General features: G+C 41.5%; 4 protein-coding genes across 6 annotated transcripts in view; 2 read left to right on the top strand and 2 right to left on the bottom strand.

Moving 5' to 3' along the window:
- The window catches only part of LOC124147262, a 9,472-nt gene extending 2,590 nt beyond the window's left edge, over positions 1–6,882 (bottom strand). Inside the window, exons 1-2 of the mRNA XM_046517926.2 lie at positions 6,627–6,882; positions 1–2,857 (exon numbers count right to left, since the gene is read on the bottom strand). The exon at positions 1–2,857 is cut by the window's left edge and continues 2,590 nt beyond it. Coding sequence (XP_046373882.2) covers positions 1–2,848 — 2,848 coding nt within the window. The 5' untranslated portion in view covers positions 2,849–2,857; positions 6,627–6,882. The remainder of the gene's footprint in view (positions 2,858–6,626) is intronic.
- An 11,288-nt stretch (positions 6,883–18,170) lies between these two features.
- LOC124147263 lies at positions 18,171–38,482 on the top strand. Its single transcript, XM_046517927.2, has 13 exons — positions 18,171–18,305; positions 23,606–24,070; positions 24,686–24,736; positions 25,359–25,487; positions 26,433–26,897; positions 27,513–27,563; positions 28,184–28,312; positions 29,243–29,707; positions 30,323–30,373; positions 31,002–31,130; positions 32,076–32,540; positions 33,335–33,385; positions 37,341–38,482. Exons 1-13 carry the CDS (start codon positions 18,239–18,241, stop codon positions 37,784–37,786), a joined length of 2,964 nt encoding a protein of 987 aa, XP_046373883.2. The 5' UTR covers positions 18,171–18,238; the 3' UTR covers positions 37,787–38,482.
- Positions 38,483–43,790: 5,308 nt separating this feature from the next.
- LOC124147265 lies at positions 43,791–54,129 on the bottom strand. 2 transcript variants are annotated; one of them, XM_046517928.2, is made up of 2 exons: positions 54,043–54,129; positions 43,791–47,825 (listed from the first exon to the last, which is right to left on the bottom strand). In XM_046517928.2, the coding sequence occupies exon 2, from the start codon at positions 47,815–47,817 to the stop codon at positions 44,659–44,661; it is 3,159 nt and encodes a 1,052-aa protein (XP_046373884.2). In that variant the 5' UTR covers positions 47,818–47,825; positions 54,043–54,129; the 3' UTR covers positions 43,791–44,658. The 2 variants fall into 2 exon arrangements, with proteins under 2 accessions (XP_046373884.2, XP_046373885.2); XM_046517929.2 differs by lacking the exon at positions 54,043–54,129 and adding an exon at positions 53,851–54,030.
- A 3,648-nt stretch (positions 54,130–57,777) lies between these two features.
- Positions 57,778–66,002, top strand: LOC124147266 (salivary glue protein Sgs-3-like). 2 transcript variants are annotated; one of them, XM_048380464.1, is made up of 4 exons: positions 57,778–57,926; positions 62,301–62,529; positions 62,575–63,170; positions 64,357–66,002. In XM_048380464.1, the coding sequence occupies exons 1-4, from the start codon at positions 57,869–57,871 to the stop codon at positions 64,800–64,802; spliced, it is 1,329 nt and encodes a 442-aa protein (XP_048236421.1). In that variant the 5' UTR covers positions 57,778–57,868; the 3' UTR covers positions 64,803–66,002. The 2 variants fall into 2 exon arrangements, with proteins under 2 accessions (XP_048236421.1, XP_048236420.1); XM_048380463.1 differs by having other exon boundaries at positions 62,301–63,170.
- Positions 66,003–72,089: the final 6,087 nt, after the last annotated feature.

Genomic DNA, 72,089 nt, shown 5'->3' with positions numbered 1-72,089 from the left:
TGTCAAGACCTTCAATGATAACCTTCCCTCTGTTGAATCCTCCACTTGTTTCCCTCTGCACGTCCCTGATTTTGCCAGTGATGATGTGGACAGATTTTTCTGTTTTCAAAATGGCCTCAATGGGGGACGTCTTTTCTATTCTGGCCTTTAGAACAGCATCTCCGACCTTCCACACGTGGCTGACGGAATATAGAACTGTCTTATCCATTAACACAGGTTTGGTGAGAGGATTGAATGAGAGTCCAGCAGAACATCCCATCCCAATAACTGTATCTCTGAAGTGATTTTCAAGATGTTTTGGTGAAGGTGTTTGCAGCATTACAGCTCGTGTGCCTCTGTCGTCTACTAAAGCTGCAGGATGAGCAGACACTCCATACATATATGGACAAAACATCTGCAACTCAGGAAATGCCCGTCCCATTCCATCAGAATCAACAACAGGCAGGCCCAGGTCAGCTGACACAAGAAGAGGTTCAATCGCATTCATTCCTCCGATCTCACCAGACATCAAAGCAATTATCCGTTTAGGTTTATCCATTGATACCCTGGTCTGGTAATTCTCTATATATACCATCCCATCTTTCGTCTTGATTTCAACTCCCTCTGTGTTCTGCAACATGCCATCCTTGTAGCCACCAATGGTGTACAGATCATCCAAACATCTCAACGCTCCAGTTGTTTCTTTTGAGGACACCAACTGCTCATACATAATCAATGGGGCCCCCATGAATGCTACTATAGCCACGAGATCATTGTCTGGATCTGCCTTTTCATACAGTTTCTCTGGGGAAATTATACGTATTTTCTTGCCTTTTCGTATATCCGCAAGAGCCCTGAGTCTGCCAATATGAGGATTTCCACCACCGCCACACCCAAATATGCCTGCACCAATCACAATTGCCTCTAAATCCCATTCCGAGAGAATCCACTCTCCAGTATGAGGGTCGATCTGAGGATCCACTGGGTGTTTTGTTGCATCTCCTGCCTCATTGCCAACTGCAAGTGTTTTCCCAGTTGAGGTCCCTGTTTGTTTTTCAAGTTTGCCACCAGACATTGATTCATCTTTTTTCAAAGGGCTTGGGATCCACTCTTTTGCATTTGCTGATTGTAAATTTTCCAAATTGCCAACAGCCTTTATCTTTATTCTCACTGCTTGACCTGGGATATAGGACAGAGTCATGTCCTCCTTCTGTGTAATTTCAACAGATGTTGGGTCAGCACCACAATCTACTGCTATTTGCTTAGCTTTACGTTCTGCACTTTCTAAAGCTGTGTCTCTGGCATTGACAAAAAATGGCTTTCGAGCTTGTTCTGCAGCGAGCTCGACTTTCTTTTCATCTTTATCATCCACTGCTGCCACAGCGGCTCCAACAGCTTGATCCATCCGTTCTTGATCCACCATATCCTGAAGACATACAATACTATCAGAACTGCCAGACACCTGACTCAGTGCAGCACCAATGGCATTGGCAACTCCTGAATACTCAGGGATAATGACTTCTGAGGCACCTTTAATTTCCTGATTCCTGTCAACCAGAACACTTCCACCACCAACAAGAAGGACGGGTAGTGTTTCCGCACTCAGCTTGACCACATCGATTGCATCTTCAATCATGATAACTATCTTTGCAAGCACTTTCTCAACCAATTCCTTTGATAAATGTTGAACATATTTTGCATCTCCAAGTTTCATCAATCCAGCTGCAACAGCAACATCAGACGTAGTTAAGCTTCGTCCAGAATCGGTGTCGCCGTTACTAAATATGAAAGCTTCATTCTTTAGGTTGAACCCTGCGCTGAGCGGTCCAATAGTAACTGAGGCGTCTGTGTTTTCTGTGACATAGGACCCACCACCAAGGCCAAAACTGAGAACATCTGGCATTCGAAAGTTTGTCCTGATCCCTCCAATCTTTACTTGGGTGGAAGCTTCTCTTGGAAACTTGTTCTTCAGAACGCCTACATCTGTGGTTGTGCCGCCAATATCAAGAACGATGGCATCCTTGACATCCGATAAGAAAGCTGCCCCTCGCATGCTGTTTGTGGGTCCTGATGCAAAGGTGTACACTGGATACAACACAGCTTCATCAGAGCTGATGATGGTGCCATCGTTCTGTGTGAAATACATTGGACAGGACAGACCAACACTTGATAGTGCAGTTTGAAAACCTTCAACTGTTTTCTTGCAAAGTGGTTTCAGACATTCGTTTAGTATTGCAGCATTCTCTCTTTCCAGTAATCCAAAATGTCCAATCATGTGCGACAGTGTAACTGTTGCTTCAGGATACTTGCTTGCGATTAACTGTAAAACAGCATCTTCTTGGTCGGTTTTGACAGGAGAGAATATTCCTGACACAACAATGTTTCTTATCTTCTTTTCCTTTATTTGACAAAGGGTATCAGTTATTTGTTTCTCATCAACAGGGTCAATTTCCCTGCCATCAAACCTGTACCCACCATCAACAAGGTGAACGCTGCCATATATGGTTTCTTTGAGATCCAAGGGAAAATCGCTGAAAGGTGGCAGATCGTGTGACGCAGTTCCACAAAGACGTATCACAGAGACCCGTGCAAGTCCTCTACCCTGTACAACAGCATTTACGAAGTGCGTGGTTCCAATGTTGACCTGCACCACAGCTACCCTATGTCCATTGTCTGTGGCCTGTTGGAGAACGGCATGAATGGCAGTTCGGACACCGGTAGTGACATCCGCTGACGTCAGCTCCTTCACTGCGGCAATCACTGTGGATTTTATCTTGCCTTTGGTGAGAACAACTGCATCGGTGTTGGTTCCACCCACGTCGACACCGACCACGACGGGAATCACTGAACAGTCTTTGCCAGCGGACATCTTACTGACCTGAAAAAATAATTTAGGTTTAGAATGTTTGATACTCTCATGTTTTTAACAAACGTACTTATTGCTCTCTCGTATCATATATCTACATTACTTTTTCAAGAAGTGTGAAATATGCAAACTAGCACTTTGCGGTTCCCTTTTGAGAAGACTAATTCACTTAACACACATAATTGTGTTTCTTAATCCATTATTAAATTCGTTCCTGTATCATCAAGTCATCTAAGGCGTCGGTTGCATCTCTCGGACATACCAGGATCCGCAGATCGTTGGTTCGAATCCCGTACTCTGATTACTGTGATATTTTTTTGTCAACAACATCCCCGCAACAAAGTGGTACCAGTATGACTTAATTTATCAAGCAACAGACATTACTTAGTCGAAAACTCACTTTCGTGACCAACTGAAGATAATTATCAATGAGTGACTCTGCCCAGAGAATACCCAAACATGTTGGACTGTTTTCTGAGTCTACGAAGGTCATTGGTGTTGTTAACATTCGCCGCTCATGTCGCATTCTTAATGTCATAGGGACACAGTTGGCCCAGACACAACAATTCTTCGTGCAGACATACCAGAGACTAGGATTGTGGGTTCGAATCCTGGTTTGCCCTTATTATATTTCTAATTCTGTCAGTACCATACCCAGTGGGTTGTACTCTTTATTACTATGGTTGTTATAAATATTATTATTTTCATTATCATTATTATTATTCCCGTAAAGATTCCGGGTTAGAATTGGTCTTCAGAAACCTATGCTTGTGGTAAGAAGCAACTATCTTTGTCGTAAGAGGCTAATGGGATCGGGTGGTCAGGTTCGCTGACTTGATTAATGCATGTCATCGTATCCCAATTACGTAGATCGACGAGCATGATGTCAATCATTGGATTGTCTGGTCCAGACTAGATGATTTACAGACCACCATCACATAGCTGAATGTTGCTGAGTGCGGCGTTAAAAAATGTCAAACACCCAATATTGTTGTTGTTGCTGTTGCTGATATTCTTCTTGTTATTATGTAAGATTACAATTAAAAATGCAGCGAAAAGGGTTTGCGTGATCCTGGCACAGGCAAACTGGTGAGGCTCATCATCAGCTGAGGGCCCTTGCCCCCTCTTCACGCAGCCCAGACAGCAAATGGGTCTTCTCCCGGAATGAGCTGCCTAGCCGAATCCAAGCAGAACGTTTCAGAGAATCTATAGACTCCCCAACACTGCAGCCTTCTGCATTACCCAGAATGCCAGTAGGGTGGTATTCCTGGTAGCAAACCCGGTTACTCTCCCAGTGTCAGTCAACAGATTGGGTGGTACCAAATCTAAGGCGAGAACAGTGTGGAGTCGGACAACTTGGTTCTTGGATGAAAGCGTGACATTTCGAAAACGAGGTCTGCATAGTTGCTATGTTTTTCCTGAATCTTGTCAATCACATTAGTGTCAAAAGGGACAGAAAATTGAATGATACAAATGATTTCATTGGATTTATAAAAAAGTACAAGATCTGGTTTGTTGTTCTGGATATGTCTGAGACTGTATACGGGCCTTTTCCAAAGAATTTGTGTTTATCTTTTTCCATGACGCCCTCTACATATTCTGAGTCGTACCATGGATAGACCCAACAGAAGTTCCTGTCACATTGAATAAGATTTAATGCAAAGTTGTTGTTTTTTTACAAAATCTGAAACAATTTCGGTTTGCAACAGATAAAAGAATCCTGTAAGTCTTCAAATGGTTTAATTTGCCATACTGACTTCAGAAAATTTCATAAAAAAACATGAACATGCCAAAATGTCATTTACAAATCAATAGCGTGTGTGTCCAGCTCTGGTTGAGATGCAAGCAACACATTATCGTCTCATGGAATGGACCAGGCGTCGCACAAAGTCCTGTGGGATATCTGTCCATATCTACTGGACCATGTTTCGCAGTGTCTGTGGAACACGTGGTTGCCGTCGAAGGCGCCGATCCATCTCTTCCCACATGTGCTCGATTGGTAAGAGATTAGGGGAGCGGGCCGACCAGGGGATGACATTCACGTTGTTTTGTTGAAGAGAATCCTGCACAAGTCGAGCAATATGAGGCCGGGCGTTGTTATGTTGAAAGGTAATGCCTGGCCATGATGACGCAAAAGCGGTAGAACAACAGGGCCGATGATCTCGTCGCGGTAGCGCTGTCCATTGAGATTTCCCTCTACCACTATCAAACGGGTCCTCTGTCTTGCTGTAATCCCACCCCATACCATAACGCTGCCGCCCCCGAACCGATCTTCTTCCATGACACAATGATTGACGTAACGTTCACCTCGACGTCGGTACACTTGAACCCGTCCATCGCTGTGACTGAGGTGAAAACGAGACTCGTCAGTGTATGCTTCTTGCAGTCACTGTTGCTGGCTTGAAACGATTCCGTAGGTGTGTTGTTCGAATCCAGTTGTCTTGTCGATTATTGGTAACGCGTGGCCTGTCTCTGACTGCATTCGTCTGTTGCCAACGTTGCCATAAACACCAAATGGTGTTTCTGTGGACGTTAAATTGTCTTGCAACATCACGTTGACTCGATCCTGCTTCAAGCATACCAATGACTCGCAGATGCTCATTTTCGGACAGGCGTCTCATTTCGTAATGTTGAATAATTGCGTAATTTTGTTGTTTTTCTGAGCGGTTGTTGTCAGCACGATGCTAAACAATGCATACGGAATCCCGTTAACGCACGTGTTTTTTATACCCATTCTTGGGTAGTAAAATGCATGGGGCTTGCATAAAAGTCAACTTTTGCATGGAATGCATGCTTTTCTGTAGCAAATGGGTTTTGTGACTCGATTCCATACATGTACTGCAATATAGAAAACCAAACTTTACTTGTTTGAAAAATACACTAAAATATTGGTGTCACGGGAACTTTTGTGGTTGAGTATATAATCGAGCCACTCCATCATATCGCTTTAGATACTGTGTTTGTTGTTATCATCATCATTATCATTATTATTATAAGTAGTAGTAGTGTTAGTAGTAGTAGTGTACACATTTTTACGTTGTAGCGCTATCGCCAGTTAAACTTCCACATCGTTAGACTGTCTAATTAAACTATTGTATCTCGATGAACTTTTTACTGATTTTATTTCTGCTGTGCAGTTCGTGTATTGCAGTGTCTGTGAGTTGTTGCAACATCAGATAGATTACAGTTAGTTATCAACACAATATGTGTTTACAGTGATTTCCATGATTAGATCAACAATGGCCACTTTTGCCTGACTTCTAATCAATAGCTTTGTCAATTAAGGAGATAGCTTTTTCAATAAACTTCTAAAATGACTGCAATATTTAGGCATTTTTTAAATTGTCTCAGTGGATCAGCCAATTTGTTTCACGCAACAGTCAGCCTGACTACCCGACCCAGGAAGTCGCCCTTATCTACCCTAGCTGCAAACTTGGGGCCTTGTGCTGGTCCGCTGTCATGTGTACATGTAGGTTACCGCCCATCACGAGCGTTAAGGTCTTGAGCTCCCGTTATCCAATCCTCGATTAAACGAAGCTGTGGATCACTCAACCGGAACGTTGATTTTTCTCCGGTTTTCACGAACTCGTTCAGATCCCATTTTATGGAAGGTATCGACTTGACTGCCTCTGTCAGTGTTACTTCTGTTAGACTCGGCCTATTCGTTGGTTTACGTTTATATATACCCAACCACCAAGCATACCAATATCCCGCAGTCAAATCGCTATATTTCAACACGTTCACAGGTGCTCGTACCCCTGTACTGTGGAACAGCACTTACCTGTATAACCTGTGATCACACTGTCTCCAAGGCAGCTTTAGGTCCACCAGGATTGCCGGGTTAGCTCCGACACTGTTGTCTGCCAGTCACGCGTCACAAAGGTCAATCAACCAGCTGACGCTGTAGCTCGGACCTTGAAGCTATATCATACGTACAGTCCCTGCGGTTAGGCCATACGAATCACGTGAAGACTGGCCTAGATTTATACACCCGCTTGAGTCGTGTCATCTGCATTGAACCAACGTTACCCGGGGGCTGTTTCTAACATCAATGAGTCTATTATGAAACTTGGCGGTTGGGACTGTTTTAAAATACGCCCCGGACTTTTCCGTACGCCCCTGGGGGTTATATAGTAGGACCGCTCAATAGCTCCCAGATTTATTTCTCACATTATGCAAAAGCGTGCACAAAGCCTCACAGTAGGTTGAACGTGCAATGTCAGACAAAATAATTTTATGACAATGCATTGTGAACTTACAGATATCCAATTTGAAGGATAGATAGACGTGGTTATGCATAGTTTTTTTATTGTGCAGACACTGGTTATGCAAAGTTTGTTTCTCTAAAACACCTTATTCAATGAGTGTCAGTATTGTTTGGGAAACATGCCAATGTACTGCAAGTGCTTTAACCGGAATGCACTGGAGGTATGAAACGAACTGCAATACGTAATGCAATCAACAAAACATTGCATGTTTTATTTTTTTCTGTCCTAATATATAGAGGTTATCACGCGAGTGTGTTTGGGGATGGTAAATATCCTGCATTAGGAATAAACATTGTATTTAGCGAGCCTTGGCGAGCTAAATACATAGTGTTTATTCCTAATATAGGATATTTACCATCCACAAACACACAAGCGTGATAACCTCTTTATCATATGATGTCATTCTTTAATTCTGTGCTTTAAAATCGCTTTCCCTCTCTCACAAACATTACCGAAACAGCGAGTTTCCTGGAATGCGCGCATTACTATTACTGAAATCTGTTTCTTATACAGTGGCGAAGCAACATATGCGCAATACAACACTTGTTTTTAATTGCCTTTCGCGGCAATCCATCGGTTCCGCTAGAGTAACTGCCCTTTGTCAATGGGAAGCTACTCTAACCCTAGTCTATGCGACGTCACGGCCACGGTCAGACGTTGTTGACAGTCGGTCTGTCCTGTAATAACGTTAAGAAGTGCAATCAGATGTATACACAGCGACAAAACGAAACAAGGTAACAATTCAAACATATTTCGGCCAAATCCAACTATTTTGTTTTGTTGAGAAGGTTTCAAACCGCAGAGGTCTACAAGCACACATACGGCTACTGATCCGACTAGGCCTTGTGCCCTCGCAAAATTGTTTCGAAATTTATAGATATCTCCAAAGTTGGCAAATGCCTTAGCCACGTCACAGTTAGACACTGATTTTCAGTATATTAGAATGTTCTTTTGGTAATGATAGCAATTATCCCTGTAGTTTATCCAGATTCCCGATGGTTAATTCTGCCATGTTTGTTTATAAACAGTGAAAGTAGTCCTACTTGACCTTTGATATTTGCATCTCTATCAGCCTATGACCCCAACGAAAATTGTTTTTATCCGTTGGCTTTATACTGCCGAGAAACCTACCCATTATATGATAAAAGGTTAGTTTGGGCATGTGTAGCACGGACTCACATACCGATTCATCCACTGTGAAGTTTCCGCCATGAAACTCTCTTGCCACTGTGAATGATTTTGGTTAAGGGATTTTGGTTGAAAGCCACCGAGCATAATTTACATTATTGCTGTCACAAAATACCGTTACGGTTGTCACCGTGGATCTATTTTACCCATGTCATGGTCCAGTGCCGCTATGTTACCCGACTTTATTTCCGGCACATTTCGGTAATCTCCGGGTGAGGTGAGGTGAAATTGGGTTTAACGTCGCGTCCAAGATTATTGCACTTATATAGCGACGTGCATGTACGTGTATGTGTTTGTGTGGCTGCTTTTACTAGTCCGGACTGATGCCGATTTATAGTGCTAGCTCACTGAGATACCATGCCGCAGTTTAATATGAATACCCCACTCAGACACAGTATACTGACTCCGGTAACAACAAGTACCATCTTTTAACGTCTTTTGGTATGACGCGGTCGGGGATCGAACCCCCCGCCTTCCGCTCTCCGATCGGACGCTCTACCACTAGACCACAGAGGCGGTCCGGTAATCTCCGGTGGTCACTCTCTTACAGCGTGTGATCATTTGGTGTTAGAGAATCAGTGGCTCAACTATATCTCTCTCTTGTAATCTAATGACACACTCAAACCATGTAATGACTGGATTATTTTGTCTCTCATATGGTCGCTATAATATTCTGAAAATGTCCTTGTATTTATAATTTGCAAACATTAGGGGAATTTATATCTACATTCAGGTATCTCTCATGTATTTATCGTCAATTCTGCCTTATCAATAAGTGTACATAGCTTGTTGTGCTTGTTTTTTACTTGTATCATATGTCCCCGTGTTGTTGCATGTGTACACTTGACTTGGCTTTGCATGTGTTTGTGACAGTTACCACTGGTGGGACAGAATATGCTTAGGTTTTCCTGAAAACCTGGTATCAATACTATCTTATTATGATTCATCAATACAGTTCTGTCTGGAAGTTATGCTGCCCCTGGTTATAATGCCAGTTTTTTTCAAGAACGAATTTCTCAGTACAACATTCCCTGGTTATAATGCCAACCTCGTTATAATGCCACCCTTGTTATAATGCCACCCAGGTTATAATACCACCCTGGTTATAATGCCACCAAGGTTATAATGCCACCCAGGTTATAATGCCACCCTAGTTATAATGCCACCCGGGTTACAATGCCATCAAGGTTATAATGCCACCCCAGTTATAATGCCACCCTAGTTATAATGCCACCCAGGTTATAATGCCACCCTAGTTATAATGCCACCCTAGTTATAATGCCACCTTGGTTATAATGCCACCCTGGTTATAATGTCACCCTAGTTATAATGCCATCCGGTTATAATGCCAGCCAGGTTATAATGCCACCCTGGTTATAATGCCAGCCAGGTTATAATGCCAGCCTGGTTATAATGCCGACCTAGTTATAATGCCACCCCAGTTATAATGCCACCCTAGTTATAGTGCCACCCAGGTTATAATGCCACCCTAGTTATAATGCCACCCTTGTTATAATACCACCCTAGTTATAATGCCAACCGGGTTACAATGCCACCAAGGTTATAATGCAACCCCAGTTATAATGCCACCCTAGTTATAATGCCACCCTTGTTACATTGCCACCCTGGTTATAATGCCACCCTAGTTATAATGCCACCCCGATTATAATGCCACCCAGGTTATAATGCCACCCTAGTTATAATGACACCCTTGTTACATTGCCACCCTGGTTATAATGCCACCCTGGTTAGAATGTCACCCTGGTTATAATGCCACCCGGTTATAATGCCAATAATGGTATAATGCCACCCTGGTTATAATGTCACCCAGGTTATAATACCACCCCGGTTATAATGCAACCCTGGTTATAATGCCAACCCGGTTATAATGCCACCCCGGTTATAACGCCACCCCGGTTAAAACGCCACCCTGGTTATAATGCCACCCTGGTTGTAATGCCACTCCGGTTATAATGCCACCCTGGTTGTAATGCCACCCTGGTTATAATGCCACCCCGGTTATAATGCCACCCTGGTTATAATGCCACCCAGGTTATAATGCCACCCTTGTTATAATGCAATCCTGGTTGTAATGCCATCCGGTTATAATGCCACCCTGGTTGTAATGCCACCCCAGTTATAATGCCACCCTGGTTGTTATGCCACCTCCTATATAATGCCTGCCCGGTTATAATGCCACCCTGGTTATAACGTCACTGAATTAAATTGGTCTGTGTTTCACTTCCCTTATCATAATGCCACCCTGAATGTAAGATGGCATTATAACCAGGGACGACTGTACATGATATAGTCGGAATCATAGAGAGGTCTGTCCTCTCGGCAGAGATTTCTTGTGAGTATGGTTGTGTCGCTTATATATCCAAAATAATTTTGAAATTGCAACTTCCTATCTCATTAACTTTGACCATGTTTCTCAGAAAATTGAAATCGGTGCTTTGAGTCTTGGACAGTGAGTGATCTATTATCAGAGCAAACTCTTCTGAGTGTCTGTGTACCTTAGCTCTGTCTCCCAGTAGGGCAGTCAAAGAGACACAGCCACAGTGCCACGTTACAGCTAGGGCATGAAGCTCATCTCAATGCCTGTCGGTAGCTTCAGCTAAACAAGTACATGTATCAATTCCCCACTTGGCATAACCAATGTCAACATGAAACGCAACACCTACATGAAAGTCAAGGTGGCACGAACGGTACTTGTCCTGGGTTTGTCCCACAAGACCAAACTCTTATGGCATCAATAATATATGGTCATGCTTTGTAGCACATGTGGTTGCGATCTACTGGAACACCCAGTAAGACAAAGAGACCTTTTTATGATGCCAATTGTATGTTGAAACGCTTCATAGTATTTTTGTTTGGGTTTTGTCACATCACGTGAGATCAACATCCCTCTGAGCACAATTATATATGCACATCCATCACAGCAAATGTCTGTTGGGTATTGTGATATCCTGTGAGAAATGGGTTCTGAAAAGGTTGCATATGTTCCAGATCACTGAATTTTATACTCTTAAAAAAAGTAGGGGATCTCGAAATAAAATGTTCACACCGAGTATGAGAAGAAAGATAAGTGTTGACGATCAACATGCTATGAAAGAACGTATATATCTGTAAAACGTAACACAAAAATACAGCATATAGTTTGCACGTGCCTCACACAGTCGTCACAGACATGCGTAGAGTGTCATTCCTGGTTTTGACACTTTCAAGGAAAATCGATTAATTGTTGTTGACCATTATGTCTGTCAATCGCATTGATTCTGCTTATCATACAGTTGTGATTAACATGATTTTATTCACAGTTTGTGTAAGAACTAGCGGTGCCGCGCCCGCTCGGCTATTGGCATGTTCGAAACTGGAAGAAGTCAGCGTGCAGTGGCCAATACGTTCAATGTTTCACAGTCTGTGATTACCATGGAATGTGCGCCAAGCCAACGTCAACCAAAGACCTCGTGACATATTTGGCGATGGATCGGTTATTGTGTCACTATGCCTGATCGAAACCCACTCCATATTGTGCAAGGAAGGGACACTGTGCAGTGCTGTCGGGACACCATACTGACACCCCTTGCTGTCCCGTTCTGCAAGGCGCGTGAGTCGACGTTTTGTCTTTCGGGACGACAACGCCCGTGCTCACCGTGCACGAAGCGTTAAGTCGTTTCTCGAGCAGCACAACCATAATAGAATGCCATGGCCAGCAATGAACCAAGACCGTTCTCATATTGAACACGTCTGGGAAATGAAAGCTTGATGTGCCACGTTGGCTGAACTTGGCGAGGCGCTTCAAGAGGAGTGGGCCAGACTTCCTCAAATCGTCTTTGGGAGACTCATACGCAGTATGCCTCGTCGCGTGAATGAATGTTTTTTTACAAATCGTGGCGGTATTATTCACAAACCTCAGTTTCCCATCTTACCACCATCGTCATTCGTTGGCGGTCATGACATCTGATGTCACACCGGTTGTAGTATGTGTTACCACTATTGTCTTTCATTATCATCATATAACTATATAGTAGGTTCGAATCCCGGTTCGCCCCGATTATGTTTCTAGATTGTTCAGTTGTCGTTACCAATGTCTTAAAGTCTGAGACCTGCTTCATTTCTGGCGTTCGTCCGAGATGAAGGTGATATCACTCGGATGTTGTAAAAACATCTTTAAACCCAACTCCTTCACTCACCAACTCACGCACATACTTAATAGCTTTGTACTCGCCTGTTAGTATCATCTTCCGCGGTGATGCGGTCATCAATTCAGCCAATCAGAGATGGTTATTGTGATTTATTACCTCTGGTTGACCAATCAGAATCGACTAATTCCCAAAGTCATGGTAAATTGGACCTGAAACCCTCCTAAAAATCTTGGTAATTCTTCTGAAAATGTCACAAGAACCTCAATGCATGACACCAAATTTTAAATAAGCGTCCACACCCTAGATTGATTGTGAAATATTTTTTTAATTTGAAGTTTACACGATATTAAGCGTTTTCATTGGAAGAGAGGCCGGTCACTTGACCGCGTAACTGACGTTCATAAGCGTATGAACGACACAATTTGACCTTCATACGTTTTTCATGAGACTGTATTCTTGGAATGACTCAACACTGACGTCTTCTTCCACTCTCCTGGGGAGATCCCTGGGAACCCCAAGCACGAATACATACAAAAAGCTTTGTTTCTGCTCATGTAGACACTTTAATCTCGAACTCAGCGTTTCCGCATACATTGCGCAACGTAAGAGAGTTTGTATGCATGATCGTTCACGAATATCCTCGCTACCACCAATCCTAGTGAACAAATCGAAGAAATGCACATCCAAACCATCGTAGTATCGACTCGATCAGTGGCTAGACTGAGACAGTGGCAGTCTGCACCAGTCTACGAATTTACCTTAGGATCTATTTGACACATCTTTACAATCACCTTTCAGTGATTGGCCAACTGATCGGTGATGATAAACACATGTAACCGTCACAGGTTCATTACCAACTTCGGAAATCTCTTCCGTCACGTTTACTGTATCTTCCATTTTTTTTACGTCTTGTACTTGATCAATCGTGACCAACTCGTGTTATTCCGGGACAAGCCGAATAGCGACTCGTGCCCCTCTCATGGCCATTTTTGCGACTAGGTTCCGTCTTAGCGCAAACGGGCATACCTAAAACAATTGTCAACTCGTTGCGTAATGGTTCACATATATTTCCCCATATATTATATATATTTCTGATGCAATCTAAAGGACATCGGGACGTGCGGAATTATACAGTATGATTAAACACATTTAACTGTGTCTTGGGTATATTTTTAGGTGCAAGTCATATGTAAAATCAAACATTATTTCTGAGGGATTATTTGACAAAGAACTCGAAATCATACGCGCATTCTGATTGGTTTGTCGTATTTTCGCACATAACATTCATCGAGAGGGGGACGAGTCTTCTTGCAGGTTACGGAAAGGGGCGAGTGGTGACGAATGGTATTTGATGTAAATGTATTACGACGCGCTGTCATTGTGAATGACTTACCGAGGTAGTTCGTAACCTATCCCGACCAATGATGATATTTTTTTAATACATTTCTTGTAAACAAACCACAATAGATGTTCTTTTAAAGCAAGATGAGCATACATACGCTCATGTCACCTCTCTTTTGGGGATCTATTTTCCTCGATACAGCTGGTTGTTGTATAGCTGTCAGTGTAAACATGAAGTCACACGTTCAGATCGAGCGCTACACCCCTCGATATATAGGATAGTGATAAAAAAACCTTATAAGAATTTACTGTCACATTATATAAGTTTATTGGAGTATGAACCTTTATAGAGTGAGGACCGAATTATATGAACGTCGGAGCCCTCACTCTCAAGTCGTAAATGGACACCCCCTTTAACACCCCTTGCATTTGACTCCTCTTTAAAGGTCCTGGAATGGTCTTGGTAGATCAGGGTCATGTTAGCAGTAGAGGGTAACACAGTGCGAAAGTCGAATATTACATAGTAGGCAGTGATAATGTACTGCTGGCAACACGCTGCCATGTTTTAAGAGCATGAACCACGGCTCGCGTTTCATTAACCACTGGTTGTGTGTCATACATATTGCCTATGTTGCGTTTTGATTTCAACACCGTGGTTAACAACACGACCTGTCTGTGTAACATACACCTTCTGTAACTATAGCAACAGTTGATGCGTTTCCGGCCACGTGGAGTTTAGAAACATATGAAACTTCCACCGTTGCAGTCTGCTTATTTAAAAATACGACCATTGTAATCACAAGTCGATTTAATCTAGAGCTTAAATGTCCTCCATGGTAAAATTGCAAAAATTGTTTTACACAATCGACATTCGATACTCACCCTCGTGAGAGGGTCTCCATCTGTGTCGATCGTTCCCTGATAATTACAATACTCAAATAACCTTATGGTATGTATAGCTAGTCGATCGATAACACTAGTAGTACATTACACCAGAAACAATATCTTCAGGTGGCATTTAACAGACTTTAGTATCAATGAGAAAAATGATTTCAACTTCATATTCTTTCCTAGCGACGTTTCGGTACTGATGCTAGTGCGTTGATGAAGCGTCACACCATGCCACCCCATCACATTCGGCCAAACTGTTTTACGACTGGCATCACGGGTACAGAATGATTGATTGTTTTCACTATAGAACAAATACAAGTGTGTCGTCCGTGATGAGCAGCTAGGGTAACTGTAACACGACAATGTATGACTGCTGTCTTGGTGCCTTGATTGTTTATGTGTTGTGCTCGAGTAACTGTAAGACGACAATGTATGACTGCTGTCTTGGTGCCTTGATTGTTGATGTGTTGTGCTAGGGTAACTGTAACACGACAATGTATGACTGCTGTCTTGGTGCCTTGATTGTTTATGTGTTGTGCTAGGGTAACTGTAACACGACAATGTATGACTGCTGTCTTGGTGCCTTGATTGTTTATGTGTTGTGCTAGGGTAACTGTAACACGACAATGTATGACTGCTGTCTTGGTGCCTTGATTGTTTATGTGTTGTGCTCGGCTCACTCGGCACTATTCAGATATGGCGGGCAGTGAATAATCGAGTCTCGATCAGAATAAAAAAATGGATGAGTAATGTGGAAGATACGGAACCCTTTTAGGGCCATTTTTTAATTATTTTTTTTCAATACTAAGTTGAAATTTCAAGATACTAAGTACCGTCCTGGGTTCGATTCTCTGCATTGGTACAACGCGTGAAGCCCATTTGTGTTGTCTCCCGCCGTGGTATTGCTGGAATATTGCTGGAAGCGGCGTAAAACTCAACTCATTCACACTCACTTGTGTAAGTCGTACATTCCGCGTCAATTGTTTGTACCGGAATTTCTTTAGCTTGCACATACCCGTCACATGTCGGTGTACGTTGACCTAGCCCAGTTCACCACAACCTCTGTCGCCGTTTACAGCAATGATGTTGCTCTGGACGTTGGACTTCTGTGGGTGATGAACCGACATAGTTCAGGGGATGAACAGTTAAGGCAATAAATGTCATACTATAAATAACAGTAATTAACGGGAAGTGATATAGTAGCCCAGGTTGGCTGACAGTCAATATATAATGATATACATCATAGTCTGTTGGCCAGGGGTGAAAAACAAGATTTTCATTCTCACTGCATAAAGAAGGTATCTGTACGCAGTTTTCATTTGGTGGTAAGCTTGCAAGTGTGTGCGTGAATTTTCACGGGGTCATAATTGCATAAATTGCATGAAAAATGCATAAATTGACAAAATTTGCTGTATCATTTTTATTAAGTCATTAAACTATCCAAATTATGGCTATGAGTACATGTTATATGTTCGGATATATGAATTTGGCAAACACTTTGTTTCAATGAACTGTTATTCTAATTCTCAGTGAAAACATTGATAAAAGTCATGTTTTTCTCCTTCTTTTCCAAATCTTGTGAGTAGGTTAAACACTAATTCCATTGAATTTTGGCAATAAAATCACTATAACTTCATATCGAAATCTGCCTTAACCATTGTGCTATCCTATACAGAAAACAAAATGAATATATAATATAGGGGCTGAAATATTATATACAATGTTACCCCACCCACCAAAAATCAATGTTGACGAAAACTGCTTTTTGAGACATGGTGGTTGATTATGTTAATGTAGTGGATGAGTGGGATAGTTGCAACAATGCTGAAAAAAACCACAAAAATAATAAAATCATAAAGAAAAATGATGTTTCAAGTTTTTCTATGAACATCGATGTTGGCCATAGTGAATTTCAAGATGGCTGCCGTTTGGACCTGTTTTCAAAATCAAGATCTAATATAGTTCTTCAACATGGTAATATCTCACATGAAAGCTTTTTACATTGTCTTTTCAATTATGTATGGTATTAACTGACTTCTGTGGTAAATTCATCCCTAACAATAAAACAAATGATATATTGAAAGCTAATTTCTCTAGCGACACCAACCCAAACCCAAAGTCAGATTTCAATTAAAATGGACATAGTTTCACTCAAATATGTAGATATACTGCACTTTTGCCGGAGCATTTCACTAGTTTAACAATTGGATGAAACAACACGTGAATACGTGTAGTATTATGAAGTATATAAAAAGTAAATCACAGTGTCAAGGGCTGTGAAATAATGTCACCTCTAGTCACCTTCAGAGTCCATCTTTTCTGGGAGGTTGGTAAGTTGCTTCTGTTTAGGCATGACATAGCATAATTGCATCCAAGGGAACATCCGAAGCTGTTCTTGGCGCAACTCCACCTGGGTGAGGAGCATCTGCTTATTGTGCATTTACAGGTGAACAAATCTAGTTTACAGCATTCGTTCCTGAACATGGGGACCATGACATCCTTAGTAGACGTCCACATATACTCTTGTGTCTGTAGGAGTTTCTCTAGGTCTCCAACATGTCAGCGCTTAGTGTATTAATGCTAACTGCAGTAGATGCTGGATTGTACACTTTGATGACAAATGATTCTGCCTTATTCATGTCGAAGGCACCACTTTCTTCTGTTTGTTGCAACAAATCTGGTTGTGCGATAAATATGTTCCAGGTCGACCTCTTCCTATTACTTCTGAACTGGCTTGTTGTGTTACAACCTGTGACCGCGCGGAATGTTGGTAGAGCAGCTACAACATCTGGAGTGATGTACAGCATCAACTGGTATGAATCGAAGGTCCTTTGCAGCACCTGCACTCATCCATATCAGAGCAGAAAACCGATGTTTATGATGTATCAACAGTACTAACATCAGTGTCTCGGCTGTGAATGACAATACGGTCGTATCCATTGCAGGAGGCAATACTCAAAATGTTACAGCCAATTTTGTCAAAGTATGCATTTTAACCTTCCAATTAAGCAATTTTGACCCCTTGAAAATTCACGCACACACTTGCAAGCTTACCACCAAAAGAACATAGCGTACATTTGCCTTCTTTATGCAATAGAAAAGGTTTAAGGTATACGGGAAAATGTGGGAACGAAAATCTAAACTAAGCCTCTTTTCTGATGGTGGCCAACTGACTATTATACTCAGATCTGTATTGCTTACATCAGCGACCATCTATTATATGGTCTCTGCTTACATTTATCATCCAAAACTGGCTCCCACAGGAGATATCGCTTGTGTGAGATCGAGCGATATCTACATTGTAGCTAATTAACTGTCAGTACACATATGAAAGTAAACAATGCCATCACCTGACAGGCACTACACTCGTCCACAAGGTCACGCTCTCCTTGTGTGGCATCATGGGACACACTGTCGTTGGCGTCACGGAGCGTTTAGGTTTCATCGATAATATCAGACTAGGGCTCCTTTCAGAGGGCGCGCTCACAACGGATCTGTTAGGACACCAACGATGACTTGACTTGCTGCTCTTGGTGTGAAGAACATCCCTCTTTGAGATGTCATTGAGTATGTATTCGCTGGACCTGTGTATTCTGCTAGGGACCACACTTATGGTAGCTGGTGGTAAGTTGAGGCATCTTTACTTTTTCATAAAAAACACTACAGCAGTCCCGAAGATAAGCAAAATGTACATGTAACAAACATTAATAACGGACTAAGGAGATAAACCTATTTTTATTAATCGATATGAAGGCTATCGAGGTATTCCCGTGCACGTATTTTGGGGGAAAGGTTTAAACTGTTTGAAAGGGGTTTCCGTAACAAAAAGGAAACCTCTTTTTAACTTATCAGAATCAAGCATTCATCAATGTCATGGTACAATACATTATAATATTGAATTAGTCTTAGCAAAATCTATTTGTGAGGGTAATATTGTCGTGAACAGATCCAGTCGTTTTAATATCAATATCTATCATCTTGTAGATTAGTATTTCAAAACAACACGGGCTTGATATTAATGCTCTTGACAAAGCATGTTCATCTAATGTCGCATGAATTGAAATATTGGAATAAATCATGAAGACTGCCTTCGTTATGATAACTACAGCTGCTGGTAGGATCATCATGAATAAATCTGTAAAACCTCTGTTTGTTAAGATCGGTACAGCCTACTCTTAATTTACACCTTCTTGAGTACAATTTTAGTAACATTATACCTCCGATCTCAACATGCTATGTACGACCAGCTTCTTATGTACAATTTTTGTAACTAAATACCTCCGATCTCAACATGCTATGTACGACCAGCTTCTTGAGTAGAATTTTAGTGACATAATACCACCGATCTCAACATTATATGTACGACCAGCTTCTTGAGTGCAATGTTAGTTACATTATACCTCCGATCTCAACATGCTATGTACGACCAGCTTCTTGAGTAGAATTTTAGTAACATAATACCTCCGATCTCAACATTATATGTACGACCAGCTTCTTGAGTACAATGTTAGTAAAATTATACCTCCGATCTCAACATGCTATGTACGACCAGCTTTTTGAGTACAATGTTAGTAACTAAATACCACCGATCTCAACATGCTATGTACGACCAGCTTCTTGAGTACAATTTTACTAACTTAATACCACCGATCTCAACGTGCTATGTACGACCACCTTCTTGAGTACAATTTTAGTAACATAATACCTTCGATCTCAAAATTATATGTACGACCAGCTTCTTGAGTGCAATGTAAGTAACATTATACCTCCGATCTCAACATGCTAGGTACGACCAGCTTCTTGAGTACAATTTTAGTAACATAATACCTTCGATCTCAACATGCTATGTACGACCAGCTTCTTGAGTACAATGTTAGTAACATTATACCTCCGATCTCAACATGCTATGAACAACCAGCTTCTTGAGTAAAATTTTAGTAACTTAATACCACCCATCTCAATATGCCATGTACGACCAGCTTCTTGAGTACAATTTTAGTAACTTAATACCACCGATCTCAACATGCTATGTACGACCAGCTTCTTGAGTACAATTTTAGTGACATTATACCACCGATCTCAACATCCTATGTACGACCAGCTTCTTGAGTACAATTTTAGTAACATAATACCACCGATCTCAACATCCTATGTACGACCAGCTTCTTGAGTACAATTTTAGTAGCATAATACCACCGATCTCAACATGCTATGTACGATTAGCTTCTTGAGTACAGTTTTAGTGACAAAATACCAACGACCTCAACATGCTATGTACGACCACCTTCTTGAGTACAATTTTAGTAGCATAATACCACCGATGTCAATATGCTATGTACGACCAGCTTCTTGAGTACAATTTTAGTGAGATAATGCCACCGATCTCAACATGCTATGTACGACCAGCTTCTTGAGTACAATTTTAGTAACTTAATACCACCGATCTCAACATGCTATGTACGACCAGCTTCTTGAGTACAATTTTAGTAACATAATACCTTCGATCTCAAAATTATATGTACGACCAGCTTATTGAGTACAATGTTAGTAACATTATACCTCCGATCTCAACATGCTATGTACGACCAGCTTCTTGAGTACAATTTTAGTAACTAAATACCACCGATCTCAACATGCTATGTACGACCAGCTTCTTGAGTAGAATTTTAGTAACATTATACCTCCGATCTCAACATGCTATGTACAACCAGCTTCTTGAGTACAATGTTAGTAACTTAATACCACCGATCTCAATATGCTATCTACGACCAGCTTCTTGAGTAGAATTTTAGTAACTTAATACCACCGATTTGAACATGCTATGTACGACCAGCTTCTTGAGTACAATTTTAGTGACATAATACCACCGATCTCAACATGCTATGTACGACCAGCTTCTTGAGTACAATTTTAGTGACAAAATACCACCGACCTCAACATGCTATGTACGACCAGCTTCTTGAGTACAATTTTAGTAACATAATACAACCGATCTCAACATGCTATGTACGACAAGCTTCTTGAGTACAATTTTAGTAGCATAATACCACCGATCTCAACATGACATCTACGACCAGCTTCTGGAGTGCAATTTTAGTGACATAATACCACCGATCTCAAAATGACATGTACGACCACCTTCTTGAGTACAATTTTAGTAGCATCATACCAACGATCTCAACATGACATGTACGACCAGCTTCTTGAGTGCAATTTTAGTAGCACAATACCACCGATGTCAACATGATATGTACGATCAGCTTCTTGAGTACAATTTTAGGAGCATAATACCACCGATCTCAACATGACATGTACGACCAGCTTCTTGAGTACAATGTTAGTAACATAATACCACCGATCTCAACATGATATGTACGACCAGCTTCTTGAGTAGAATTTTAGCAACTTAATACCACCGATCTCAACATGCTATGTACAACTAGCTTCTGGAGTACAATTTTAGTAACATAATACCACCGATCTCAACATGATATGTACGACCAGCTTCTTGAGTACAATTTTATTACCATTATACCACCGATCTCAACATGATATGTACGACCAGCTTCTGCAGTACAATTTTAGTAGCATAATACCACCGATGTCAATATGCTATGTACGACAAGCTTCTTGAGTACAATTTTAGTAGCATAATACCACCGATGTCAATATGCTATGTAGGAGCAGCTTCTTTAGTACAATTTTAGTAGCATAATACCACCGATCTCAATATCCTATGTACGACCAGCTTCTTGAGTACAATTTTTGTAGCATAATTCACATTGGAAATCACAAAACTGGAAAGTAAAAAAAAAGCAGCAAAGAGCAACAAGAGACTTATCAAATTAAACATATTCAAATATTATATGTGAAACCTCTGACTCCTAAACACTACGTCAACACTATGTGCGGCGAATCGGATGTAGCCGTGGGATCATTTGCCACGGTGGTGGATCCAGCGGAGTGACTACGAAATATTTGTTGATGAAAATTCTTTCAACTCGTTTGGCCTGAAAGGCCGGGCGAGCTAATATCGTCACAAGCCCCCCCCCCCCCTCATTTTCCATAATTTGTTTCATGTTTTTTTTTCTTTAAATGTGCGTTGATGTGTGTTACCATAAGGGGTTCAAGTTTATTTAAAAAAATCAATATTGCAATTTCACTCTACCCACCAGGCAGCCAGTCACATTGGATTAAAAAGAATTCAAAACATCTTCTCAAAACAATGTAAGGGTCATATAAAACTTGGTGGAAGACATATTGATAGAAAATTCAAAATCGAAAATGCAAAAACATTATTCGTCTTAAACAACTTCTCTTCAGACACCATTTACCGCCTCCGTGGTCTTGTGGTAGAGCGTCCGCCCGGAGAGCGGAAGGTCCAGGGTTCGATCCCGGGCCGCGTCATACAAAAAGACGTTAAAAGATTGTACTTGTTGTAACCCTGTCTGGCGCTCGGCATTAAGGGGCTAAAACAAGGACTGGTCGGCTCGGAGTCAGTATACTGTGTCTGAGTGGGGTATTCATGTTAAACTGCGGCATGGTATCTCAGTGAGCTAGCACTATAAATCGGCATCAGTCCGGACTAGTACAAGCAGCCACACACACACATACACGTGCATGCACGTCGCTATATAAGTGCAATAATCTTGGACGCGACGTTAAACCCAATTTCACCTCACCTCAGACACCATTTGGGCCAATGACCTTTCAAACGAGTGTTCTCATCACTGGTGAAACCTGAATGTGTTCAAGAGATTCGAATCCGAGTTAAGACAGTTATGTATACTGCCTAACTTAAGATCTATGTAGATGTCGCTGCAATGAAATTGAATCATAATGCTTTGCAGACCATTGGGACGTCATTGGTTACTATGACGTCACAATCAATTGACATCACTAAAGGGTCTGCTACTGAAGCTGTTAGCAGTACTTTTACACTAAAGAAGGATCTTAGCACCTTTCATCCTTTGATCGGGGCCCAGAACTGACCTATGTGTAAGGACAAGGTCACAGTGAAGGTCATTAGTAAAGGACATGTTCACTATAATACCTTTAATCTGGCCTTATGGTGATTATAATGTTGGCATAATTACGTGTGACAAGTAATGCCACATTCTGTTGTATCAAACAAAGGTCACTCCGACCAACTTTTAATGAGTTGCATATGCAATTTAATTTCTGAAAGCACAAGGTGATTTATACCTCAGGGATATCATATATCAATCTTTTCGGCACATTGTTATGTCATCAGGGGTCAAGGTCATCATCCAGATTATAACATAAAAACTTAATTTACCACCTAACTCATCGTATGGTCAAGGTCAACGTTATTTGAAAGACAAGTTTCCCACTGGATGTAGATCGTTGAAACTGCGACTAGTAAGTTTGGTAAATAGCATCAGGTCAAAGAATGTACTTTTGTCACAGAAATAGCAGCAGATTAAAACAGTAAAACATAATTTGTTGTTGCGTGCTGCTTACAGGGAGGATATTCAAATAGATGCCAGTCAAGTGAAGAATTAATGTTACGGATAGACTTTTGCTACAATAATAAGAGGGAGACATTTGTCGACGACGCACTTGATTCGTAGACAGGCGCCTGGGTCTTTGTACCCTGCCTGTCCAAGCGATGCATTACAATACTCCTGACCGCAACAACATCGTTTTTACCTTCAGCCAATCACTAACATTTCAACAGGAAGATTCCATCAATAACAAACTCAATTCTGTGGTAATGTTGATTTTACATAATTTCGAAATGATCACGACTATATTATCGTAAATGTATGTTTACAAATCACTATGAAATAGTGCTGATAACAGGTGTTACCGAAAAAGTGAGCATTTCCGTTTTTTAAGCTCTGTGGTAATATGGACTTTGCATTTGAAAAGAATATTTATGCATATATTTGTTGTTGCAGAGAAAATCCAAAATGTCGGAACAAATTTGGTGTGGTCACATGACTATGAATTGGACATGAGGGGACACTGTTCCTTCACGTTCTCTGTGGCATATTGCGGAGCCTTCAAACTGGAGCTGTACCCTGACAAAGATCTCCCCGAACCCAAATACGAGATCTACATCGATCGTTACAGCTTAGAGAAGTATAAAGTTGGAATTAGGAAATCGTGTGATGCCGCGCTTCTACTTTGTTCGAATAACGGTATGAGCACCAGCGGTCACGAGAACACGCCACTTGTCATCTGCGATGGTTCCACGTGGACACCGTTCTGGATATCTTGGTTTGGGGGCGTCATCACCCTGGGGAAGGGGACCACTGTCGGAAAAAACATATTGAAAGAAGTCAGTGATCCACAGTTCCAGCACATCGATTATGTGAAGATGGGAGCTGACAATAAGACGACAGAAGCGAATTATAGATTTGGTAAGTAACATCTAAAAGTGAAACCATGGTATTGACCAGTGAGCAGTGTGACCGATAAGGAATGACGTCTAGGCATAGGATGAACAATGTTTTCAAGTTAAAGGATATACACACATGCTTGTTTTGCTGAGTTGCGTCCCTTAGGTGTGTCCCTTTGCTAGGGTCTTAGGTTCGAATCCAGTATGAGCTCTAATTATTATTAATGATCAGTTAAGGGACGTATCTCTACACAACACAGCACTTTGCCACTTGAACCCCGTGGAAACGTGTCATATTCTAGAAATTGTGTACTTGCTTAATGATGGAAGATAGATCATGGTGTTACAGTTTGAAGGTGGCCATATAGGTCAGGCCCATGTGCATGCAAGACCTGGGATTGTCTGTGGATCATTGTTAGGGGAACACCAAGAGGAATCGGACATAGTAAAAGTGGTTTGTTTTCCGTTTTGTTTGTAAGAGGATGCCTAAAGTTGACGCAGGTTTTTACCACTTCGTGGATGTGTCGACGTCGTAATCCAATCTGTGATTCCAATCCATAAACAAATATAAGTGTATACAGTAAACATGCATCAACATGTCTTCCCTTTTCAATGTACACAGTTTTCTTTACTTTAGAACCCCGCAATGGCAGAACAGTTGACCCAGATATGAGTTGCCGAAATATAGGTGAGTGTATTACAAACATTGTACATCAGAGACAAGTCTGGCTGTTTATTCTGTAGCCAGAAAACAGTTGACAGGACGTATGTAGCTAAAGTAGACAGACTGGCTTCTTGTTGGCCATATGTTGCTTTCTGATATCACACGCTCAATCATTTAACTGTTGTTCTTGGACTTACAGAACATTTTTTGGGACAATGCACTATCATGTAAACAGAGGCAAATCAAACCAAAAGATCGAGAAGAAAGCATTTTACCACATGCTTGGATTAGTTTGAGAAGCCACATCAGCACGCTTTTCTGAATTATATCCCTAAGATGGACCCTTTCGTCTGGTTTTAAATCCCAGTTACTGGATCATGGTCATTGGTCAGCATGATGCGAATTTTTCTGGGTTCTTGATAATCGTAAACGCTTGTGTCGTGCCTCTACTTTGGTCTTCTCTTCCACATTAAGCCAACACTTTGTGATGTGAGTAATTTGCTGCACACTAAGAAGATGAATCCTAACCTCCATCCAAGCATGGATAAAGGATTAAAACATTTGTTTGTGATGCTTCATTAACGCCCTTAGTGCTGACATTCAATTAAACTAGGTTCTGCATGTCTGTGTCTCTTTCTTACATTAGCGACAACTTCAGTTGCTCCGGTTGCTACAGCTACGACGCATGGTACAACAACAGCTGCTACAACCACAACTCCAGCTGCTACAACTCAGACAGGTGGTCCCACAACAGCTGAAACAACAACTACACAAGGTGAGTCGCGCTGAGGTTCAAATACCCTTGCACAGAACAACCTTAAGCTTAGGTGATCATTCAGATTAAAATTTATGAATTAATAATAGGACGCTCCGACAAACGTTTAATAAGAAGCATATTCAATTTCATTTTTGAAACCACATGATGATTTAATACCTCAGGGATATACTATCATGATGGTGTATCTCCTTCATACAACCGGGAAATCGTTTTGGCATCATCGTTATTTCATCAGGGACATGGTCATTGTCCAGATTATTGCATAACAACTTTATTTACCACCAAACTCAAGAAGGATTTTCTCTGTATTTAAAAAAAATGGTCGTTAGGTCAAGGTCATTCGAAAAAACATGTTTCTCATTGGATGTAGACCGTTCAAACTACATCAGGTCAAAGAATGTACTTTTGTCACAGAAATAGCAGCAGATTAAAACAGTAAAACATAATTTGTTGTTCCCTTATTACGTTGTAACCAGCCCTGTAATGGCCCACGTGCTGCTTACAGGGAGGATATTAAAATAGATGCCAGTCAAGTGAAGAATTAATGTTACGGATAGACTTTTGCTACAATAATAAGAGGGAGACATTTTTCGACGACGCACTTGATTCGTAGACAGGCGCCTGGGTCTTTGTACCCTGCCTGTCCAAACGATGCATTACAATACTCCTGACCGCAACAACATCGTTTTTACCTTCAGCCAATCACTAAAATTTCAACAGGAAGATTCCATCAATAACAAACTCAATTCTGTGGTAATGTTGATTTTACATAATTTCGAAATGATCACGACTATATTATCGTAAATGTATGTTTACAAATCACTATGAAATAGTGCTGATAACAGGTGTTACCGAAAAAGTGAGCATTTCCGTTTTTTAGCTCTGTGGTAATATCGACTTTGCATTTGAAAAGAATATTTATGCATATATTTGTTGTTGTAGCGAAAATCCAAAATGTCGGAACAAATTTGGTGTGGTCACATGACTATGAATTGGACATGAGGGGACACTGTTCCTTCACATTCTCTGTGGCATATTGCGGAGCCTTCAAACTGGAGCTGTACCCTGACAAAGATCTCCCCGAACCCAAATACGAGATCTACATCGATCGTTACAGCTTAGAGAAGTATAAAGTTGGAATTAGGAAATCGTGTGATGCCGCGCATCTACTTTGTTCGAATAACGGTATGAGCACCAGCGGTCACGAGAACACGCCACTTGTCTTCTGTGATGGTTCCACGTGGACGCCGTTCTGGATATCTTGGTTTGGGGGCGTCATCACCCTGGGGAAGGGGACCACTGTCAGAGAAGCCATATTGAAAGAAGTCAGTGATCCACAGTTCACGTATATCGACTATGTGAAGATGGGAGCTGACAATAAGACGACAGAAGCGAATTATAGATTTGGTAAGTAACATCTAAAAGTGAAACCATGGTATTGACCAGTGAGCAGTGTGACCGATAAGGAATGACTTCGAGGCATAGGATGAACAATGTTTTCAAGTTAAATGATAGACACACATGCTTGTTTTGCTGAGTTGGGTCCCTCAGGCGTACCCCTTTGCTAGTGTCTTACGTTCGAATCCAGTATGGGCTCTAATTATTATTAGTTATTGGTTAAGGGACGTATCTCTACATAACACAGCACTTTGCCACATGAACCCCGTGGAAACGTGTCATATTCTTGAAATTGTGTACTTGCTTAATGATGGAAGATAGATCATGGTGTTACAGTTTGAAGGTGGCCACATAGGTCAGGCCCATGTGCATGCATGACCCGGGATTGTCTGTGGATCATTGTTAGGGGAACACCAAGAGGAATCGAACATAGTCAAAGTGGTTTGTTTTCCGTTTTGATTGTTAGAGGATGCCTAAAGTTGACGCAGGTTTTTACCACTTCGTGGATGTGTCGACGTCGTAATCCAATCTGTGATTCCAATCCATAAACAAATATAAGTGTATGCATTAAACATGCATCGACATGTCTTCTTTTTTCACTGTATACAGTTTCCTTTACTTTAGAACCCCGCAGTGGCAGAACAGTTGACCCAGATATGAGTTGCCGAAATATAGGTGAGTGTTTTACAAACATTGTACATCAGAGACAAGTCTGGCTGTTTATTCTGTAGCCAGAAAACAGTTGACAGGACGTATGTAGCTAAAGTAGACAGACTGGCTTCTTGTTGGCCATATGTTGCTTTCTGATATCACACGCTCAATCATTTAACTGTTGTTCTTGGACTTACAGAACATTTTTTGGGACAATGCACTATCATGTAAACAGAGGCAAATCAAACCAAGATCGAGAAGAAAGCATTTTACCACATGCTTGGACTAGTTTGAGAAGTCACTTCAGCACGCTTTTCTGAATTATATCCCTAAGATGGATCCTTGCGTCTGGTTTTAAATCCCAGTTACTGGATCATGGTCATTGGTCAGCATGATGCGAATTTTTCTGGGTTCTTGAAAATCGTAAACGCTTATGTCGTGCCTCTACTTTGGTCTTCTCTTCCACATTAAGCCAACACCTTGTGATGTGAGTAATTTGCTGCACACTTAGAAGATGAATCCTAACCTCCATCCAAGCATGGATAAAGGATTAAAACATTTGTTTGTGATGCTTCCTTAATGCCCTTAGTGCTGACATTCCATTAAACTAGGTTCTGCATGTCTGTGTCTCTTTCTTACATTAGCGACAACTTCAGTTGCTCCGGTTGCTACAGCTACGACGCATGGTACAACAACATCTGCTACAACCACAACTCCAGCTGCTACAACTCAGACAGGTGGTCCCACAACAGCTGAAACAACAACTACACAAGGTGAGTCGCGCTGAGGTTCAAATACCCTTGCACAGAACAACCTTAAGCTTAGGTGATCATTGAGATTAAAATTTATAAATTAATAATAGGACGCTCCGACCAACGTTTAATAAGAAGCATGTTCAATTTCATTTTTGAAACCAGAGGCAGGGATATCCTATCATGATGGTGTATCTCCTTCATACACACGGGAAATCGTTTTGGCATCATCGTTATTTTATCAGGGGCATGGCCATTGTCCAGATTATTGCATAACAACTTTATTTACCACCAAACTCAAGAAGAATTTTCTATGTAATTAAAAAAATGGTCGTTAGGTCAAGGTCATTCGAAAAACATGTTTCTCATTGGATGTAGACCGTTCAAACTACATCAGGTCAAAGAATGTACTTTTGTCACAGAAATAGCAGCAGATTAAAACAGTAAAACATAATTTGTTGTTTCCTTATTACGTTGCAGCCAGCCCTGTAATGGCCCGCGTGCTGCTTACAGGGAGGATATTCAAATAGATGCCAGTCAAGTGAAGAATTAATGTTACTGATAGACTTTTGCTACAATAATAAGAGGGAGACATTTTTCGACGACGCACTTGATTCGTAGACAGGCGCCTAGGTCTTTGTACCCTGCCTGTCCAAATGATGCATTACAATACTCCTGACCGCAACAACATCGTTTTTACCTTCAGCCAATCACTAACATTTCAACAGGAAGATTCCATCAATAACAAACTCAACTCTGTGGTAATGTTGATTTTACATAATTTCGAAATGATCACGACTATATTATCGTAAATGTATGTTTACAAATCACTATGAAATAGTGCTGATAACAGGTGTTACCGAAAAAGTGAGCATTTCCGTTTTTTAATCTCTGTGGTAATATCGACTTTGCATTTGAAAAGAATATTTATGCATATATTTGTTGTTGCAGCGAAAATCCAAAATGTCGGAACAAATTTGGTGTGGTCACATGACTATGAATTGGACATGAGGGGACACTGTTCCTTCACGTTCTCTGTGGCATATTGCGGAGCCTTCAAACTGGAGCTGTACCCAGACAAAGATCTCCCCGAACCCAAATACGAGATCTACATTGATCGTTACAGCTTAGAGAAGTATAAAGTTGGAATTAGGAAATCGTGTGATGCCGCGCATCTACTTTGTTCGAATAACGGTATGAGCACCAGCGGTCACGAGAACACGCCACTTGTCTTCTGTGATGGTTCCACGTGGACGCCGTTCTGGATATCTTGGTTTGGGGGCGTCATCACCCTGGGGAAGGGGACCACTGTCAGAGAAGCCATATTGAAAGAAGTCAGTGATCCACAGTTCACGTATATCGACTATGTGAAGATGGGAGCTGACAATAAGACGACAGAAGCGAATTATAGATTTGGTAAGTAACATCTAAAAGTGAAACCATGGTATTGACCAGTGAGCAGTGTGACCGATAAGGAATGACGTCGAGGCATAGGATGAACAATGTTTTCAAGTTAAATGATAGACACACATGCTTGTTTTGCTGAGTTGGGTCCCTTAGGCGTGCCCCTTTGCTAGTGTCTTAGGTTCGAATCCAGTATGAGCTCTAATTATTATAAGTTATCGGTTAAGGGACGTATCTCTACATAACACAGCACTTTGCCACATGAACCCAGTGGAAACGTGTCATATTCTAGAAATTGTGTACTTGCTTAATGATGGAAGATAGATCATGGTGTTACAGTTTGAAGGTGGCCACATAGGTCAGGCCCAAATGCATGCATGACCTGGGATTGTCTGTGGATCATTGTTAGGGGAACACCAAGAGGAATCGAACATAGTGAAAGTGGTTTGTTTTCCGTTTTGTTTGTTAGAGGATGCCTAAAGTTGACGCAGGGTTTTACCACTTCGTGGATGTGTCGACGGCGTGATCCAATCTGTGATTCCAATCCATAAACAAATATAAGTGTATACATTAAACATGCATCGACATGTCTTCTTTTTTCACTGTATACAGTTTCCTTTACTTTAGAACCCCGCAGTGGCAGAGCAGTTGATCCAGATATGAGTTGCCGAAATATAGGTGAGTGTTTTACAAACATTGTAGATCAGACACAAGTCTGGCTGTTTATTCTGTAGCCAGAAAATAGTTGACAGGACGTATGTAGCTAAAGTAGACAGACTGGCTTCTTGTTGGCCATATGTTGCTTTCTGATATCACACTCTCAATCATTTAACTGTTGTTCTTGGACTTTCAGAACATTTTTGGGGACAATGCACTATCATGTAAACAGAGGCAAATCAAACCAAAGATCGAGAAGAAAGCATTTTACCACATGCTTGGACTAGTTTGAGAAGCCACTTCAGCACGCTTTTCTGAATTATATCCCTAAGATGGACCCTTTCGTCTGGTTTTAAATCCCAGTTACTGGATCATGGTCATTGGTCAGCATGATGCGAATTTTTCTGGGTTCTTGAAAATCGAAAACGCTTATGTCGTGCCTCTACTTTGGTCTTCTCTTCCATATTAAGCCAACACCTTGTGATGTGAGTAATTTGCTGCACACTTAGAAGATGAATCCTAACCTCCATCCAAACATGGATAAAGGATTAAAACATTAAAATTTTGTTTGTGATGCTTCATTAACGCCCTTAGTGCTGACATTCCATTAAACTAGGTTCTGCATGTCTGTGTCTCTTTCTTACATTAGCGACAACTTTAGTTGCTCCGGTTGCTACAGCTACGACGCATGGTACAACAACAGCTGCTACAACAACAACTCCAGCTGCTACAACTCAGACAGGTGGTCCCACAACAGCTGAAACAACAACTACACAAGGTGAGTCGCACTGAGGTTCAAATACCCTTGCACAGAACAACCTTAAGCTTAGGTGATCATTGAGATTAAAATTTATAAATTAATAATAGGACGCTCCGACCAACGTTTAATAAGAAGCATGTTCAATTTCATTTTTGCAAATCACATGATGATTTAATACCTCAGGGATATCCTATCATGATTGTGTATCTCCTTCATACACCCGGGAAATCGTTTTGGCACATCGTTATTTCATCAGGGGCATGGTCATTGTCCAGATTATTGCATAACAACTTTATTTACAGCCAAACTCAAGAAGGATTTTCTATGTAATTAAAAAAATGGTCGTTAGGTCAAGGTTATTCGAAAAAACCTGTTTCTCATTGGATGTAGACCGTTCAAACTACATCAGGTCAAAGAATGTACTTTTGTCACAGAAATAGCAGCGTATTAAAACAGTAAAACATAATTTGTTGTTCCCTTATTACGTTGTAACCAGCCCTGTAATGGCCCGCGTGCTGCTTACAGGGAGGATATTCAAATAGATGCCAGTCAAGTGAAGAATTAATGTTACTGATAGACTTTTGCTACAATAATAAGAGGGAGACATTTGTCGACGACGCACTTGATTCGTAGACAGGCGCCTAGGTCTTTGTACCCTGCCTGTCCAAACGATGCATTACAATACTCCTGACCGCAACAACATCGTTTTTACCTTCAGCCAATCACTAACATTTCAACAGGAAGATTCCATCAATAACAAACTCAACTCTGTGGTAATGTTGATTTTACATAATTTCGAAATGATCACGACTATATTATCGTAAATGTATGTTTACAAATCACTATGAAATAGTGCTGATAACAGGTGTTACCGAAAAAGTGAGCATTTCCGTTTTTTAAGCTCTGTGGTAATATCGACTTTGCATTTGAAAAGAATATTTATGCATATAGTTGTTGTTGCAGCGAAAATCCAAAATGTCGGAACAAATTTGGTGTGGTCACATGACTATGAATTGGACATGAGGGGACACTGTTCCTTCACGTTCTCTGTGGCATATTGCGGAGCCTTCAAACTGGAGCTGTACCCTGACAAAGATCTCCCCGAACCCAAATACGAGATCTACATCGATCGTTACAGCTTAGAGAAGTATAAAGTTGGAATTAGGAAATCGTGTGATGCCGCGCATCTACTTTGTTCGAATAACGGTATGAGCACCAGCGGCCACGAGAACACGCCACTTGTCTTCTGTGATGGTTCCACGTGGACGCCGTTCTGGATATCTTGGTTTGGGGGCGTCATCACCCTGGGGAAGGGGACCACTGTCAGAGAAGCCATATTGAAAGAAGTCAGTGATCCACAGTTCACGTATATCGACTATGTGAAGATGGGAGCTGACAATAAGACGACAGAAGCGAATTATAGATTTAGTAAGTGAGTGAGTGAGTGAGTTTCATTTTACGCCGCTTTTAGCAATATTCCAGCAATATCACGGCGGGGGACACCAGAAATGGGCTTCACACATTGAACCCATGTCGGGAATCGAACCCGGGTCTTCGGCGTGTCGAGCGAACGCTTTAACCACAAGGCTACCCGACCGCCCCATTTGGTAAGTAACATCTAAAAGTGAAACAATGGTATTGACCAGTGAGCAGTGTGACCGATAAGGAATGACTTCGAGGCATAGGATGAACAATGTTTTCAAGTTAAATGATAGACACACATGCTTGTTTTGCTGAGTTGGGTCCCTTAGGCGTGCCCCTTTGCTAGTGCCTCAGTTTCGAATCCAGTATGAGCTCTAATTATTATTAGTGATCGGTTAAGGGACGTATCTCTACATAACACAGCACTTTGCCACATGAACCCCGTGGAAACGTGTATTATTCTTGAAATTGTGTACTTGCTTAATGATGGAAGATAGATCATGGTGTTACAGTTTGAAGGTGGCCACATAGGTCAGGCCCAAATGCATGCATGACCTGGGATTATCTGTGGGTCATTGTTAAGGGAACACCAAGAGGAATCGAACATAGTCAAAGTGGTTTGTTTTCCGTTTTGTTTGTTAGAGGATGCCTTAAGTTGACGCAGGTTTTTACCACCTCGTGGATGTGTCGACGTCGTAATCCAATCTGTGATTCCAATCCATAAACAAATATACGTGTATACAGTAAACATGCATCAACATGTCTTCTTTTTTCAATGTACACAGTTTTCTTTACTTTAGAACCCCGCAATGGCAGAACAGTTGACCCAGATATGAGTTGCCGAAATATAGGTGAGTGTATTACAAACTTTGTACATCAGAGACAAGTCTTGCTGTTTATTCTGTAGTCAGAAAACAGTTGACAGGACGCATGTACCTAAAGTAGACAGACTGGCTTCTTGTTGGCCATATGTTGCTTTCTGATTTCACACTTTCAATCATTTAACTGACCCGTGAAGATTCCGGGTTAAAATAGGTCTTCAGCAACCCATGCTTGCCGTAAAACGTGACTATGCTTGTCGTAAAAGGCGATTAACGGGATCGGGTGGTCAGACTCGCTGACTTGGCTGATGCAATTGCGTTGATCGATGCTCATGATATCAATCACTGGATTGTCTGGTCCAGACTCGATTATTTACAGACCACCGTCATACAGTTGGAATATTGCTGAGTGCGGCGTTAAACAAGAAACCAACAACAACAACAATCTTTTAACTGTTGTTCTTCTGGCTTCTTGTTGGCCATATGTTGCTTTCTGATATCACACACTCAATCATTTAACGTTTTTTCTTGGACTTTCAGAACATTTTGGGGGACAATGCACTATCATGTAAGCAGAGGCAAATAAAACCAAAAGATCGAGAATAAAGCATTTTACCACATGCTTGGACTAGTTTGAGAAGCCACTTCAGCACGCTTTTCTGAATTATATCCCTAAGATGGATCCTTTCGTCTGGTTTTAAATCCCAGTTACTGGATCATGGTCATTGGTCAGCATGATGCGAATTTTTCTGGGTTCTTGAAAATCGTAAACGCTTATGTCGTGCCTCTACTTTGGTCTTCTCTTCCACATCAAGCCAACACTTTATGATGTGAATAATTTGCTGCACAGTTAAAACTTATAAAAGAGACGGGCATATCGTAAAGTAATACCTTAACATAAGAAAATGGCATTTCTCTATAAAATCTCAAACTCGAGCAGGCGATCGTGAAATGTAAATAGAATGATCGGCCTTCAGAATGATCAGCTTTGAAAAATGACTTCCACAGATAGAACAGATGGACCCAAAACCTATCGTCCCAAAACACCCGCATCATTCATCCGTGCACGTGGGAAGGGGTAGTTCTTGATTTTGACACTTCCGTTAAAGGTCGTCAAGCTGCTCTGAGCCATGTGTATTGTTGATTCTCATTATCCACAGAAACAAGTCAGCTCTCTACTCTTGCTTTAATTCAGTATTTGTGATCAGGGTGGGAATGCGTCATCTACAACGCGATGGACTCTTAGTGTCATTGGCGTGCTTCAAACTGGTAGAACTCAGCGAGAGGTAGCCACTATGTTCAGTGTGTCTCAGTCTGTCTGTCAGAACAGGTTTTTACAGACACAAAATGTCTATGATCGATCCCGCACAGGGCACCCTAGGTCCAGTATCGATTAATAAAAAACAAGGCTTCAAAGAGAAATCGAGCCCAAGCAGCTAATAAAACCGCTGTTTCACTTGTGCCAGGCCACCGGAGTTCAAACTTACAGACCAGATGATTGGAAAATGTCTGTATGCAGCTAATATACATGTTTGACGATCACGGATGGTACCCCCGATAATTATTCGGTTCATTCTAGCCAGACGCCAATAGTGCTGATTGATCAAGACATATAAAACGTTCATACACATGTCCCTGTCGTCTTCCTTGGCTGTTTGCATCCTTACAATACATAGCCAACACGTCCTGATGATCATCCCATCACACCTAGTTCCTCCTTCTTCTTATCCCTCCATTACCATGAGTCGATACCCCTTTGTATTTCTGTAACCATGTTTATCTCATCGAGGAACGGTTACGGTTTGTCAAGACATGAGTGTTTATTATGTATTTTCTTTGTGATCTATGACAATTAGTTCCAAAAGTAATTCAGGCATAAAGAATTAACGCAATTACATATTAGGAAGAGAATTTACTTCAACAATCAATTCAATATTGATCTTATATTTCCAGATAAATGAAGTACATCATTACGAAATACATAATGAGTATTATTATCATCAACCAGTCTTTGAGAAATTCAGTTTACTTTTTGTAATTGATAATTCTAATACTGTAAATATATCTTCAAGCACACGCCTTCCACGATACTATGTTGTACATATATATGTACATGTATATAATGGGTAGGTTTCTCGGTAGGATAAAGCCAGCAGATAAAAATGATATCCGTTGGGGTCATATGCGGATAGAGATGCAAATATCAAAGGTCAAGTAGGGACTACTTTCATTGTTTATAAACAAACATGGCGTCACCCTTGATATTCGTCGATCGTGTCAAAATTAACCATCGGGAATCTGGAGAAACTACTGGCATAGTTGCTATCATTATCAAACGAATAGTCTATTATACTGAAAATCAGGGTCTTTCTGTGACATAGCTGAGGGATTTTCCAAGTATTGGCAACTTTGGAGATATAAATTGCGAAACAATATAGTGAGGACACTAGCCTCACGGGATCAGATTCCATATCTGTGCTTATAGACCTCTGCGGACTGGAACATTTTCCTTGAATTAAAACAGTTGGATTTGGCCGAAATATGTCCGATTTGTTACCTTGTTTCGTTTTGCGCTGTGTGTACATCTGACTGACACTTCGTAACGCTATGACAGAACTTGCAGACACTAAACAAGTTTCAAAGACTAGGGTTAGAGTAGCTTCCGTTTGATAAAGGGTAGTTAATCCAGCAGACAGACCGATGGATTGCCGCAAAAGGCAAGTAAGAACAATTTGTGTAGGCAATTGTTGTTTTGCCTATATGTAGTTACGCTACTGTATAGGAAATATGTTTCAGTTGGAACTATATTGACTGTTGTCGCTGTCCATCTGACTTAGTATATATTAATGATCACATTCCAGGAAAACTTGCAATGTTTAGGTAATCTTTGTGGGAGATGGGAAGAGATTTTTCGAGCACAGAAATAAAGAATGACAAAATGTGACAAAGAGGTTATCACGCTTGTGTGTTTGGGGATGGCTCGCTAAATACAATGTTTATTCCTAATACGGGTACTTACCATCCCCAAACACATTCGCGTGATAACCTCTACGTATGCACGGAATATTAGTTAACTAAAACATGACATTAAAATTTCTACAATGAAATTACTTCTTCCGTATCATACCAAGAGAAAACATGTAAGTTCCTTGTGCAGTCGTCACCATTACCATTACCAACAGTGAGTGAGTGAGTGAGTTTGGTTTAACGCCGCTTTTAACAGTATTCCAGTTATATCGCGGCGTGTCAGCTTAATGTGGGAGGAAAACCCGAAGTGATGCAGGTCTCAGACGTTAACCACTTCGGTGAAACCCACGAGCACGGGTATGGTGCTGACAAACCCAGAAACATAATCGGGGTCATTACCAACAGAGGGGCAGCGAAACGTGTTCAGTATCAATAATGAAGCACGTGCGTACGCTGACTGTATATGTTCTCTCACACAAGAGGATTATAAAACTAGACAAATGAGCATTTAAATATTCAAATAGATTTTCAAATCTTCTTGTGAAGTGACGTCCCTTGTGCTGAAAGTGATTTAATACACACTATGTTCCGATGGAAATGGTTTTAATTCATTCATAAACGCGATTATCTGATATAGTTCTGTTATTGTCAAATAGCCAATTCCCTTCTACTGATTTACCCACCCGAACTAAAATGATAGTGACTAGATAAATCTACTGTTATATTTAGATCCAAGCACATAGATTCAGAGTGTCTATTAAGTTTCCGTAAGACACTGCAGAACGTTTGAGGTACAGTCAAGCATGCTCATTCTTCGATGTTTTAGAGAGCATCTTTCGACTTGCTAAAACGTTCTTTGATCAGGGATACAGCTTTCAATGCCTTGGGACCGACTTTCTATGGTCTGGTATTTTATGAAATAATTATGATCCAGACTGTAATGTCGTTTTCACTCTTGCAGTGTTAGATTCCGCTATACAATGTACTATATGTCTGTTTCATTTTTTTATTACAACAGACGCTGCAACAATCACAGCTCCAACTGCAACAACTCAGACCGATGGTTCCGCAGCAACCTCAGCGACCGCAACTTCGGCTGCCACAACTCAGACAGGTGGTCCCGAAGCCACCTCAGCAACCGCTCAAACTGTTGTCAAGATGACAGTTAATAATTGTGACAACGAGCGACGGCCTTATTCTGAAGATCTGGCAATGGTTTTCAAAGTAGCAGCCGACGACACAACACTGTCCCCGAGCAACCCCGACGTCGTGGAGCTCTCCTCGGCAACATCCGGCAGCTGCGCCGAGCTGTGCGCTTCACGTAAGACCTGCGTGATGTACAGCATCAGCAACACGGGCACCTGCAGGATCACCTCCGCCTGTCAGCCTGTAGTGGAGGGCGAGACAAACTCGGCAATTCTGTTCCTCAAGTATTGGGGTGATCACATGGACGCCATGACATAACTGAAACAGTGTTGTTTCACTTCTAGTCAATAACTTAAAAACTGTCGTTCACTACAAGCCATTGACCTACTTGTATATTAGGGATGATCTCTAGTGTGTCAGTCACATCACCGTGCTTCCAAGTGGTAAATGTCTAAGACCTGTGTCACTGTGAACAGGCACCCAAAATTAAAATGACATACTGTGATATATCTGAAATACCTTTACAGCCGTGTTTAACCATAATACACAAGCTATTGGGGTGGAAATACAATTAGATTAAATTCTGATGTGATGACCGCAATAATGTTCCAAATTTGTGAATTCTCTGAGGTAACATTTCAGGAAAATTCTATCAGTCAATACATCAGATAGTTAATTTGTTATTATTTACATAGCGTCACAATCTTGTAAACCTTACATTTTAAAACAAATGTTAACTAAATTTACAACTTTACAACTTTCAATGCATCTATATTGTTCCACATGATGCGCTTTCAAATATGAAAACATTTTTTATGTCAAAACCAATTTTATGCTATATGGATCTCCTATTTGAAGACTGTGGGAGAGCTTTGTAATAATAAGTAAACATTAGTATATTCCCAATATGGAACAGTGTGAAAAGTGAGTGAGTTGGGTTTAATGCCGCTTTTAACAGTAGTCAAGTTATATCGCGGCGTGTCAGCTTAATGTGTGAAGAAAGCCCATAAGTGATACAGGTCTCAGATGTTTACCACTTTGGTGAAACCAACGAGCACGGGTATGGTGCTGACAAACCTAAATCCATAATCGGGGCGAACTGGGATTCGAACCCACAATCATAGGTTTCTGGCGTACCCAAGGGACGCAACTCTGCACAGCAAATCGCGGCGCCAGTGTGAAAAGCTCACTGTTGGTGTCCCTCTGCGATGGCATGGCTTGAATGTTTTGTTTTGTTTTTTAAAAATGTTATTCTCAAGAAAATGATTGGTCACATATAGATTTCATGTATGCTTATTTATTATCGATACATTACATGTCAGAAAGCAATAACATTGCTCTAACACGCCTCTTTCTATTCTTCATATATGTATGTACATTCCTCGAAGCTAAAAAGGGTTTTCCATAATGATCAGAAATATGTGCTGAAAGAGTTCATATACTATTCCGACTGTATCAGAACTGTTTAGGAATCGCTGTCTATTAGTGATGATACCAGGTTTTCGCGACAACGCGGTTCAAACATATATAAACCCACATTACCCTTGTGAGAGAGAGGGAGAGAGATCGACGTGGGCTGCCATATATACAGTTAGCATTTGAGGAACATAATACGTCTTAAGTTCTATTTCTTACCTACATTTACATGAGTACTCGAGTATTCGAACAGATGATGATACTGTACCATCTTACATTATATTAAAATATACAATATGTATACATGAATACATCACAATGCAGCTGGTTTACACAAGGGCTAAATATTTAAGTTGTTTGGCCAGGGTAGGGTTGTAAGATAGAAATGTGGAGGCCATTTCCAAATTTAACAAACCAGTGACCAACATTCTGCAATTCCATATTTGAATTTACCACGTACCATGTTATGTTCATGTGTTTGTGCAGGTCAGCACTTGACTTCCCTATGCATTTCTTTGTGACGGGCCGCCTCTGTGGTCTTGTGGTAGAGCGTCCGCCCGGAGAGCGGAAGGTCCGGGGTTCGATCCCCGGCCGCGTCATACCAATAGACGTTAAAAGATGGTACTTGTTGTTACCCTGTCTGGCGCTCGGCATTAAGGGGGCTAAAACAAGGACTGGTCGGCTCGGAGTCAGTATACTGTGTCTGAGTGGGATATTCACGTTAAACTGCGGCATGGTATCTCAGTGAGCTAGCACTGTAAATCGGCATCAGTCCGGACTAGTACAAGCAGCCACACACACACACACACGTGCATGAACGTCGCTATATAAGTGCAATAATCTTGGACGCGACGTTAAACCCAACTTCACCTCACCTCACCTCACCTCACCTCACCTCACCTCACCTCACCTCACCTCACTTCACCTTTGTGACGGATGCAATCGGTGGGTCAATATATGCTTTCATTCAAGCGAACACCAGATATCATCACTATTTAGTCGTGATTCATACTTATGATATAGTCTGAAACATACAACATATTTGCAGACTTTGTATGATTATGGAAAAAGGTTTGCTGCTGTTAGAATTCAGTAATAAGTAAAGATTTGCAGATATGTAAGCATTATTTAGTTTTATCATATTCCTTCTTGAAGAAGCAGTTATACATGTAAATAGGATTTTGCTTGCCTCTTATATTTATATTTCTAAACATAAACGATAAGCTTACTCTGAGAAAACGTGGACAAACAAATTGTGGAAATACGCAAGAATATAATTTTGTTTGTTTGTTGTTTAACGCCGCAATATTCCAGCTGTATGACGCCCAAGAGTATAAGTGATTACATTCAAATATAAAGTGCATTGTGTCCTTCCCTTTGTATCATTCTGTTCAAACAGCTTGTATCAACATGCAAACATAAATTTTAGAAGTGCACGCCAAGCCAAAGGTAATAGTGAAAGTGGTGGAATTATAGCTTGAGGCAAGGTACTTTAATCTGGTCTGAGATCGTGGTATGCATAATGAATGTATTTCACCAAGCCGAAGGTAATAGTGAAAGTGGTGGAATGTTAGCTTGAGGCAAGGCACTTTAATCTGGTCTGAGATCGTGGAATGCTAATGCATGTATGTCACTAAGCCGAAGGTAATAGTGAAAGTGGTGGAATGTTAGCTTGAGGCAAGGTACTTTAATCTGGTCTGAGATCGTGGTATGCATAATGCATGTATTTCACCAAGCCGAAGGTAATAGTGAAACTAGTGGTACGTTTACTAGAGGGAAGGTACTTTAATCTGGTCTGAGATCGTGATTTACATAATGCATGTATCTCACCAAGCCCAAGGTAATAATGAAACTGGTGGTACGTTTGCAAGTGGGAAGGTACTTTAATCTGGTCTAAGCTCTTGGTATGCATAATGCATGTATGTCACCAAGCCGAGGTTAATTGCGAAACTAGTGGTATGTTTGCTAGTGGGAAGGTACTTTAATCTGATCTGAGATCGTGGTATGCACAATGCATGTATTTCACCAAGCCTAAATTAACAGTATAGCACTGAAACAGGTGGTATGTAATGGTTTCTTGTGCTTTCTGGAAATGAAGGGGTTGCTTCCTGTTCACAAGTACTTGCAAACACCTTTTTGCTTTCTGAACGTTTCATTTGATATTTGATAACCGTTTTCAATGTAGTTACTGTTGTGAATGTCTTTTGCATTTTTTCAAATTAATATCATCCATGTGTTGTGATGGCGTTTGATTATGCGATGCTTCTTTAATTTAACATGTGTGGTCGTTTCCAAAGGTCATTTCTATTTTATCTGTATCAACTTTTCCCCTGAATAAAGAGTGCCAGCATTACACTGTTTCTATGCACCAGTTTTCTTGGAGTCTTGGCATCAACAACATCTCGTAACTCTTAAAGACATCATGATCAAATCTACAGATAAGAAAACTGTTAGTTGAACGTATTTAACAGAAAACATTGAATGAGTGTTCAATTGCTCGGTCTTCTTGTTCTTTTTGTCATTTTGTCATGTAGAATTTGAATATTCTCGAACTGGCATTTATTAGCTGCATTTGCTAATACCAATACATAATCTGCCTACAGATATGGATTGAATACGAAGGGCTTTCGGGTTGAGTAAACCCAATTGCTGATGACAAATCTACTTTTGAACCTTCAGCATCAGAAACTGGTTTACGACTTTACGCTTGCTCTTAATCCAAACAACAAATAGGTAACGAATACACTGGTGACAAAGTGTAATTTTAGTATAACTTCTTCAGGTCAAACAAAGTTTCAGCCTGTCAGTTACTTTCCTAACTTATATGTCTTAGTTGTAAGTCAAACTCTAGATTTTATTATATTCATAAGTCTTGTGTTTTGGTTTGGTTGTTGTTTAACGCGGCACTGAGCAATATTCCAGTTAGATGACGGCGGTCTGAAAATAATCGAGTCTGGACCAGACATTCAGTGATTGACATCATCAGCATCGATCTACGCAATTGGGATACGATGACATGCATCAAACAAGTCAGTGAGCCTAACCACCCGATCCCGTTAGTCGCCTCTTACGACAAGCATAGTTGCCTTTTACGGCAAGCATGGGTTGCTGAAGACCTATTCTACCCCGGATCTTCACGGGTCTATACGTTTTGTGGACAGTATTCACTTCAGAATTGAACGTCAGTTTGGATGTGTTCATTGAAGTGGAGGTTCACACAGTTTAACCAGCGCTTTTAAATCGTTCACCCTTCAATAAACCCATCCAAACTGACGTTCAATTCATATAATTTCAAACTTTGTAGTTTACCGGCCTCACCGAATAATATCGTAACAATGATTGCTTCCTTTGAAGTTCTCTGCTTTCGCCAAAGAACACTGCAACAATGTCACGGTGCTGTCGTGTGTGCTGTCGTGTGTGCTGTAACAGTTTGCTGAGCTGGTGTTTCTTGTCACATGTGATGGACCTACTGCATGACCAAATGTGGGCTTCATTTCTGTGCCCTGTTCTTCCTTCCATGTGTCGACGATTCTCGGCCTAGAATGCACGAAGAAAGGTCCTCAACTCAGAAACCGGAATAGTAATCCAGTCTACGGATATTTTTCTCGTCTCCGATCACTAATCTGTAAAACAGGTAGGCTGTTGTCTTATTGAACTTTCTTTCCTTACTTACTTTTTAATGCCTTATTTATTTATGAGCTAGATTAATTTTCTTTGGTCTACCATTGGACATTTCACAGCCAATTTACTGCTTTTCATTATACATTTGCTGTGCCTCGGTTGCTCCAAATCTTCTTCCGATAAAATAGTGAACCGGGTTTTAGTATGGGGTTGATCAGGAGCAGTCGCTTTAATATCTGTGTCGGCGGCCACATCTGAGGGGTGTACTGTCTTGGTGCTAGATTCCAGTCATTTTCCAAGACAAAGGCATCAAAGTCAATAGTGCTGATTAAATCAATCTCGTTCACCTCAGTAACTTTGCAGAATTCATTTTCTTCACTTACGTTACTAGTATTTAGGGATATCCATATCCAAATCACCTTCAGGTAACAAACACCAGAACCAAAGCATTTATATAGTTTTTAGTCAGATAAAATGTTACAAGACCAAGCAAAAATACTGAATTAATTATAAAGCTGATAAATGAGGGGATTAAAAAGGGAAAAGAAAAACGAGTTCATTGTAAACACCAAGAGTTCGGGGAAACCTCGGAAAGTAGTTCACAAAGTTCACACGATAGATTTCACAAAGAATTGGTCACATCGTGTAAACTTTGCGGTCCGTTCACAAGGAACTCTAAAGTTCAGATCAGGTGACTACCCATTAAGCCAATCAGCATGAAAGAAACAGTGTAACTTAAAGTATGAAATGTTCGTTTAGAACGTATGTCACACTACTTACTGAAAACAAGTCTATCCTACTTCCTCTCAAAAAGAAATTTCACTTTATTATATACTTCAGTGTGAAAGATTGAGTTTTCCGAAGTTGAGGAACATGATATTTTCATTGCAGTGAACATAACATTGATATTTCACTGTAGTTGAACATAACACTTTCATTGAACCATTTTCATACAAGAGTTTCCTTCCCGCAAATTGTCTCCATTTATTGTGAGTGTCTGGCTCGTACACAAACTGTTGATTTCCTTCTTATGTTAGTGCCACATTCTTGAGTTAACATCACTTCTTGCCGTTTGATGTTCTCTTGAAAATGTGACTGTTCGTCTTGACCGGCGTGTATACTACTCGTAGCCTTCAAGAATATTTTTGTTGTTGAAGTTGATGTTCCAAATAATCATATACAAATGTATCATAAAGACTTGTAGTGATCTCAAATATTGTTTTTTACTTTTGTTTACATTAAGATTTTGTAAACTAGGAACTAAATTTTAAGTCGTAATTACAAGGTGTGGTTAAACGTCCCTGCGTGTCAGGTAGTGAGAAGTTACGTGTCAAGGTTTTACATTTGTAATGATTTTTTTTTTTCCGGAAGGCTTCTTCACAGAAATATTATATAATAAATGGAATATTCCATGTATCTCGTAAAATATGTTTCTCCCATCTGGTACGGGGGAAATGTGATATTTTTAGTCGTGGCTCCTTTCCCCCATTGCTCGAAACATAAAACTTATGAACGGTTTGGCATGGATGATAAACAAAATACTATACACACAATACACTTCCTAAATACATGCAATGTAAGACATTTGTACACAAATTTTTAGTACATGCATGCTCACGAAACATTAATCTGCTGTACATATGATATCTGATGACTCAGCATCTCACCTTCACTGAGAAGCAAATCACAATACACAAAATTCGAAATATAAGTGGAAATTATACTGTCTGTATGAGGCTGTTTCCCTGGTTGCTTTAATTTCTAGTTCAGATGGATGAATCACAAGAAGGGTATTGGCTGTTCAACCGTTATTGAACTATATCTGATCACTAATATACCTGAAACAGCTGATGCATTTGTTTTTCCAGTCTTGAGTAACGGCATATGCCCACTCCCGTCAGGCCAATAACATACATTATACCAGTGACAAATCACATGTTTACGCTGAACGTGTCTATAGGTAAATCAAACTACAAATATTCTGTTTAATGGAGTACATCTACATAATCATAACGAGACTTTCCGGATAGTTAAATATACTTAAGGCTACTTATCTGCATAGTTTATGAAAACTTACATTGTTTTCAAAATAAATGAAATGAATGAATCTGTGTCATTAAAATCTATGTTCAGTTGGTCAATTCTGAATATACTCAGTGCCTTGGGGGTATTGGTTGAACAGGATACGCGTCTCCGATTGGTCTGAACTCAACATCATCATAATGGAAAGCTTTAGGGCCAACAAATCGCAAAGCCTGATCGGTTCGCAGTATATCTGGAGAGGCCAGTACAAGGACAGCAACTCGAATTCCATATTTCGCCTCTTCTGTCGGAATAGGCTCGGCTGTGTCCGCATCAACGATGGTGATGAGATCTGGGACACATGCAACTGGCTTCCCAGCTTTCTTCTCGGCATCCAAGGGGAATACAACCAGATTTTCATTCTGAAAATCAACCAATATGGTTTGTCCAGAAAAACAGTCAAGCCCTTCAATGATAACCTTCCCTCTGTTGAATCCTCCACTTGTTTCCCTCTGCACGTCCCTGATCTTGCCAGTGATGATGTGGACAGATTTTTCTGTTTTTAAAATGGCCTCAATGGGGGACGTCTTTTCTATTCTGGCTTTTAGAACAGCATCACCGAGTTTCCACGCATGACTGAACGTGTATAGGACCGTTTTTTCCATTATGTCAGCTTTGTTGAGAGGGCTTGCTAATCCTGCGGAACATCCCATCCCAATAACTGTATCTCTGAAGTGATTTTCGAGATGTTTTGGTGAAGGTGTTTGCAGCATTACAGCTCGTGTGCCTCTGTCGTCTACTAAAGCTGCAGGATGAGCAGACACTCCATACATATATGGACAAAACATCTGCAACTCGGGAAATGCCCGTCCAATGCCATCAGAATCAACAACAGGCAGGCCCAGGTCAGCTGACACAAGAAGAGGTTCAATCGCATTCATTCCTCCGATCTCACCAGACATCAAAGCAATTATCCGTTTAGGTTTTTCCATTGATACCCTGGCCTGGTAATTCTCTATATATACCATCCCATCTTTCGTCTTGATTTCAACTCCCTCTGTGTTCTGCAACATGCCATCCTTGTAGCCACCAATGGTGTACAGATCATCCAAACATCTCAACGCTCCAGTTGTTTCATCAGATGCAAGCTGTTCATATGATATCAATGGGGCCCCCATAGCCCCGATTACAGCAACAAGGTCGTTGTGTAGATCTGAGTTATCAAACAGTTTTTCTGGGGAAATTATACGTATTTCCTTTCCCTCTCGTATTTTCTTAAGAGCTAGAAGTCTACCAATATGAGGATTTCCACCACCACCACACCCAAAAATGCCTGAACCAATCACAATTGCCTCTAAATCCCATTCCGAGAGAATCCACTCTCCAGTATGAGGGTCGATCTGAGGATCCACTGGGTGTTTTGTTGCATCTCCTGCCTCATTGTCACCTGCAAGTGTTTTCCCAGTTGAGGTCCCTGTTTGTTTTTCAAGTTTGCCACCAGACACTGATTCATCTTTTTTCAATGGGCTAGGGATCCACTCTTTCGCATTTGCTGATTGCAAATTCTTTAAATTGCCAACAGCCTTTATCTTTATTCTCACTGCTTGACCTGGGATATAGGACAGAGTCATGTCCTCCTTCTGTGTAATTTCAACAGATGTTGGGTCAGCACCACAATCTACTGCTATTTGCTTGGCTTCACGTACTCCATTTTCTAAAGCTGTATCTCTGGCATTGATAAAAAATGGCTTTCGAGCTTGTTCTGCAGCGAGCTCGACTTTCTTTACATCTTTATCATCCACTGCTGCCTGAGTGGCTTCAAGAGCTTGATCCATCTGTTCTTGATCCACCGTATCCTGAAGACATACAATACTATCAGAACTGCCAGACACCTGACTCAGTGCAGCACCAATGGCATTGGCAACTCCTGAATACTCGGGGATAATGACTTCTGAGGCACCTTTAATTTCCTCATTCCTGTCAACCAGAACACTTCCACCACCAACAAGAAGGACAGGTAGTGTTTCCCCACTCAGCTTGACCATATCGATTGCATCTTCAATCATGATAACTATCTTTGCAAGCACTTTCTCAACCAATTCCTTTGATAAATGTTGAACATATTTTGCATCTCCAAGTTTCATCAATCCAGCTGCAACAGCAACATCAGACGTAGTTAAGGTTCGTCCAGAATCGGTGTTGCCATTACTAAATATGAAAGCTTCATTCTTTAGGTTGTACCCTGCGCTGAACGGTCCAATAGTCAGCAAACCGTCTGTTTCTTCTGTGACATAGGACCCACCACCAAGGCCAATACTGAGAACATCTGGCATTCGAAAGTTCGTCCTGATCCCTCCAATCTTTACTTGGGTGGAAGCTTCTCTTGGAAACCTGTTCTTCAGAACACCTACATCTGTGGTTGTGCCTCCAATATCAAGAACGATGGCATCCTTGACATCTGATAAGAAAGCTGCTCCTCGCATGCTGTTTGTGGGTCCTGATGCAAAGGTGTACACTGGATACAACAGAGCTTCATCAGAGCTGATGATGGTGCCATCGTTCTGAGTCAAATACATTGGACAGGACAGACCAACACTTGCTAGTGCAGTCTGAAAACCTTCAACTGTCATCTTGCAAATTGGTTTCAGACACTCGTTTAGTATAGCAGCATTCTCTCTTTCCAGTAATCCAATATGTCCAATCTTGTGAGACAGTGTAACTGAGGCTTCTGGATACTTGTTCGCGATAATTTGAAAAACAGCATCTTCTTGGTCGGTTTTGACAGGAGAGAATATTCCTGACACAACAATGTTTCTTATCTTCTTTTCCTTTATTTGACAAAGGGTATCAGTTATCTGTTTCTCATCAACAGGGTCAATTTCCTTACCATCAAATCTATAGCCGCCATCAACGAGGTGAACACTGTCACATATGACTTCTTTAAGATCTAGAGGAAAATCGCTGAAAGGTGGAAGAGCTAGAGATGCAGTACCACAAAGACGTATCACAGAGACCCGTGCAAGTCCTCTACCCTGTACAACAGCATTTACGAAGTGGGTGGTTCCAATGTTGACCTGCACCACAGCTACCCTATGTCCATTGTCTGTGGCCTGTTGGAGAACGGCGTGAATGGCATTCCGGACAGCGGTAGTGACATCAGCTGATGTTGGCTCTTTCACTGCGGCAATCACTGTGGATCCTTGACTAAGAACTACTGCATCGGTGTTGGTCCCACCAACGTCAACACCGACCACAACGTGAACCACTGAACTTGTTTTGTCATCGGACATCTTTTTATCTGAAAAAACGAATTTGAGTTTTGAAGTCGACATGATATCTTATGTCACATGCAATGTTCATAAAGAAGTAAACACGTTATAGGAAGTAATCAGTGATTAAGTTGGTGTAGATTGGCATGGTCTTAATGGTGAAGAAAATGTCACAAGTGTATGGGGATACGTGTCCTAGCTATTCCACTGTTTAACGTTTTGCAGCTATGTTTAAGGCTAGAAGAACAAGCCTTGATGACGATCCTAGGTCTGGAAGTCCCTCAACTTCCATCAACGAAGATTCAAGCGAGAGACAGAAAAAACTTATGTGGTCAGATAGATGTATTACCATTGCTGAAAACAGGACTAAATCATGGATCCATTGAAACTATATCTGCTCATTGGGTGCCAGAGTTTCTAAATTATAAAAAGGAACTGACATTGCCAGAGACAGTTTATAGCTTATTGAGGAGGATTTCGTCAAATTCAAATAGAGATAGTGCGTGAGTGAGTGAGTTTCATTTAACGCTGCTTGTAGCAATATTCCAGTAATATCACGGGACACCAGAAATGTGATTCACAAATGTACCCAAGTTGGGAATTGAACCCGTGTCTTCGGCGTGACAAGCGAACACTTTGACCACTAGGCTACCCGACCGACCTCAAAAAGAGATAAGTAACGGATGATGAAACATGGGTCTACCACTATGATCCCGAGTCAAAACGTCAATCCATGGAATGGTTCCATTCCACTTCTCCGGCACCAAAGAAATTCAAATCTTCAGTGAAGAAGGTTATGGCCACTGTATCCTGGAATGCAAAGGGTGTAATCTTTGTGGTTACTTAGAAAGTCAAAAGACGAATACAGGTGCCTACTGTGCTGGTTTGCATCATCGCCTCAGAGATTTTATCAAAGAAAAGTGATGAGGAATGCTGACTGCTGGAGTTCTACTACTTCATGATCATGCCTCTTGTAACGCCTCTCGACTTGCAAAGGCTCCTGTGTGACAATGTGGGTTCGAAGAGCTTCATTCTTCTTTCTCTCAGTGTGCATATATTAATTTTTTAAACTGGCGAGTGGCATGGCATACATGCTGCATTAAGTCCCAACCTCAATCAACTTAACTGTACAGCATATTTGTTTTGTTTCATCAGTATGATGATCACTCCACGCTACGAACTACCGTTTTATTAATAAATCATCTGCTTCAACATTGTAATATGCATACCATCGATAAACCAATAGACAATCACATTAATCGGTCCTGTGGTTTACACATGGGAGAAAGGTTGTCTCGTCAGAATTATGTATGAACTCTTATTAAAAAAAAGTATATGTTCAATTTAATGACCATTTGGGACAGGCAACAGGACATTCAGTCCGGGAGATGATTCTATCAGTTGTATTTCGTATCATGTCAAGTCTAATCCAAAAATAGTGCTTTCATTTCTGATATAGTTTATAATTATGCTCAATATGAACGGTTTGTTGAACAAAAGCTGCAAGGAAGAACTGCAACTTTACTTAAATTATTACACAAAAACTTCATTTGATAGTGATTCATAAGTTATTCATAACATTATTCATTAAAAAGCATGCTTATGATAGTCGGTTTCAAACAGTGGACTCTGCTTTGAGCAGTGGTTTCTGGTGAATATGGAGAGGGTTTTGCCGCTTTCCATTGAATCTCCTCATCAATCATTTTTTGACGAGAAATGCAACTTTTTCTCTTCAATTTCACGTTTCTGTTTAGATGCTGGTACTTTCCATCAAACATTCTTTACAACTCTGTGTTATTTCAACTCTGTTGTTCTTACCATTCTTCCAAGGGACAAAGGAGCTAAATAGATCAGTCATACTACAACATCCCAATCATACACATGTATACGATTAAATATACACATGGGATTGCTGCTTTTATGCAAAACAGAGGGGAAAACATACATCACTTATAAGAATGGATGCCATTCATTTATTGTCCGAGTCTACGTGAGCGTGTCTTTGCTGTAGACAACAGGTTCTATTATACATGAGTGCCGCGGATTTGAAAGAAACCTGACTTTACCCTGGGATGTGACTGTTCATTCGATAGTCCCAAATGAAACCATTTCAGTTACATTTCACTGAAGATTTAATCAGGGTTTTCAGTCAACCCACACGCGCACTGCGTGGGTTTTGTGTCTAGCATAACGACTTTACCAAACACACATGGATGGTTTTGCGCGTATCATACCGTTGTTGTTGTTTTACTGTTTACTGTTTAATGATTACTGTCGCACTCATTACTACTCCAGCTATATGACTGTGACAATCGAGTGAGTGAGTGAGTGAGTATGGTTTTACGCCGCTTTTAGCAATATTCCAGGAACATCACGGTGGGGGACACCAGAAATAGGCTTCACACATTGTACCCATGTCGGGAATCGAACCCGGGTCTTCGGCGTGACGAGCGAACGCTTTAACCACCAGGCTACCCGACCGCCCCTGTGACAATCGAATCTGCAAGCCAGTGATATCACGAGCAAAGATTCACCCCGTCATGGTTAGATGACAGGCAATCCACCAAGTCACCGAGCCTGATCACCCGATCCATTAAGTGGCCATTTAAAACAGGCACGGAGCTGTGTTCCTGGGACCAGGCTGCCATTCAACAAGAATAATTAATGATTAAAAACTTGGTAAAAGTTGTATTACTGCCAGCTAATTGTATCAACAAAGGAGAACATAAAGGATCAAAAACCCAATTTACACAGACAATGATCAATGATTAGTTAAATCAGAGCAAATATACAAGCTGATTAACTGACGAAAAACGCCTGAAAACCAAACTAGTATTATAGGTTTAAGTCTCTGTCACTTGGTCTGGCCAATGAAATAACCCCTAAGACCCCATAATATACGTTACTTGACCGACAGAGTATCTATACTTACAAGCATTAAGAAAGGTACCTCACCCAAAAAGTAAATTGACTCCAAATTGTAAATTGGTACTTCACCTAAACTAAGCAATCGCGGAAAGTTGGTTATTCGCGGATTACCAGAACAAAAACGGAGTATAAAAAAGTTTAGCTCAATACAACCAGAATAAATCAGTATGAGATAAAACTGCCCCATGATTAGTTACTGAGTTTCGAATGATCACCCAGAGTGATAAGCTCTGTTCGCAGGTCAACAATTCTCTTACAAGGGACCCGTGAAGATCCGGGATAGAATAGGTCTTCAGCAACCCATACTTGCCGTAAAAGGCGACTATGCTTGTCGTAAAAGGCGACTAACGGGATCGGGTGGTCAGGCTCGCTGACTTGGTTGATACATGTCATCGATCCCAATTGCGTGGATCGATGCTCATGATATTAATCACTAGATTGTCTGGTCCAGACTCGATTATTTACAGACCACCGTCATATAGTGCGGCGTTAAACAACAAACCAACCAACCAACCTCTTACAAGGAAGTACAAACACCGGAGTGTCGCCGGACTTTGCTGAATGGTGACGACGCCGGGTCGTTAAGGGAGCGGTACGGTTACTAGACCATGACTTGACTTGTTCTACGACCTGGTGGCAAGACCAAGATGGATTGCTGGGGATCTTTTCTAACCGGTGAGATGAGGTGAAATGGGGTTTAGCGTCGGATCCAAGATTATTGCGCTTATACACAAAGAAAAAGAGTTAAGCACACCCCTATTTCTGGACCATGACAAATAGCAAAAATCATGGCATGGGATGACTGACCATAGGAGCTTGGCGATTCCAATGTCATCGGATAGAACAAACATTTGACAACAAACAAAGAAAATATTGGTGAGTTGTTATTGAAATTTACTGACAAAAACATCATGGTAACACAGGTACTGTTTTTGACCTTAGACAATACCTAAAAACAGTATGGAGGTTCAGGATTAAGTAAACGAGTTACGTTTGATGTTTCATGTGAAAATGTTCCTTAAAGTCTCCACTTGACATAACACGTGAAACAGATAATTAGCGGGTATAACCGCCATGTACGCGGATGACGCATTCCACCCTACGTCTCATGCCTACAGTCAGACGTTAGATCTGTTGATGGGCCAAACAACCACTCCTGATGCAATGCTGCTTCAATTTGGCGTAAATCTTGTACAGGTGGATATCGTGTCTGTATGCACCGCCCCAGAATATCCCAAACATTTCAAAGGAATTCAAATCTGGACTCATTGCTGGCCAGGGTAGAGTCGTTATGGCATTGGCCCTCATGTAATCCACGGCTGCATGCGGACGATGAGGCCTGGCGCTGTCATCCAGGTAATGAGGTAGAGTAGCAAGAGGGTGGTTGTCAAAATGAGGAACGACGACTGGCCTCAAAACGTCCCGGATGTACTGAGCCCCTGTTAAGTATCCCCTTATGGTGACCAAATCCAATCATGAGAGATACACCCCCAAACCATTACCTAGCCCCCGCCGTATGCAACAGTCGGTTTAATGTTCCTGGGGGTGTAGGCCGTGTTCCAGTGCCTCCAAAATCTCGTTCTTCCATCAGGATCGTTCTCAGATTCCAGTGCTGTCGCACAAAACACCATGCGGTGTGGTGATCTCTCAACAAGGGACGCTTTATGACTCGTCTAGCCCTCAGTCCTGCTTCTTTCAGCCGGTTCCTGATTGTTCTGGAGCTGAAACGACGATTGGGCAACCACAGCTGTTTGAGCCGAGTACTTGTTAAAAAGGGTTCTCGACGTATGAGTCGAAGAAGGTCCCTGGCTTTGTGATGTGTCGTCAAAGGAGGTCTTCCGGGTCTGGGACGATCGTGTACATCACTGCTCTGAGCATGTTTCTCGACTAAACGGCTTACGACAGTGTGATGATACCCCAAATTCCGAACAATGGCATAACAAGACATTCCTACATTATGCATGCCGATTATTTTCCATCTTGTGGCGTTTGATAATCGCCTTCGTGCCATGGTCACCCAATGGAATAACTGTTTAAAACCGAGCGTAAGAATGCAATTTTCACGTTTGGATAAACTGCTTTTAGAGATACTCGAGGGTAGCATGCTGCACGGGCAAACCATGCATGGTACGTGAGCTTTCGTTACGCATGACTGATTACATCTCGAGAAAACATAATTCTTCCCATAATTATATCTTTCATGACTGTTACAAATATTGGGACCAAACAATAATGAAAAATATTAAGGTGTGCGTAAGTTTTTTCTTTGTGTATATATAGCGTGTGTGTGTGTGTGGTGTGTGTGGTGTGTGTGTGTGTGTGTGTGTGTGTGTGTGTGTGTGTGTGTGTGTGTGTGTGTGTGTGTGTGTGTGTGTGTGTGTGTGACTGATGCCAATGTATAGTGCAAGCACACTGAGATACCATGTCGCAGTTTCACATGAATACCCCACAAAGACACAATATACTGACTCCGAGCCGACCAGATTTGTTTTAAGCCCTTAATGCCGAGTGCCAGGCAGGGTAACAACAAGTACCATCTTTTTACGTCTTTTTGTTATGACGCAGCCTGGGATCAAAGCCCGGACCTTCTGCTCTCCGAGCGGACGCTCTACCACTAGACCACGGAGGCCGTCTGTTCTAACCGGAATCTCCATTGAGGATAGGGGTTGTTGTACTGACATCACCGTGTATCGTTAGTGACATCACAATCTAGCTCCTTGACATGGAATCGGGAATACATTTAGTCTCTACTACATGTCATATTCACTTCATACGCCCATGGGAACCATATAAGAACAGCCCCAACACTTTACTGTGACTAAAGCTGGTCGAATGGTCAGGCTTTGAGACTTGAGAAATGCATGTCATCGTCCCCTTGCGCTTAAGGACGATGCTCGTGCCACCAATCACTGTTTGCCTGCCCACGAATGGCTACCTGTTCTAAAGGACGTCTGCCTTGTTAAGCTGCGGCATTGAATGTCAGTGGACAAACACTATTAAACCGGCATCAGTCTGGACTAGTAAATCCAGACACACACAGACACAGACACACACGCACACGTATACGCTCATCGCTGTATAAATGCAATAATCTCGAACGCGACGTTACAGCCGATTTCACCTTACCTGTCCTGCTCTCTGACTCACTGTGTCCGTTTCCACCATTACACAAACACAAGATTAAAGCCTATAGCACCCTGCCAAGTGAAACATTCCTCTTGCATCTCCCCAACAAACCCAAAGGACTAGGGTAAGCTAAAAAGCATACCTATATAATTAAAAAAAACTACCAAGCATCACGTTATAAGAAACACATACCTCCGGGTGCCAGGTTTTACAATCAAATGATACACGGGACAGTCAGCACATTGCCAATCCAGGTTATCTCTCACCGAGGTGCAGAGGAACTCTACACAAAGTGTGTCAAGTATGTCATTGCGTAATGCAACATGGATAGCATGTCACTGTGTCGCCTTAAAGATACGACGGAATAAAAAGTGTGTCTTGTGATATGGACATTTCAGTATAACATTTCATGAGTACCTCTGTATCTGATAATAGAATTGTTGGTTGTCGTGCAGAACTCAGGGACGGTGGAGTAGCCTTGTAGTTAAATCCTTCACGCATCGTAGGCACGGAGTTCGATTCCTCTCATGGGTACATTGGGTTAAGTCCATGTCTGGTGTCTCCCTCTGGAATAATGTTAACAGCGACGTAACACCATACTTATTCACTCACAAACTAGGGCGGTCGGGTAGCCTAGTGGTTAAAGCGTTCGCTCGTCACGCAGAAGACCCGGGTTCTATTCCCGATATGGGTACAATGTGTGAAGCCCATTTCTGGTGTCCCCCGCCGTGATATTGCTGGAATATTGCTAAAAGCGGCGTAAAACCATATTCACTAACTCACTCACTCACCCACAAACTAAAAGAAATCCAAGTTAACTGAACAATGGAGCCAATCACTTCAATATGCTTTGAAGAGGCATTCAGTGGTTACATTGTACAGTTACCCTTACGATGTTTATATATCGTCCATAAATATATCTTATAATGAAACTTTATTATTTTGTTTCGATTGTACATGGTTTTTCATCAAGAAATTTACCACGGAAAACAATCGACACACCTAATTTGACATGAATTGCAGAAATCACTCATTAATTTGTTTTGTTAATCCCAAACTGATCAGCCTTCTCCGTGGTCTTCTGCCCCCGAGTACACCCCGTGATTTTATGCGTGACGAATCGGCTAGTGGCTGCATATTACAATGGCTGCTGAGAAACTTGCTTTAACAGTTAACAATTAATCCTTTAAATAAACAAAAGAGGATTAATCACATATCTATATTACCTTAATCTCATAAAAATCTCATTAAAATCTTTTCGCAAACGCTGAGGATATCCCATATTACAGTTCACGTCAGAACGACCTTTCGCAAACTTTGACCGACTAATAAAATGACTAACTGGAAGTCCACATTAGCCAATAAGAAATAAGCTTTCTTGAGCTTTTCCTGCACAAGTTGTAAACTGACGACTTCCATTCCAGACTACGCTTTCAGTCATGCAACTCGTAACTGTAGTTCGGAATGCCCTGTGTTAAGTTTTTCGAGGATGCATGATTAGAAAAGTACATATTCCCACTAACAATGTAACATAACAATATGAAAATATCCTTTTTAATTATTTTATTACAACGTACGTTTCAACAAACCATGTCGGATTTGTTTCTTTGCTCTGAGTAGAGAAACAGTTGGCGTTTTATAACTGAGACTGGAAATTATTGAAACCAACAGCTTACAAGATCGAAGACTCATCGAACACCTTGTATCAACACTGATTTTGGCAGAGATTTCTTATGAGTATGGAAAGGGTTTTGTCGCTCATACTTCATATTTTACATTCCACCAGCAGAAGTCCAGATCAATTTTTTACATACCGTACATCTCCAGCAATGCCACAAGGTGCTTTAGAAATAGCAAATTGGTTAAGCGTCCATGATGTACCATCAGCTGAAGTAACCACTAAAAGTAGGATCAACTGTTCGAAGAATTCTTCAGGATAGCATTCTCCTCAAATTTGGAATCATCTAATGCATGTCTGATGTTTTATGTTGAACCATGGTTATGTATATATTGTTCACCATCACCACGGAGTGTCATAAACACGATGCTTAATACCAGTGGATCTCCAACTGACAGCACTAAGGATACAATGAGATTGTATGCAAAAGCAGAAGAATTAATTGAAAATAATATCCACCAGATTGGCCCGTGAACCACCGCCTACTGGATACAGGATTCTAGGCACATTATACGTTTAATTTTTGAAGTCAGCATGCGAAGTTCAGTGAATTAACTTGTCCCATACCCTCAAAAGTAGATTAAGTAATCAAATTTGTGCGTGTGAAATATAATGCACAGTGCATGGCGTGACAAGCCCATTGATAGAACCCAGCCCATGCTACCACCCGTCTGGACCAAGTCAGGGTCGAAGTGGTGTGTTGGGCATAGTATAGTTATTCCTTGAAACGGTGCCCTCAACCACCAGACCCCCGTCCTCCGCCGACACAGGGCCAAACATGTCATGCAATTCGGTCGCATTTTACCACCAGCAATGGGGTGCTGGGGACACGCTCTACCACGCGTCCCCATGGGGATTATAATTATTAATATGTTAATGTTACAATGGGATTCATTGCTGCTCGTCAGATTATGAATGTAGCAGGTCAAAGACAATGCAGGAAGTTCAGATTTTCACAAAGAACATAAGAAATGTCATTTCCACATGCAACACACAAACGTTTCAGAAAGTCAAGGCAGGACAGGTGTTTGTTGCAGATTCTTCAGGACTAACTCTTTATGCCTGTGTTATCAAGTCGTTGTGGCCTCACTTCATGGACCATTATTTTGACTTGTGTATTTTCATTGATGGTAATGAGAACACGAATTATTTTCTTGCTGTTACTTGATCGTGGTGGTCCACAGGGATTATCTTAGATGACCACATTTTGTGTCTCATTCGTTTGAGTAACAAATCAAAGGTAGTTTAAGTACATATCAGCTTTTTAACATTCGCCTTTCAGGCTTCTTACAGACCGAATCAAACGGATCAGATACTTTATATTCATTCATAAATCCATTAATAATATGGAAACTGTCTCTTTACAAACGATCTTTTCGTCTTTGTTTAAACGATTATTCTTGTGATACACTTAAGAAAGCTTTGGGAATATTTCTTACAGCCTTTGGAAATTTGAAGTTACCACTTTGAAATAAACTCCCGGGTAAAAGAAAGTATGCAATCATTGGCGGTGAGGTGAAATGGGGTTCAGCGTCGCGTCCAAGATTATTGCACTTATATAACGACGTACATGCATGCGCGCGCGCGCGTGTGTGTGTGTATGTGTGTGTGTGTGTGTGTGTGTGTGTGTTGGGGGGGGGGGGGGGGGGGGGGGGGGGGGGGTGGTGAAAACATATATTGACCCACCGATGGCACCCGTCACAAAGGTGAGGTGAGGTGAAATTTGGTTTAACGTCGCGTCCAAGATTATTGCACTTATATAGCAACGTGCATGCACGTGTGTGTGTCTGGCTGCTTGTGCTAGTCCCGACTGATGCCGATTTGTAGTGCTAGCTCACTGAGATACCATGCCGCAGTTTCACATGAGTACCCAAATCAGACACAGTATACTGACTCCGAGGCGAAGAGTCCTTGTTTTAGCACCTTAATGCCGAGCGCCAGACAGGATAACACGTACCATCTTTTAACGTCTTTTGGTATGACGCGTCTAGGGATCGAACCCAGGGACACTCTCTGGGCGGACGCTCTACCACTAGACCCCGGAGGCGGTCCCAATATCATTGGAACGATCACCATCAAATGACTGTAGTGCAAGACTGAAATATTTACCTCAGAGGAAAAGCTGTAAATCTTGAATTCTTTATCGATTAAGATAGTAACAAAAGAAGCACATACCAGTACGTCCATAGCTGCTTGGTACCATGGGATACTTTATAGGCATGAAGGGACACTGAAGACGTTACATAATAGAGGCGTCGATTCAAAACGAGGTTTAGTTGGAATAACCACACACCAGTGACTGTCCTTGTGGGAAGTACATCGCTGGTTCTGTCTCCCAGTATGCATGCCTTGTTGTTCCTATGTCTTCTGTTCGTGAACACACATATTGTGGCAAGTGGTAAGTTGGTTTTTTTCTTCATCTGATGAACTACGATATAGGAAGCTTGTATCAGCGTATTTTGCTTTGATCTTTTAGAATGCGAGATCCCTGTAGCCACATCAAGGAATGCTAGCCTCCTAATCATAATGATACAAAGAAAAGCGTAGTGGCTCTGAATACATTAGAAATGTGAAACGGCGCTTAAGATACATTTGTGGATTTGAAGCTGACAACTTGAGGTGAATTATTATATAATCTACCATGATGTTAAAGATATTGACAGTTCTGAAAGCCTGTATGGGTCACATAAATCACTCCATACTACCAGACGTTTTTATTTTATCATACATTCAAAAACTGTGCTTGAATGGTGTTTGACCAAAGGTTACTAAACTTTGCATGAATATTTCTGTCATCATTTTCATAGGCATTATGTCAATGTGAAACAGCCGAGACGGCTTCACTGGTTACCCTTATGGGGAGTGCATTGGTTATTGGATGGTTATTGAACAATATCAAATCATGGATATACCTGAAACCTAAGTTAAACTTCTTGGCCAAAGTATCTATTTTGGTTTTGCAATCTGGCATTTGCGTCTTAGAGGAAGGAATAAAGTTTTTTCCCTTTCATTTGAAGTGTGGCAGATGGGTGCACAAAGTAGGAAAATCCATTTTCATACATAAGTGAACTTGGATGTTTTCTGAGATTCACTTATTCAAGCAAATCCTTTGAGATTTTGAGAATTCACAAGGTTTTAATTCCACTTGTTTGACATACGTACTGTGAATATATAAAAAATCTTACCTTGGATGTATTCAGGACATCTTGTCTGACATACGTACTGTGAATATATAAAAAAATCTTACCTTGGATGTATTCAGGACATCTTTGAGACAATGGTATGGTAATACGTTTACTGGACGCTGCAATGTACCTTTATTACATGTTGATTTTTATGGAGCTTTGAAATCCAGCACAGAAGAACGTGTCTTCAGGTTTTAGAATCAGGCCACAAGTTGATAGTACTGATGCATGGTTTTGGCAGACATGCTTTCACTTTCCGCGAAACACTTCGTGTCATCACTGATTTTCAATGATCCATTCATATAATTTCACCGTTACTTTTGCCTTTTACGCCCAGTGGCATCCGTTTCTGCAGATAATCGACTGATTATTCTCTACCGTTGACGTTGTATATTTCCTCATATATACTGGTCTCATTTGTGGCATTATTATATGTCACTCATGCCAAGATCTTTGATCATGTAGTGACACGTACATATAATATGTCCCCGTGGAGGCGTGAGGTAGAATGAATCCCCAGCACCCCATTGCTGTTGTAAGAGAGACGGAATTGGGTAAGGTGAGGTGAGGTGAGGTGAGTTGAGGTGAGGTGAAATGGGGTTTAACGTCGCGTCCAAGATTATTGCACTTATATAGCGACGTGCATGCACGTGTATGTGTGTGTGTGTGGCTGCTTGTACTAGTCCGGACTGATGCCTATTTATAGTGCTAGCTCACTGAGATACCATGCCGCAGTTTAACATGAATACCCCACTCAGACACAGTATACTGACCCCGAGCCGAAGCAGTCCTTGTTTTAGCCCCTTAATGCCGAGCGCCAGACAGGGTAACAACAAGTACCATCTGTTGACGTCTTTTGGTATGACGCGGCTGGGGATCGAACCCCGGGCCTTCCGCTCTCCGGGCGGACGCTATACCATTAGACCACGGAGGCGGTCCCGAATTGGGTAAACAGTGAAGATTCGAGTAAGAACTGATCTCATAACAACACGAAAACAAAACTCTATTATGACCATCTCCATAGTCTAGTGTATAGAGGGTCTACCAAGAGAGCGAAAAGTAGGAGATTTGTTGATTATTACTTTACTTTGGAAGCGAAGTGGCATATGAGTTTCTGCAACAAATCATTATTTTTCATCCCTCATTGGGATATAAACACGACTTACTGCTTGAAAGTGTTCACTGAACAAAGATGTATAAAGCTACATGCAGCGAGGCCCGTGAAGATCCGGGGTAGAATAGGTCTTCAGCGACCCCTGCTTGCCGTAAAAGGAGAGTGTGCTTGTCGTAAGAGGCGGCTAACGGGATCGGGTGGTCAGGCTCGCTGACTTGGTTGATGCATGTCATCGATCCCAATTGTGTGGATCGATGCTCATGTTGTCAATCACCTGATTGTCTGGTCCAGACTCGATTACTTACAGACCGCCGTCATATAGCTGGAATATTGCTGAGTGCGGTGTAAAACAACAAACAAAAAAACAGCGATTTCTCTTGTCGTAAAAGGATGCAAGTGCTACCTTAGCACTGTTATGAGTGTATTAGAGCTCGAAAAAGTGTTCTGTTCTTTTGTCAAGTGTCCATGCTCTGTTCCAGGACTGTTGAGAGTGTGTTCGAAAGCTCGTAAAAGTGTTCTGTCCTTTTGTCAAGTGTTCATGCACTGTTCCAGCACTGTAATAATATAATGTAATAACTTTTGACTACCTTATCGCCACACCACCGAGGACCAATTACCGCAAAGACCAAGTTATAGCGCGTGACGAGAGATTCGTTTTACTTTTGCTCGTTTCCATTTGAAGGGAGATGGAAAAGACGGACAAATTATGAATTGATTCTTTTGTGGAAATATTAAAAATACACATTGAAAGCGCCTTGCTGCAATATACATGTAAATTTAGACAACACCAACAACCAGATGATCCACATTTCGGCTAAACAAGTTCAGTAAGAGCTAATTAGGCCTGTTCGTAATTAGCAAGCATGTTTCTGTCTCTACCCGAAAATACAATTTAATAACCTATATAGCGCTTTAAACTAAGGCAATAACTAGCAGCCTACAATTAGTCGACCTTAAAATACTTCCATTGTTCTGATTCCCTCTCTTCGCTGTATAACAGGAATCTACTCAACCGTTCCAGTAGAGTGAAATGAGTGATATTATTTCACAAAAATTCACAAAGTCAGCAGTTTCGTACATGTACAGTAAACTTTAAACAGTAATGATTTCAGAAATAACACGGAAGAAATGGCGATAACTGTCAGTGGTCAGTATGCGATGCATACGTCAAATACACAGAAACTCGATGATATCGTGTTTATAATTATTCGTACAGAAATATTCACACCTCTCAGAACAAATAGAAAAGGAGTGAAATCCGCCATCTTGGTTCTTATTAAAGATTTCGCAATCGGTTCGAATCACAGCTCGATATCGCATGGCACGTATTTCAACCTATTGACACTTGCTAAGCAAACCATGGGCTACACAATCGTGTTTATCTGTGGTCACCTTACCTCGTACATATTTTAAAACAACCATTCGATCTCAACCCTAAGCTTCGCCGTCCAGGTAAACAAGAAAAAGATGGGCGGAAATTACGGCGCAACCCGGACCCGAACTCAACTAACGTTTCTGATTGGCTGAAATAAACAAATAGTAGATCTTAATATCAGCAAACGGTGAAGGGAGGGAAATTCAAAACCGTCAATGGTAGGCCTGCTTGCAAAATATTGGGTCTGACAAGGAAAACTACAGCATAATTAAACATTTCGAAGCAGATTTAGCATTGACGGTCATTCTCCATGTGCTAATATTATGATATATTTTTTTAACCTTCAGAGACGTTTACTGAGTTCAAGCCCGGGAAGGGCCGTGAAGACACCGGTAGGCCCGTGAAGATTCCGGGGTAGAATAGGTCTTCAGCAACCCATGCTTGCCGTAAAAGGCGACTATGCTTGTCGTAAAAGGCGACTAACGGGATCGGGTGGTCAGGCTCGCTGACTTGGTTGATGCATGTCATCGATCCCAATTGCGCGGATCGATGTTCATGATGTAAATCACTGGATTGTCTGGTCCAGACTCGATTATTTACAGACCGCCGTCATATAGCTGGAATATTGCTGAGTGCGGCGTAAAACAACAAACCAAACCAAACCATTAAGCCCGTGTAGCGCCTTAATTTTATGTTTTCTAACGTTGCCCTAGAGAGACGCAATAACGTTCTGGAGATTTAAGTATCAAGAGATGAAAATCCAAACGCCGAATATATAAGAAAGTAATGCATTACTGCCTTTGTATTGAGACGAAATGAAGTTGATATTGATGAATCAGTTCTATTCCAAAATGACTATCAAGAAGCAAACTGTATAAGGTTTCACCGACGTTTCAGCAACGTGGTTACAAAAACGTTGTGTGATGTCCGATTTCACAACGTAAATGTGCAACTTTGTTGTTACTTTGTGAAATAACGTTGCACGTTGTATCACGAGGCTAACAATCCACAACGTTACCACAACGTCGTGACAACGGGGATAAATGTGTTTGGTTACTGGTGGTGTAATTGCAATGTATGACTCTTTCTGTTTCTAAGTTACAACAGCAACCACGTCTCCTGCTGCTACAACTCAGACAGGTGCTTCCGCAACTACATCGGCAACCACTTCTCCTGCTGCTACAACTCAGACAGGTGATTCCGCAACAACCATAGCAAACACTTCTCCTGCTGCTACAACTCAGACAGGTGATTCCGCAACAACCACAACAACCACTACCCCGGCTGCTACAACTCAGACAGGTGATTCCGCAACAACCACAACAACCACTTCTCCTGCTGCTACAACTCAGACAGGTGATTCCGCAACAACCACTACCCCGGCTGCTACAACTCAGACAGGTGGTCCCGCAACAACCACAACAACCACTTCCCCGGCTGCTACAACTCAGACAGGTGGTCCCGCAACAACCACAACAACCACTACCCCGGCTGCTACAACTCAGACAGGTGATTCCGCAACAACCACAACAACCACTTCCCCGGCTGCTACAACTCAGACAGGTGATTCCGCAACAACCACTACCCCGGCTGCTACAACTCAGACAGGTGATTCCGCAACAACAACAGCAACCACTTCCCCGGCTGCTACAACTCAGACAGGTGATTCCGCAACAACCACTACCCCGGCTGCTACAACTCAGACAGGTGATTCCACAACAACCACTACCCCGGCTGCTACAACTCAGACAGGTGATTCCGCAACAACCACTACCCCGGCTGCTACAACTCAGACAGGTGATTCCGCAACAACCACTACCCCGGCTGCTACAACTCAGACAGGTGATTCCGCAACAACCACTACCCCGGCTGCTACAACACAGACAGGTGATTCCGCAACAACCACTACCCCGGCTGCTACAACTCAGACAGGTGGTCCCGCAACAACAACAGCAGCCACTACACAAGGTGCGTCGCACGCAGGTTGATAAACCCTTGCACGAAACAAGCTCATGCTTAGATGATCGTTAAGGTTAACGTCTTAGCTTGTTCAGATCCAACTAAAGTTGATTATATATATGCAATGAACTTTTCATCAGTTAAAGTGTCTTATGTGACGTTAAGTATTTTTTCTTTACTTTAATTATTTAATGTGAAGTTTGCACGATATACGGCGTTTTCATTGGACGAAAACCCGGGCACAGCGAAACTGACGTTCATGAAAGACACACTTTGACGTACATATGTTTTTCACAAGACTGTATTCTTGAAATGATGGAAACACTACTTCCGCATTTCTGAGGAAACCCCTGGAAATTCCCTAGCATTAAACAATACAAAAGCGTTGTTTCTGATCATTTAGACCCTTTAACCTTGAACTCAGCGTATTAGCATACATTAGGTAAAGTCAGAGCGTTTGACTGCATGCCCCTGTACAAATATCATGGCTACGACCTATCCAGGTAAACAAAACAAGGAAACTAAACTAAGGCACACCTAAACTATCGACTCGATCCGTGTCTAGAAAGACAGTGGCAGTCAACTCTTTCTTTTTGAATTTACTTCAGTGTCTACTTCATTAATAATCACCTTTCAATAATCAACAAGTGGATTAATGATAACTTACATTTGCAGTCGCCACAGGTTCATTAACAATTTCGAAAATGTCTCCCCGTCGCGTTGATGTGTCGGACATGTAGATAAATATAACTGTACAAAGACGTACTGTCAGCGTGACTGACTTATTGAGGTAGTTCTTAACAGACAACATCTAACAATGATACTGGATTACTAGAAAAGATGTCATTTGTTATTTGAGCATACATACGCTCTTGTCACCACTCCTTGTTGGCTGAAATTGTATCGTATATTTCTTTCACGCCTCGCATTCCTTTAAACTACATGACCATTTCTATTTTTAACCCAGCTTCATCAACCGGTAGTTTGACTGATGCTTATCAGAAAATGGCCGTTAGTAATTGTGGCAACAAACGACGACCGAATTCCGACAATCTGGCAATGGACCGACTTTCTATGGTCTGGTATTTTGTGAAATAATTATAATCCAGACTGTAATGTTGTTTTAACGCTTGCAGTGCTAGATTCCGTTATACAATGTACTATATGTCTGTATCATTTTTTTTTATTAAAACAGACGCTGCAACAACCACAGCTCCAACTGCAACAACTCAGACCGATGGTTCCGCTGCAACCTCAGCGACCGCAACTTCGGCTGCTACAACTCAGACAGGTGGTCCCGAAGCCACCTCAGCAACCGCTCAAACTGTTGTCAAGATGACAGTTAATAATTGTGACAACGAGCGACGGCCTTATTCTGAAGATCTGGCAATGGTTTTCAAAGTAGCAGCCGACGACACAACACTGTCCCCGAGCAACCCCGACGTCGTGGAGCTCTCCTCGGCAACATCCGGCAGCTGCGCCGAGCTGTGCGCTTCACGTAAGACATGCGTGATGTACAGCATCAGCAACACGGGCACCTGCAGGATCACCTCCGCCTGTCAGCCTGTAGTGGAGGGCGAGACTAACTCGGCAATCCTGTTCCTCAAGTATTGGGGTGATCACATGGACGCCATGACATAACTGAAACGGTGTTGTTTCACTTCTAGTCAATAACTTATGGGGATGGTCTATGGTCGCCATGGTGATATAATTTAAATACTGTCGTTCAACACAAGCCATTGACAAACGTGTATATTGGGGATGATCTTTTTGTCGGCACCATACACATTAAGCTCAGATGCTTAATGACATTCTATTAAATGCAATGGCAAACCGCCATTGACTACCGCCCTCACATTATTGGGGTAAAACTTAGATAAGGTACTTGTGGTGACAACTTTAATTCACAGTTAAGAAAGCCTTTGTCGGAAAAGTTAAGAATTCGCATCTTTCTGAGAAGCTGTTTCATCAGGCTCACTCTTCGTGAACACCTGGTATCATCACTATTTGATGGTGATCAAAAACAAATAATTATTCTATAATCGGATTCAGAGTGTGAGTTAAGTAATCAAAATTCATTTATAAATAATACCCACATGTGTTCTTCGGGATTTTATTTGTTTAGATTCGACAGCCCTGACCATGCCCACTGTGTTCCACGGTACGTCAATGTAAATTAGTCATATATTAATATAGATCTGGTACTAATATCCAGCTTCAGTCTTACATCTTTGTTCAGATCGAGATAATACTCCTGAAACCGCTTTTGACTATCAAAGTGACTTGATGCGAACATTCTGCTTGCCCCGGTGAAGTCTGTTTTGAATAATTTTTAAAAGGAGGTAGATTTCCGTTTCTTTGATTTTCAGATGATGAATGACACGATTCTTACTGAGATAGAAGTTTCTGAAAACAAATCATACAAAATCAATAACATTTGCCTCGTCATGTTTTCGGCTCGATTTCTCAAGGGCAAGGACAGGTTATAAAATCAATTGATATGTCAGTCGTATTAAATGAAATTGATCACGTACTATCTTGAAATACCATATATATAGCCAGTTATATATCATCCCCAACTGGCTCCCACGGGAGATATCGCTTGGTTGAGATGAGATCAGGCGATATCTACATTGCAGACCATTGTGCTGTCATTGGTTACCATGACGTCACAATTCAAGGACAATACTAATGGTTCTGCTACTGAAGCTGTCAGTAGTACTGATGACACTTAAGAAGTCATTGCTTATTACTGTCTACAAACTGAAAAAAAGTTGGAAGAATGATGTTGGATGATAGATAAAATGTTATCCTCGTGTCTTTTGATATCAAATATATCACCACTTTCATCAACTCTGAAATATTTGAAATAAAAAGACACGAGGGTGAGATTTTCTTCTTTTTTCTCTCTCTCTCTCTCTCTCTCTCTCTCTCTCTCTCTCTCTCTCTCTCTCTCTCTCTCTCTCTCTCTCTCTCTCTCTCTCTCTCTCTCTGCCCCGTCACTCGATGAAACCACTTGTTACCTGTAATTTCATGTCTATCTATATGTATATGCCATGTACCACATTTCACTACTTGTCATATTTTACGTCCTGAATAAAAGCAGCATGCTCAAATACAGAACCGTTGTGCGTGATTACTGAGTGAGTGAGTGTGGTTTAACGACGCTTTTAGCAATATTCCAGCAATGGCACGGCGAGGGGACACCAGAAATGGGCTTCACACATTGTACCCATGTCGGGAATCGAACCCGGGTCTTCGGCGTGACGAGCGAACGCTTAACCACTAGGCTACCCGACCGCCCCATGACTCTGAGGGGGCACGGGTGGCCCAGTCGTCTAAGGCGCTGGTTCGAATCCTGGTTCGCCCCGATTATGTTTCTAGATTTGTCAGCATGACACCCGTGCTCGTGGGTTTCACCGAAGTGGTAAACGTACGAGACCTGCATCACTTCGGTTTCGGGCTTTCCTCCCACATCAAGCTGACACGCCGTGATATAATTGAAATAATGTTAAAAGCGGCGTTAAACCCAACTCACTCACTAATAACTCAAGGAAAGCCCACGGGCGGGCACGTAGCTTCATTATCTTTATCAGTTATATAACTGAATAATTGTCAATCTGTGTATTCACACTTCCACAATTACTAGTCAATAATTGAATAACATTGACTCCTGAATGGGCTCAGCATAGTAAGCAATTGCGGACCCCTTTTTCTGTATTAACTTGGGTTCATTTTCGGTAACGTTAACACATCTCCTAAGAATGAGTGAGTGAGTGAGTGAGTTGGGTTTAACGCCGCTTTTAACAGTATTCCAGTTATATCACGGCGTGTCAGCTTAATGTGGGAGGAAAGCCCGAAGTGATGCAGGTCTTAGACGTTTACCACTTCGGTGAAACCCATGAGCACGGGTATGGTGCTGACAAACCTAGAAACATGATCGGGGCGAACCGGGATTCGAACCCACAATCATAGGTTTCGGGCGTGCCCAAGGGACGCAACTCTGCACAGCGAATCGCGGCGCCCCAGACGACTGGGCCACTCGTGCCCCCCTCCGAAGAATGAGTCTTGTATGGTAGTCAAAGCTATCTGGCCCGTTTATCCTACATGGTTAGCGGTGTATGAAGCTACACATTTGCCAAAATGAGTTTTTAATGTCCGTTTGAATGATTTTGGGGAGTATGAAGTTTGGATGTGACTTTTCCCTTCCCAGTTCTGAAACATACTTGTAAATATAACTGATGATATATGTTAGGTATGGGTAAATTAATATACTTCCAGTATCTACCTGAAAATAGCATGCTCACGCTATAGGTTCATTCCACTAATTTTCGTATGCACGAGGGGGCACGGGTGGCCCAGTCGTCTAAGGCGCCGCGATTCGCTGTGCAGAGTTGCGTCCCTTGGGCACGCCAGAAACCTATGATTGTGGGTTCGAATCCCGGTTCGCCCCAATTATGTTTCTAGGTTTGTCAGCACCATGCCCGTGCTCGTGGGTTTCACCGAAGTGGTAAACGTCTGAGACCTGCATCACTTCGGGCTTTCCTCCCACATTAAGCTGACACGCCGTGATATAACTGGAATACTGTTAAAAGCGGCGTTAAACCCAACTCACTCACTCACTTACTCGTATGCACGGGCGCACACTCTACATACATAACCTCATAAAACACTAGACCGCCTCCTCGGTCTAATGGTAGACGCCCGTAGAGCGGAAGGTCCGGGGTTCGATCCCCAGCCGCGTCATACCAAAAGACGTTAAAAGCTGGAACTTGTTGTTACCCTTTCTGGCGCTCGGCATTAAGAGGCTTAAACAAGGACTGATCGGCTCGGAGTCAGTATACTGTGTCTGAGTGGGGTATTCATGTTAAACTGCGGCATGGTATCTCAGTGGGCTAGCACTATAAATCGGCATCAGTCCGGACTAGTACAAGCAGCCACACACACACACACATACACATGCATGCACGTCGCTATATAAGTACAATAATCTTGGACGCGGCGTTAAATCCCATTTCACCACCACCTCATAAAACAGTGGGGTAAATAGACAACGTAGCACAGCGACATTGTCCTGACGTTGATGGAATCAAACGCCGTATCAACTGTCAACTATAATATTCAGAGTAAGAAGCATTGCAAAACATATCGATCGTATCATTTATGTTTAGTATCATTAATTTGACTGAAGGTGATCAATTCACGCTGCAGTCAAATATGGGCTTGACAGTAAAGCAGTAGAAAAATGTACACTTATTATTCCATCATGTTTTCCGGTGTTGTGTTAGTGATCATTCACACACACACAAATCAATAGCATGACGTGTATACGGTTCAAACACTGTGACAGACACTATTGTGACACAAATGAATCTTGATTATTGATTATGTGCAATCTATCGAGAGTTTCAGAAACACGTGACATCGTCACTATTAGAAAAAATCAGAAATGAGATAGAAATATTACATGCTGCTGTAGATTCGTAGTTTGTTCAATACTGTATTAGAGTAGTGTACTCACTTCATTCACGAAATTAACTAATTTAAGTCACAAAACACGCTCAGTACTGTATGATTAGGCGATAGAGTATTAAAACGTTAAAACAAATGAGTTACCATTGTGTGTCTAGAAGAAAGTAAAAAGAGACAAGTATAAGCGATAAATATTTTACTTATGGCATAAAAGATTAGCTTGTCTATGAAGCCATGTTACACACACACACACACACACACGCGCAGGCGCACACTTATTATCATGGAAATTAGTTACCACATCCCTTAGTTACTCTATTCCTATTAGTTACCCCATCCCTTAAGTTAATAATAATAATAATAATTGATTTGTAAAGCGCCTAATATCCATCGACAGTTGCTCACTGGCGCTGTGACAAAGTTAAAAAGTAATGTCTATGTACATATGTCAACAATCAGGAGGTCTATTGAAAAGCTGAAGTGAAGAAGTGGGTTTTGAGGAGAGACTTAAACGTTTTCTTAGAAGCAGAGTTTCTCAGATTCAAAGGCAAAGAGTTCCATAACTGTGGACTGCAAAAGGAGAAGGCACGGTCAGACATAGCAGAGGTAGACAGAGGCTGATACAGTAGAGTTCCACCAGAGGATCGGAGAGCGCGCTCTGGAGAGTACAGGGATATAAGATCTTTGAGATAGTCTGGATAGTCGCTATTGTTGAGGCAGTCGTGAGTGATGATACATATCTTATAGTTTAAACGAAAGGAGACTGGAAGCCAATGTAGTGCTTTGAGGACAGGACTGATATGATTGGATCTTGGAACTTTAGAGATGCATCTAGCTGCAGAGTTCTGAATGCGTTGTAGCTTTGATGTGGCTTTTATGGGAAGATTAGCATACAATGCATTGCAGTAATCCTGTTTCCCAATCACTTCAGTTACACCCCTTCCCTTAGTTACCCCATCCCTCTAGTTACCCTATCCCTTTAGTTACCCTATCTCTTTAGTTACCCCATCCCTTTAGTTACCCTATCCCTTTAGTTACCCTATCCCTTTAGTTACCCTATCCCTTCAGTTACCCCATCACTTTAGTTACCCTATCCCTTTAGTTACCCTATCCCTTTAGTTACCTCATCCCTTTAGTTACCCTATCCATTTAGTTACGTAATCTCTTAAGTTACCCTATCCCTTAGTTACCCCATCCCTTTAGTTACCCCATCCCTTTAGTTACCCCATCCCTTTAGTTACCCCATCCCTCTAGTTACCCCATCCCTTTAGTTACCCTATCCCTTTAGTTACATAATCTCTTAAGTTACCCTACTCCTTAGTTACCCCATCCCTTTAGTTACCCCATCCCTCTAGTTACCCCCATTCTTGTAGTTACCCCATCCCTTAAGATATCCCATCCCTTAATTAACCCCTTACTTTAGTAACCGCATCCCTTTAAAGTCCCCATACCTCAAAGGTCGAGAACACCGCCCGGGACGAGGGTCGAGGACAACGCCTGGACAAGGGTTAACTGCAGTTGTAATTCAAAATAAACGTATCGGATTTGGTTCAACAAAATAAGTCAATACGCACCAGTGTGACTGGATTTCTGGTCCACCACTTCATTGTATGTATTGTTTATATGGCGCCGTCGCATGGGAGACGTACTGCTTTGTCAGGATTGCATACATTGTTATGGGGGTTGTGTGAGTGGTGGTGCTAGCTGTAAGTAGCTTACCCTTTTCACGAACGCCTGGCATCAGCACTGATTTTCAGTGATGCATTCATATTATTTTTACTGCTATTTTGCCTTTCACGCCCAATGGACACTGTTTCTTCGGATAATTGAGCCTAGTTATTCTCTGATGTTGATGTGGGCGGTCGGGTAGCCTAGTGGTTAAAGCGTTCGCTCGTCACGCTGAAGACCCGGTTCCCGACATGGGTACAATGTGTGAAGCCCATTTCTGGTGTCCCCCGCCGTGATATTGCTGGAATATTGCTAAAAGCGGCGTAAAACCATACTCACTCACTCACTCTGATGTTGATGTATCATATATATTGTCATTCACTGGTGTTACATTATCACTATCCACATCTTCACAACAGTGTCACAGCAGCACCGACTATCCATAGCCGTAAGAGGCATCGAACGAGACCGGGCGGTAAGGCTACCTGACTTGGTTGATGCATGTCGTCGTATCCCAATTGCATAGATCGATGCTAATGGTGTCAATCGCTGGATTGACTGGTCCAGATTCGATTATTTACAGTCTGTCGTCATGCAGCTGGAGTATTGCTGAGTGCGGTGTTAAACAAAAAACCAAACAACAAATCATTCTTCTTTCTCACATAGAGACAATAGAGCCCCCCTTTTCCTCGGACGCCCTATCATCGAGCTACTTGAACAGTCTTGAGTACGGTGTTAAAAACAACCGAATCATTCTTCATACTCACATAGAGACAATGGAACCCCCCTTTTCCTCAGACGCCAGGCAACTTGAACAGTCTCATTGAACACATGTTATCTCTGTTTACAGAGGGGATGCTACATATCCTACACTGAGGCTTCACATATCCGGAGGTAGGTCACCATTTCCCTTGCTAACCTACATAGTCAGCGGTACGTGTCTAAACTATACCGTATATATTCTATGTGACACAACTCTGTAGCTGAGGCGACTTGGCCACCATTGTCCCTGAAGAAGATGACGACGGTGGCGGTGATAGTGATGGTGATGGTGATGGTGGCGGCGATAGTGATGGTGGTGGTGATTGTGGTGAAGGTAATGATGAATTGTTTGATATGCATTTCCTAGAAGTTGACGGATGACAAAGTGGATACAATATGTGGATAACAACTTCTTTAACATACTATTGTAGCGACGTTTTGGTGCCCATAATTATACCGTTGTCAAGCAAGACTAGTTTGCTTCGCAAGAGCATTAGGATCTATGTCAAAAGCCGCTATAATAGTATTCGAAAGCAGTTGTTATCCATAATGCATCTAGTTAGTCAGGGTAAGATGACGACGATGAAGCTAATTGTGCTTAATACGAAAGCTTAATTGATGAATGTGGTAAATACGGAGCCAGATGCGACCGACTGAGCAAGAATAACCAAACTCTTCCTGTGGTTGGTTTAACGCACGTCATACGGTAGTGGACAGTATATACACACACAGGACACGGTATGTCCCATACTCACTGGCTCAGTGCTAAACCCACGCAGACGTGACAACCATCTGTGACAACATGACAAGCTGGACAATCTGTTTGTTTCTATTTTCAGTGTGGATGTTTCTTGTTGCGGGACACAGGAACCAACAAAGAAGTTTTACCAGGCGCCTGGTTGGGATTGAAAGGAAGCTAAATGGCAGGATTAGTGAGGTGGAGACGAAAGTGAATGATCTACAGAAGAACCTCGATGGAGATTCAAGCGGCGCTAGGGAGACTCTTCTGCAGGAGATACTGGCGGA

The sequence above is a fragment of the Haliotis rufescens genome, unplaced genomic scaffold (assembly GCF_023055435.1).
Source record: "Haliotis rufescens isolate VD_foot unplaced genomic scaffold, xgHalRufe1.0.p SCAF_30, whole genome shotgun sequence".
NCBI classification, from domain to species: domain Eukaryota; kingdom Metazoa; phylum Mollusca; class Gastropoda; order Lepetellida; family Haliotidae; genus Haliotis; species Haliotis rufescens.
This window is presented reverse-complemented; position numbering and strand designations above follow the sequence as displayed.

Bases quoted from the DNA above. Each gene is read 5' to 3' on its own strand.
- LOC124147263 (XM_046517927.2), top strand. From the start codon at position 18,239: ATGTCATTGAGTATGTATTCGCTGGACCTGTGTATTCTGCTAGGGACC. The intron at 26,898-27,512 runs GTAAGTAACATC...CCTTTACTTTAG, and splicing joins AGAAGCGAATTATAGATTTG to AACCCCGCAGTGGCAGAACA. The intron at 33,386-37,340 runs GTGAGTGTATTA...TTATTACAACAG, and splicing joins TATGAGTTGCCGAAATATAG to ACGCTGCAACAATCACAGCT.
- LOC124147265 (XM_046517928.2), bottom strand. From the start codon at position 47,817: ATGTCCGATGACAAAACAAGTTCAGTGGTTCACGTTGTGGTCGGTGTT.
- LOC124147266 (XM_048380463.1), top strand. From the start codon at position 57,869: ATGCATGCCTTGTTGTTCCTATGTCTTCTGTTCGTGAACACACATATT. The intron at 57,927-62,300 runs GTAAGTTGGTTT...TCTGTTTCTAAG, and splicing joins CACACATATTGTGGCAAGTG to TTACAACAGCAACCACGTCT. The intron at 63,171-64,356 runs GTGCGTCGCACG...TTATTAAAACAG, and splicing joins AACAGCAGCCACTACACAAG to ACGCTGCAACAACCACAGCT.